General features: G+C 45.4%; 1 protein-coding gene across 10 annotated transcripts; it reads left to right on the top strand.

Annotated features, from left to right (window-relative positions):
* The first annotated feature begins 30,722 nt into the window (after positions 1–30,722).
* On the top strand, positions 30,723–51,097 carry Mettl22 (methyltransferase 22, Kin17 lysine). 10 transcript variants are annotated; one of them, XM_048433164.2, is made up of 11 exons: positions 30,723–30,828; positions 37,178–37,312; positions 39,902–40,264; positions 42,409–42,449; positions 42,538–42,682; positions 44,814–44,885; positions 45,362–45,415; positions 46,247–46,327; positions 47,512–47,614; positions 49,299–49,467; positions 50,991–51,097. In XM_048433164.2, exons 2-11 carry the CDS (start codon positions 37,207–37,209, stop codon positions 51,024–51,026), a joined length of 1,170 nt encoding a protein of 389 aa, XP_048289121.2. In that variant the 5' UTR covers positions 30,723–30,828; positions 37,178–37,206; the 3' UTR covers positions 51,027–51,097. The 10 variants fall into 10 exon arrangements, with proteins under 10 accessions (XP_048289121.2, XP_085550710.1, XP_085550714.1 ...); XM_085694584.1 differs by having other exon boundaries at positions 39,902–40,176; positions 42,362–42,449; positions 42,538–42,660; XM_085694588.1 differs by having other exon boundaries at positions 40,051–40,264.
* Positions 51,098–72,089: the final 20,992 nt, after the last annotated feature.

The raw sequence follows: 72,089 nt of genomic DNA on the forward strand, positions 1-72,089 counted from the left end.
GAAACTAAGAACTACTCTAGATTCACTTGCCTTTCCCTCCTTCTCCTTTCCCTCCCCCTTCCCCCTTTCCTCATCCTCCCTTACATTTCTGGGAAGTTTCAATCAATTAAGTTGAAATGGAGTCTTCTGGAAAGAACTTCCACAAGGGAGGTATGCACACAGGGAATTGTGCAAATTGTACAAATGCAATTTCAGGAAGTATGGTGGCCATTTTGCAGTTGTTAGAATAACAATCAAGTCATTGGCAAAGCTTATAGCACCTTTGTAGAACAGACCCATCCCTGAACTGCCCACCTCCAAATTTCTTTAGAGTATAAAAACTGAGCCTCTTATCTTGGGTGTCTGGTACTTAGAACTGAACACACCGTGAATGGATCAGGCAGGGATGGCATTGATTTTATTCAACTCTTAACATTGGCTTTTAGGCATGTCCACAACACACTGTAGATGTTCGATAAAGATTTGTTGACTTGAGAAATGAATAAATAACCTCTATCTCCTCCTCCACAAAACACCTCTTACTGCAAGTGGAGTGCCTACTTTGTGTGGCAAACCCATCAGAAGCCAACTGAGACCTCTAAGACTTATAGTCAGGATATCCACGTGGTTATTAAGATTGTTACACTCTGTGTGCCTGAGGTCATGATGCTCTACTGGCCAGCTGAACTCCAAAGTCCTGAACTACACATAGCTATTTCAGTGTGAGCCTTCCCTGTCCTTTAGAGACCTCCAGAGAAGACACTTTCCATAGCCTGTATGATGTGACCACCTTGGAATAAAAAGGAATCGTGGGCCTACATCCCATTCTCCCATCACAGGTCTGTCATAATGCCAGGAGACAACAGCTGGAGCTACTTTTCTCTCCATTCCAGAGGCTTCCCAAATTGGATGGTCCAGGGAAAAGATGCTGTCAGGTGGCACAGGCAGATGGCAGAGAGTTTAAACTGGGAACCTGGACTAGAGACAGAACCAGATGCCTCTTTGAGCCTCAGTTTCCTCATCTGTAAGGAGAGCTAAGAAAAGTCCTCTTCTAGAAATTCATGGCAGCAACATCTGTGTGTGTGCATGTGCGTGTGTTTGTGCGCATGTGTTAGTGCTCATGAGTACAGTCTAAGTATAGGTGTACCTGTGTCATAGTACATGTGAGAAGGGCAGAGAACAACCCCAAACATCTGTGTGTGTGTGTGTGTGCGCACATGTTTGTGCATGTATGCTAATGTTCATGAGTACAGTCTAAGTATAGGTGTACCTGTGTCACAGTACATGTGAGAAGGGCAGAGGACAACCCCAAACATTTCTCTCTCTCTCTCTCTCTCTCTCTCTCTCTCTCTCTCTCTCTCTCTCTCTTTCTCTCTCTCTCTCTCTCTCTCTCTCTCTCTCTCTCTCTCTCTGTGTGTGTGTGTGTGTGTGTGTGTGTGCATGTGTTTCTGCATGTATGCTAGTGCTCATGAGTACATGAGTACAGGATAAGTATAGGTGCACCTGTGTCACAGTACATGTGAGAAGGGCAGAGGACAACCCCAAACATCAGTCCACCTTGCACCTTATCTGAGATAGGATCTCCTGTTATCTGTCATTGCATAGGCCAGGCGAGCTGGCCCTGGAGATTCTGAGATTCTCATCTCTGCCCCACATTCTCCATGATAACACTGGAATTACAGGTGGTGTTAGTACATCTGCTTTCCCTGGCTTCTGGGGAATCTGAACTCCGGTGCTTCTGCTTGTGCACCAAGTAGCTTGTCTCTTGTGCATACCCCAGCTCCACAGCAGCTGATCAATGTACAGAAGCATTACAAATGTGGCAGGCACCTCTAGGGACCCCCCTTTATGAATCCTTATGTCAATCTTCTGAAAGAAGTCCACTAACACAAGTACATCACAGATGAGAGCACCGGGGCACCGGGGCTCAGAGATGTTGACAAGAGGGTGAGCATCACACAGCTCTCATTAAAGGGGTCAGAATGTGAACATGAGTTTGTCTAAACCTGGAGACACACTTGGATGTTCAGCTGACTCCATGTCTTTACTCCTTACAGTAGTATGAAGCCTGTCTAAGAGATGGTCAGTCAACACAGATTAATATGAGCTCACTGGCGAGGAGTTTAATATGAGAGACAAATAGGGCAGGATTTAAGAACACTAGAGAACCTTCCTCGCTTCAGACACCTCCATGGCATAGTAGCCGAGTGGTCTAGATAACCGTCTCACCCTGACCATTGTTCTTCCTCTTCAGTCAGTAGATATGGATACGGTGCATACGATGCTTGGGGGATTGTGAAGTATAAGCAACTCAAAAGCCCTTTACCTGAATGATGCAAAAAGAAACTGTGGTCTGCCTGAGCCACAGAACATCCTACAACGAGGGAAACAAAGGAAATGCTGACACATGGTACAGCACCGTCATCCAAGTGCAGGAAGACAATGTCCACAGACATCCTAAGCCAAGGGAGAAGACTCAGTGGTTAGTAGCCATTGCCGCTCTTTGTAGAGGGCCCAGGTTTAGTTCCCAATAGCCACATCACAACTGTCTGTCACTCCAGTTCCAGGATATCTGATGCCTCTGACTTCCTCAGGTACCAGGCTTGCACAAGGTGCACAGACATGCATGCAGGCAAAACACCCATACACATAAAATTAAAGTAAGCTGTGTGTTTTAAATGGCCCAGAAGAGACAGGCTAATAATTAACAGTTGCATGGGGACAAAGAGAAGAGGAAGAACAGTGCAGTGAACCTGAAGGTCATCTGGGAAGGGACACAGTGTTTTGGCTTTGTTGTTGTTGTTGTTGTTGTTGTTGTTTTTCAGTTTTTCAAGACAGGGTTTCTCTGTGTAACAGTCCTGTCCATCCTGGAACTCACTTTGTGGACCAGACTGACCTTAAACTCACAGAGATCTGCCTGTCTCTGCCTCCCAAGTGCTGGGATCAAAAGTGCGTGCCACCACCGCCCGGCAGTACAAATGCTTGTCAAATAAATTACAGTCATAAGGATAAGTCATTGAGTCATCTGAGTACGTGCATGTTCCAGAGTCAGTGTCTGCCTTACCTGGGCCCGAGTGAGGCAAGGGAAGGAGAGGGATGCTTGGGAGTAGCAGTGATGCTGAAGCTGGGAAGACAGCAGTGGTTGAAGTAACAACGACAGAAGTGACTGGAGTATCCGCTATTCAGTGAAAATGTCAGATGGCAGATGTCGGCTCCATGACTAGAGGACTTGCTTAGCATGCTCAAAGTCTGGCTTCCATCCCCAAAATCACAGCTGAGACACACCTGTGATCCCAACACTCAGGATGTGAAGGCAGAAGGACCAAGAAAGAGTTCAAGGTCATCCACAGAACTGGAGGACAATCTGGACCCTACTGAAAGAAAAAAAAGGAATAAGAAATGGGATGGGAGAAAGGATGCAAAAGAAAAGGCCTGCTATGTCTCAGATACCCACTGCAGCACCGACTGTAGTCAGCACAACGGTCCAGGAAGCAGCTATGGTCACTGTTAGGTCTGTAGTGTTCACACTTAGCAGTGGCCTCAGGAGGCTGATTGCCTGTTCATGGGACCTGCTGACTTCCTTGGCCTTGGGTTTCCAACAAGTCAGGAACCTCATGGAGCCTCAGTTCCTCCATCAGTTGAAGGTGCTCCTGACCTCAGGATTGCAAGGCCATGACCTGGAAAGAGTAGGAGAGAGCTGACTGAGTCCCAGGGGGCCCATGGGAGCCGATGACCAATGAATAACTCCAGTTATGAGCTTGGAGTGTGACCTAACAAGTTCACACAGCTACTGAAATATGAGCTGACATTCAAACCCAGGGCTGCCTCAGAGCTCAAAGCCATTGCAAGTGTCCAGGTCGATTAGGTCTGACATTGGCTCCTACCCCAGAACCTTGGACAGCAGCCAGGCAGCGGCAGTCCCTGCGGGAAGCCTTTACAGTTCTAGAGGAAGCCTGTGCCTCTACACATTGCTAATGCCGGAAGTGCTATATCAGCGCCCAGCACTGCCTCCCACCAGATCCCCAAGGCCCTCTTAGGCCAGGACAAAGAAGGCCATGCCAGAAATTCACTGATCAAGATTCTGCACACTGCAGGGACAGCTGGTGGAGGACTGGAATCAGAACCCAGCCTGGTCCCATTCCCTTGACACAGCCAGCCCCGAGGGACACTGCCTGTCTTCCCCAGCCAGGCTCTGCAAGGACAGATGACAAGAAATGAATCTGGCCCTGCTTCCTTTGGGAGAGCTATAAGAAGTTGGGGAAAAGGGCAGAGAAAGATAACCAGCATCTCCTCCTCTCTGACCTCCAGCTCACTCTCCCCAGTATCTCCTCTCTGACCGCTGGTCCAGCCTCATCCAGCACCTCCTTTTGACCTGCAGCTCATCCTCACTGAGAGATTGCCTCTCTGACATCTAACCCATCCCTACATCTCTCTGATTCTCTGGCCTCACTCTAGCGTTTCTGTGACCTCATTCAGCCCCCTACAGCATCCAGTAAATCTCTCCATCTCAAAAGCCTTCACTTAGCTTTCCTTCCCAAGTCTTTTTCACCTTAGCAGATAATAGAGGTTGATCTATGGACAGCTCCTCTGTGTCATGGTTCTGTCCTCCATGAACCCTAACTGTGTATGGACTTACAGTGACTCATGTCTTAGAGATAAAGAACACTCTGGAAAGTGCTAGGGTTTGGGATATGATGTGTCTTGGTTTGTGTTGGAAGTTTGATCTCCAACGTGGTAATGTTCATCAAGTGAACTTTTAAGAGGTCGGAAGTCTCAGGTCCTCAAAGGTGTGCCCTCCCAGGAATTGGGAGCCTCTGATGCTTCTGTTTTTCTGGTGATGGGAATAGAACCTAGGACCTCATGAAAGCTAGGCAGGTGCTTCAGCATCAAAGCACAAACCCAGCATTCTGAGAGGGGTTTTCTTTTTTTAAAAAAAAATTATTTATTTATTATGTATATAATACTCTGTCTGTGTGTAAGTCTGCAGGCCAGAAGAGGGCACCAGACCTCATTACAGGTGGTTGTGAGCCACCATGTGGTTGCCGGGAATTGAACTCAGGACCTTTGGAAGAGCAGGCAATGCTCTTAACCACTGAGCCATCTCTCCAGCCCCCTGAGAGGGGTTTTCATACAAGGAGCAAGCCCAGGAATGTTCCCCATTCTAGATGTCTGTTGGAGATGGGCTGCCTCTCCCCAAGTGCTCTGGCAGCCACTACCCACCGTGACACAGTGCAGCCAAGGGCCCTCTCCAGAACTGATCTTCTGCAGGCTCTATACCCTCCAGACCAGCTAGCTCAATAAAAACTTTACTCTCTGAAGTTAGGCAGCCTCCACTGAAATGAGTGACTCTGACAAAATCGTCAAAACAACAGAGTCTTCCCAGGCATAGCAACTCAGACCTGTCAATCACAGCTACTTGGGAGGCAGGGTCAAGAACATTGAAAGTTCAAGGGTAGCTTGGGCTGCACAGTCAGATCCGATCTCAAAGGCAGAGCAGGGATTCTAACCGTGTTTATTTGATCTTCAACCATAGATATGGTTTGATCTCCGTGTATGGATAGCTACCCTTTGTGGTCAGCTTGACTCAACCAGGAATCAGCTACAAGGCACATCCCTGGACATCCTTGTGAGAGATTTCTTAGGATAATTGAAATGGGGAGACCCACCCGAATATGAGTGGGACCTTCTACTGGTAACCTATATATAAGGAGACCGAAGAGAAAAGGTTTGTTTTTTTCCTGTCTGCCTTTGAAACATGCTGGCAAGTTTATCTACCTCTGTAGATCTCCAGGAATCCTCCAGGCCTTCAGTAGCAGACTGCTGAAGCATGCAGCCTCATGGACTAAACAATTACTGGATTCTCAGCCTCTCCAATGTGCAGAGAGCATTGTTGGACTACTCAGTCATTATTGTGTAAGCCAATCCCCCTTCGAGAAAATACATATGTGCTGTGGGTTCTGCTCCTCTAGCACAACCCTAACACTGTGTTGACTCAAGGACTGAACAACCCAAAAGCAGGTCACTGAAAGAAGACTTTAAGGAAAGAGCAATTGTGCATGACAGATCAGGCATGCTGGGGCTGGGCTGTAGCTTGCCAGGTTCCTCTTGGTAGCCCTGTCTTCCAGAAGTGTGTCTATGAATGCAAGGCCAAGGAAGAAGATTAAGCAGCCAGTCAGTGTCCCCCAAGCACTCCAGGCCATACATAGTCACATGCCAGCGTGGCTCCAAGAACTAGGCCACTTAACTCCCAGCTCAGTCATTTGATTGTCTGAGGCTCCTGTGAACCCTGGTCTCCCCATTGGACACAGTGACTGACCACTGGTGTCAAAGAGCTAGCCTCTTCTCGATCCATCTCCATTCTTCTCCCCGGCTCTGAACTTGTTGTTTTGTTTTATTTTTTTATTAGACTATCTTTACAGCACTTCAGGGTCATAGCAAAGCTGAGGGGACCATACCATTCCCCTGGACCACCATGCTTAACCTCCCCCATTATCCACATCTCCTATTGGAGGGCTTCACTGGTCACACTGCTAAGCCCCCTTGACTCATCTCCGTCACTCAGAGCCTGAAGTTTTGTTGAGAAGCGATTTCTCAGAATTTCCACAGCAGGCAAGGGTAATAAAATGTCCAGACACAGGCCAGACGAGCCTGCCTCATCCGCCCTCTGCCAAGACAAGCAGTCTACACAGAATCCCCCAGAGGACAAACAGTGAGACTCCTGGGTCACCAGGCTGTGGATGAGCAGAGAGGTGCATCATAAAAACAGTATGCCATTCTTTCAGCTTGGGAGAAAAGGGAAATAAAAGCTAGTGTCCCGCAACCAGGTGAACGCCATTAACCTGTCAAGAGTATGTCTCCCTGATGTCATTGGGCACTGGGGCTTGAGAACTGGAGGCTGCTGTGCCTTCAGCCCCCTGCACAGTGTGAGGATTATAAATGACAAAGCGATCAGTAATGAGCTCTTCCTGCTAGGTCCTGCCCCTTCTTCAGTCACACTGACTCGGTTAACCCCATGAGGACCGCAGCGGCAGTGCCCTCTGTGGGATGGGTGTATCATGTGCTTGTATACATACGAAGGTCAGAGGACAACCTCAGGAATCATTCTTCAGGGTGCTGTTGACCTGGGGCGTTTTGGTGATGGGTCTCTCACTGACCTGGAACACCAATTAAGTTAGGAGGGCTGGCAGGTGAGCCCTAAGGATCTCCCTGTCCCTGCCACCCCAGCACTGGGGTAAGTAACACCATGTCTGGCTTTAAAAAAATTGGTGGGGATTGGGGACCTGGAGAGATGGCTCAGGGCTTTAAGCATTTGCTGCTCTCATAGAGGACCACAGTTTGGTTCCCAGAACCCACATGAGGTTCACAACTAACCTTAACTCCAGATCCAGGGCATCTGATGGGCTCTTCTGGTCTCAACAGACAGGCATGTGATGTACATACATACATGCAAAACACTCATAAGCATACAATAAAAATAAAACTTTAATTCTTTCCTTTATTTAATTTAATAATTCCATTTATTTATTTGTTTGAGTGTGAACACATATGCATACATGTCACATGTATGTAGATGTCAGACAAGAACTTGCATTATCAGTTCTCTCCTTCCCTGGTGTGTGTCCCTAGGACCAAACTCAGATCATTTCAGCTTGGCAGCAAGTGCCTTTACCCCCTGAGCCATCTTACTGGCCCACACCTAGATTGTTTTGTTTTGTTTTAAGACAGTGTTTTTCTGTGTTACAGCTCTGGTTGCCCTGGAATTTACTTTGTAGACTAGACTGGCCTCAAACTCACAGAGATCTGCCTGCCTCTGCCTCCCAAGTGGTGGGATTAAAAGTGTGCGCCACCACCGCACACCTAGATTTTTACATGGGTTCTGGGACTTGAACTCAGATCCTCACTCTTGTATGGCAATCACTTTTACTCTGCCATCTCTCCAGCCCCTTTCCTGTCTTAGAGACAAGGGGACTGAGTCCTAAAACCAGTACAAACCAGTCCATTGCAGCCTTTGGAGTTTTACTGTAGCTTCAACCCACAGACTGCGTACCACTGAGATGAAATTCCGTGAAGGGATTCTGTGCTTCCAACGCCCATGCCAAGCCCTCTTCCACCAGGTGAGTGCTGGGTCTAATCTGGTCACAGTGACATAGAATGCATGGTTCCCAACACCTGCTGTCTATTATTTGAGTTCATTTTATGTGTCTGTGACAGGGTACCTGCCACAAACACCTTGAAAAGGGAGACAAGGTTTGTCTTGGCTCACAGTCTCAGGTCATCAGTTTCTTGTAGTGAGGAGGGCAGCATGGAGCAGCTTACAGCATAGCAGACAGGAAACAAACAGAAACTAGGAGAATAAAGGTAGGAGATGGGTCCTAGGTAATCTACTTCATCTGACCAGGCCCCACCTACTTCTCTCTGCCTCCAAATAATGCCATCATATTACAAAGACAGCAAGAGATGAACTCATTGATTAGGTCAGAGTCTTTCTTTCTTTTTTCCTTCTTTCTTTCTTTCTTTCTTTCTTTCTTTCTTTCTTTCTTTATCTATTTATCTATTCCTTCCTTCATTCCTTTCTTTCTTCCTAAAGAAAGTCAGACAGTCACATGTAGCTCCTCATCTGGTGTGTCTGGAGTCTTTCAAGCCTGACTTGACTCTGTCCTCTTACAAATGGACTTTGGAGGCTAATTTGAAAGTTCCAGCAAGGGAAGTACAGTTTCTCAACTGCCCATGACTAAGGCTAGTCCTCTTCTGTCAAGAAAGGCCAACCTCTTGACAGAGCACGCGGGATGGTGAGGGAGGAACGGGACACCTGCAGATGGATCCTAGTCATCAATGGGGTAACAAAGGTCTCAGTCAGACTGACCTCTACCTCCAGAGCCCTTGGGGTCTAATCCTTCCTGGAAATTCAGGGTCTGGGGGTCCACAGCCCCCAACACTGTATATTTAATGTTACATTCATTATGATTTTTGAAATTTAAGTGTAGCTCCCACTGCAAGTAGAATACATTCAGTGAATGCTTGTTCAGTGAATAAATCAATTACTAGATACCGATCATGCATAGAAAATCTTGTTTCCTGAGAAATGGGTCCTGCTGAGCCTGATAGCACACCAGGGCTTGTAGTTCCAGCAACTAAGGAAGGAGGCAAGTTCAAGAGCAGCCAGGGGAACTTAGTGAGGCGCTCTCGAAATAAATAACAAAATAAATAGAGGTAGAGATACAGCTCCCATGGCACATGCTTACCTAGCAGATGCAAACCCCAGACCCAACCTCAAGAGTGCGTGCACACACACACACACATATGCACACAGAGAGACAGACAGACAGACAGAAAATGCATCTACAAAAATGTTGATGCCAGCAAACCACGCATAAACAAGACAAGCCAGCCCTGTGAGCATTAGCAGAAGGTCTCTAATGATACATCACACTGGAAGCCCTAACTCACAAGTAAGAGATATATCTTACCCATCAAGGAGTTACCAATTTTTTCTCTTTCTTTTTCTAAAGATGTGCTTATTTTTAGTTTGGGTATGGGTGTTTTGCCTACATTTACTTCTGTGTGCTGCATGTGTGCAGTGCCCTGGAGCCCAGGAGAGGGCATCATATCCCCTGGAAATGGAATTACAGGTCATTGTAATCTGCCCTGTGGGTCCTGCAAATTGAATCAGGTCCTCAGCAATAGCAGCAAGTGCTCCCAACTGCTAAGCCTTCTCTCCAGCCCCATCCAATTTTTCCTAAAGGGCCAGATAGGAAATACATGAGACCTTCCAGCATCTCTGTCCTAACAGCTGACTTTGTCCATCTAAGCAGTGCTGTATTGAGATTTGAGATGTTACCTGCCTCCCAGGACTTGGCCCCCTGGAGGTGGCAGTGCCAGGAGATGGTGGAACCTAGTAAAAGAAGAGCTCTAATAGAGATAAGATAAGAGATTGTGAGCTTTATAATCTCTCCCTCCCTCCATCCATCCATGCATGCATCCATCCATCCATCTCTTCCCTCTTTCCCTTCCTCCCTCCTCCCAGCCACAACAAGGGAAGTGGCTCTATCACCACATACTCCCCACCATGATGTTCTGCTCTGCCAGAGACCCAAAGCAATGGGCTTAAATGAAACCTCTAAAACCATGAGCCAAAATAAACCTCTTCTCCCCTTACATTATCTGTCTCTGGCATTTTGTCACAGCAATGGAAAGGTAACTAACATAAGCGTGTGTATGTCACAGAAACTAGAAATGAACAAGTCTGGTCGAGCTCCAAAGACATCTTGAGACGTTCAATCATAAACTTAGGATGGCTCGGGTTCTCTGCCTTTCTACCCTGTGCAACATGAATTTCCCCAGGGCTTCTGCTTGGGAATACCAGGGAAAGATAGGAAAATATACCGATTGAGCAAATCCTGTTTGGTATCTAAAGGTCCCTGTTTCGAGCCCAGGTAACCACAACAAAATGTTAGTGGGTAGGGATCGGGGTTTGGGATGGATAGCTGGTTTGAGATAGATACAGAAATGGATTCCGATAAAAGGTCTTTAATGGCACCAGCCAACAACTAGACAAAGAAAACTCCTGATCTTGAAGGTGCCTAATGGGAAGTGGGCTCCAAGTTAATACATGATCTGTGCTCTAATGATTTGAGTGCCTGCTAAGAATTGGGGTGACACCCTGTAACATGAAGGGTTGGCTTATTTGGGTTTTCTGTCCTGCCCAGTTCCCCCAGCTGTTTAGTCCCAGAGAAAAATCAACCACACAGAGGACTCTATAAGTTATAAAGCTGATTGGCCCATTAGGTCAGGCTACTTATTAACTAACTCTTACATCTTGATTAACCCATTTATCTGATCTATTTTTAGTCATGTGACTCAGTACCTTTTTTAATGGGGCAGCTCACATCCTGCTGCTTCGGTGGCCTGGGCAGGAATGGGAAGAATCAACTTCCTCCTCCCCAGAATTCTCCTGCTCTCCTTGCATCATTTTCACTTCCTGTCTAGTTCTCCCGCCTACACCTCCTGCCTGGCCAATCAGTGTTTATATAAAACATGATTGACAGAATACAGACAATTCTCCCACACCAACACCCAATAGGGGAATAGAGAGAGAGATTCCTATGTGACTACAATTCACATAGCAGTGGGGAGCTGGGCTCGCTTTCCCACCCTGATCCTGGAGCAGCAAAGATAGCGCTTGAGTTTAGCAGCAGTGTTGATTTAGGACCTGAAGGGAACAAATCATACATTGGAGCTACTTCTGGTTACTTTCTGCTACTTTGTTTAGTTCCTAAAGAGCACCTCCCCCACCCCCACCGCTGCCCTACACAGCAGCAGTGCTGTTTGTTTGCTTTATGGATGAGGAAACAGAACTAGGAACTTGCCCAAACTGTGTACTTTTAGGAAAGAACCCCAGACTGCAAAACCCAGGACTTTGGGTTCCACCACGCTGTCTCCCGAGGTGTGTGAGAAGTCCATTCCTGGCGCCTCAGCTCCCCTGACTGTGGCCACTCGAGCCTCCTTCATTTGGCCCCTTCTATCTGTGAGGATGAGTCCATAACGTGAGTCCTGATTGTCCGAGTCCCGCTCCCTGACAGCCCCTCTTTCCACAGTCGCCATGTCTGCCTCCTCTGCCCCAAGCGCCTCCTTTGCTTTCCCCCACGGCACTCATCGCTGCTGTCTGGAACACATTTTACCAAATGAGAAAGGAAAAAAATCGAATATTTTGTTTTTGCACTAGCTACCCTTCTCACCCATGGCTAAAACCTTCACACAGAACAAAATTATCCAAAGCCTTTAGAAACCAAGTTAGGAGCTTGGCCTCCCCCGCTCAGTATTTACCAAATCTGCACCATGAGCCAGAAGCTGACCTTGGTCTGGCTAGGGACAGTAAGGATGAGAAGGGGTAGGGTTGGGTACCTGGGGATTGGAGCTCCCCAGCACCGCTTTCCCACCCCAAGTGAGCCTCGGATTCCTGATCTTGGAAGAAAAAAAAAGCCTTCAGGAAGTGAGGAGAACACAGCAGGGCTGAGCCTTGGGTCCAGTGCCCTTGTGTCCAGGGGCTGTGAGAGCCGATTCCCTAAGTAGAGAGAGCTCTGGAAGCTCACACTGGAAGATGCGCCCCTCCTGGCAAGCCTGCCGTCCTGCATCGATTAGATTTGGCTTGCAAAATGTTCCTGAGATGAAAGGAGCTGTCAGGGAGACAGACAATCAAAGCTTCTTTGGGACCTGAAGTTCCTAGCCTATGGCTGGCTGAAAAAGAGAAAATAAGAGGCGGAGAGAGAGGAGGAAATGACAGAGGACCGCAGAACAGAGTGAGCCTCAGCAACGGCGTCCTCCCACCCTCTGAGTAGTACACATGGGGGAGGGGGAGGCATGACATCAGCCTGTTCAACCCTCCTACACAGGGAAGCTGGCACTCAGCAAGGGTAAGGATAACTCCCAGGTCTGCCCAAAGCCAGGTCTCAGATCTCACTTCTTCTCCCCTGGCTTCCTTCTGCTGCCCAGAGTCTTTCCTGGCCGTATTTTATTTCTTTCTTCACCCTGAAGTCTGCTCCCCAACTACCAAGTCAGACACAGTTTTACCCCTGCCCTAGCCTGTGCCTACGCATGTAGCTATAGAATCTAAGGTACTCTTGGCAACTGAAGGGGCTGCGGTTTCTTCAAAGATTCAGCCCCTGAGATGATGTGGGGGTCCTCTCTGTGTGCTGTGATTATCATTAATGACTAAAGAAACTGCTTTGGACCTACAGCAAGGCAGAACTTAGGTAGGAAGGGAAAGCTAGGCTGAATGCTGGGAGAAGAAGGGCGGAGTCAGAGAGATGCCATGGAGCCGCAGGTGGAGATAAACGTGCTGAAACTTTGCTGGTAGGCCACAACCTCGTGGTGATATACAGATTAATAAAAATGGGTTAAATTAATATAAGAGTTAGCCAATAAGAAGCTAGAGCTAATGGGCCAAGCAGTGATTTAATTAATACCGTTTCTGTGTGATTATTTTGGAGCTAAGCTAGCCGGGCAGCCGGGAACCAACAAGCAGCCCTCCGTACTACACTGAGAGGCTATCCATGCTCTGGTGGATAGCTGAGACCATGTGTCAGTCAGCACGAAGTAGGTTCAGTGGGTTGGGAAGGTTGGGGAAGGCAGGGGGAGAGAGAGAGAGATCAAAGAGTATCCATGAAGCAATAGGAGGGAAATAAGAGTAGGAAAAGGGGAAGAATTGGAAGGGAGGGAACAGAAGGCAAATTTGATGAAAGTAGATTGTGTGCACATATGAAATTCTCAAACAATAAAAAAATTAAAAAGAAGGAATGATAAAGCATCTCTTGGAACTCGCTCATCATCACCACACAGTGGCCAGCCATTGCTTGGCTATCCATCACGCCACCATCTGACTGGATATCAGGAGCAGGCTGCACACAGAATCTGAAAGTGCCACTAAAAGGCAGGTGTGGGACTCAAAAGATGGCATCGTAGATTTGGAAACTGGCAAGCAAAACTAAATAAACCTTCATGGTGCTGGGACAATGGTGCCACAGTTATAGTGCTTGTCCCAAAGGTGTCAGGACCAGCGTTCAGGTCCCCAGAGTGCACATCAGTGCTGGGTGAGCATAGAGGCCTGCCTGGAATTCCGCCCTCAGAAGACAGGAGATCCCCACAGCAAGCTAAGTAGCGAGACTAGACGCACCCAAAGTCTCTGGGTTTGATTGAGAGATCCTACCTCAGTGCATAAAGTAGAAGGGTGGTGGAGGCGAATTGCCAGCATCAACCTCAGGTCTCCCCACACTCACGTACATGGGCCCACAAACATGTAAACACGCATATACATGAATGCCCACCAAACAAATAGAAACAGAAAAATAAACAAATAAAATTTGTTTTGTAGGTAATATAAATGAGGAATCTATAACTCACAGAAACAGGTCTTGCAAGTAGAAGAGCCCTAATGTGAGAGGGTTGCACGCAGGGCAAGGACACACCCAGCTTCATTGCTACTGAGGTCCCGAGGGAGGAGGATGACTGACAGGTTGTATAAGTTACGTACTAACTAGACCCATTGCTCTGTGGAATTTCCTGCATGCCCCTTACCCATTGATGCTTTGTGGACTTTCCAAGCACTAGCACCAGCCCAAACCACAAAGAACACCATGCCTCTTAGCCTAATTTGATAATGTCAACCAGTCTTGGACCCATGAGTGTCCCAAAACTCTTAGAATGGAACATCTTTGTACCCCTGATTCACAGGAATGAGCTGAACGGTGTTTATAATGTTGCTAGGTCCGTATCACAATAGCTCACAGGGAAGAAGTTACAGTCCTTTGAACACATTATCTACGTTACTTTTGCTCTTCAAGAGGTCAACACAGCCTGACTTGGTAGAAAGAACAGTTCCCATAGAGTCTGCCCAACAGTCATCAGATTTCTTCTGAATAAGTAATTGCACTATGATCTTTCCATAAAACATCATACTGCAGCAAAAAAGAATGACATTCACTGGGCACAGCACAGGGATAGGATAACTTCATAAAAGTGAAACAAAAAGTCCCAAACATGAAAAAATATGACAGGTATGATTCTTAAGTTTAAAATAAGCAAAGCTAAGCTATGCTGTGAGGTGAATACATATGCGATCATACCACGAAAAACAGCCAACTACTGAGGATCTCGGGAGGAAGGCTGCTGGGTTTCTGTAAAGGACTTGGGAATTAACAAAGGCCTCTTGAATGCATTGTCAATTAGAGGGGTGTTTATTTTATAGTCAGCATACGTGAATGTTGTCTGTAATGTTGTTGTTGTTGTTGTGTTGTGATTTACAGAGACGGGATCTTGTTGTGTAGCCCAGGCTGGCCTGGCATTTGCTGTGTAGTCTAGGCCGGCCTGGGGTTCACGGGCCTTTGCTATCTTTCGTGATAGAAATGTGTTCAGACTGTCACTGGGTAACTGCAAATTAAAACATCAGTGAAGTAGTGTTACCTACCTTTAGAGTGGCCAAAATCCAGAACACTGGTAACAACAGATACAAGCAAGGATGACAGACATCGGGAACTGCCAATCATTGCTACTTTGGAAGATGAGTTGATTTCTTACAAAATTAAACATATTCTTTCCATGTGATCCTATAGTTGTGTTCCTGATCTTCCCTCAAAAGAACTGAATATTTCTACACAAACATTAGCACAGTAATTTTTCAAACATTAGCCATTTTTTCTTAATTGAAAAACTTAAAGAAAGAAAAATGTCCTTCAGTAATGAATTAATAAAAGCATGGTTTTCCAAATAATGGAAAATAATTCAGTACTGAAAAAGGTGAGCTACAAAGCCATGAGAAGAAATGGAAGAAACTCAAAATACATGTGGCTAAGGGAAAGAAGCCAGCCTTCAAAGGCTGCATGCTGTATGGTTCCTACTATAGAAGGGTAATGTGAAAAAAGTAAAACATTGGAGTTAAAAGTCCATGGGGGAAGCAGAGCCAGGAGGACTTTCAGAGCAGGGACACTATTCCATGTGACACCATAATGGTGGGCACAAGTCATCACACATGCTCCTAACCCTAAGATGCACATCACCAAGAGAGAACCCTAGCATAAACCATGGGCTTCGAGTGACAGCAGTGTGTCAGGCAGCTTCACTGTAACAAGGCTGGTGTGAGCATCACTGCTCTGGAGTAAGGGGGAATATTTATTCTCTCAATGAACCTAAATTTGTCCTTAAAGTGATGTTTACTAAACTGGCTCGATAACCCAGAGTAAAGCACTTGCCTTGAAGCATGAGAACCTGAATCCGACACCCAGAATCAACATGTGTAGTGGTTTGTCTCCATGGTGATTCTAGACCCTACCAAGTGGACAATCACTATTAATCATCATAGGCAATGCCTGTTAGATAAGCTGGCGCATTTGTCCATCCACCACCACTTTCCTCCCCATCTCTCCCTCCACCGGTGATGTACCCCTGCCCTGGAAACTCCCAAGACTGCCCAGAGTTTTGACACGAAATGGGAAGGGTAGAGGGAGCTGACTGAAAATGATCAAAGCTACTCACAATGTTCCACCAACATTTATAAGTTCCCCCTGGGACCTGGGGTAACCCAGGAAAGAGACTGGAGCTGGCAGGTAACACTTGGAATTGAATATTATTCTCCCAAAGTCAGACTCTGGAAAGAACAGGGTGGCTTCTCCTCATTTCTCAAGAGAACAAGTTGATCCAGATGGCCATAAAACCTTGCCTTCTCATGAAGCTGGTCCTAGAATATTCTCAGAAGCCCTCTTGTCCCAGAAGCCTCCAAGGCAGCAGTGCCCCCAGTGGTACGCAGTAGTACCTCCAAGGCCTTTTTCAGTCTGCAAACCATGGTACTTGTGTGTAGCACATACCATACACAGGAAGAGCATGTGTGTGCATACGCATGTGCATTGTGGAGGCACAGACTGACATCAGGTGTCCTCCTCAATCACTCTTCGCTCTGGCTGTGTGTGTGTGCGTGTGTGCGTGCACATGTGTGTCTGCATGTTACCACAGGGGCATGTGGGTAGAGGTGTATACAGAGGCCAGAAGAGGGTGTCAACTCCCCCAGAGCTAGAGTTACAAGCAGTTGTATGTAGACAAAATATGGGTCATTGGAACTGAACTCTGACCTCTGAAAGATCAGCAAGTGCTCTTCATTCCTGAGCCATCTATCCGGTTACTTCCTACCTTGCTTTTGAGACAGGGACTCTCTCTCGCTAAACCTGGAACTCACTTGTTCAGCTATACCAGCTGGCCAATGAGCTCCCAAGTATGTGAATCACAGGAACACCGGTGTCTGGATTTTTATGATGGTGCTAGGGTTGAAACTCAGGTCTTCATGTAAATACTTCACCATTGAGCATCTCCCCAGCCCCTCTCATCACTCTGTGGAAAAACCCTGTCTCTGCTCATTCTTCTAGCTACTCACTGCGTCTTTCCTCCAGTTTTCAAGTTTCCTTTTCATTATTATATCCACAAGAACTCATGTGTTATGTCTTCTAACTGAAGAAAAACTTGCACAACAGAACAATCAGAATTGGAAAGCAGGCACTGTGTGGCACTGAATACATTCAAAACACAATGTAGCTATCCCCTCCACCTTGACATCTCAAAGGAGGGCCAGCCTCCACTAAGCAGTCCCCATTCTTTTTCTCCTCTGCCCCCATAACCACTAGCCAGATTATTATCTCTATGAAGTTTTGTCTCTTCTGGACACTTTCTATAAATCGTATCTTACACCATGTTTCTATTGTGCCTGGCTTCTTTCACTCAGCATATTGTTTTTATTAAGCTATATATTTTTCTTTGCTCCCGTCCCTTCCTCTCTCCTCCCCTTATACCCTCTTCCATGGTCCCCAAGCTACCAATTTATTCAGGAGATCTTGTATTTTTCTACTTCCCATGTAGATTAGATCCATGGATGTCTCTCTTAGAGTCCTATTTGTTGTCTAGGTTCTCTGGGATTGTGAATTATGGGCTGGCTTTTCTTTATTTTATGTCTAAAAGCCACACATGATATTTGTCTTTCTTGGTCTGGGTTACCTCACTCAATATGATGTTTTCTAGATCCATCCATTTGTCCACAAATTTCAAGATGCCATTTTTTTCTGTTATATAGTACTCCATGGTGTAAATGCACCACATTTTTCTTATCTATTCTCCAGTTGAGAGGAATTTATGGTCTTTCCAGGTTCTGACTATGACAAACAATGCTACTATGAACATAGTCGAGCACATGTCCTTGTGGTACAATTGAGCAACCTTTGGATATATACCCAAGAGTGGTATTGCTCGGTCTTGAGGTAGGTTGTTTCCTAATTTTCCGAGAAATCATCATACTGACATTCAAAGTGACTGTACCGGTTGCACTCCCACCAGAAATGCAGAAGTGTTCCCTTTACCCCACAACCTCTCCAGCATAAGTTGTCATCAGTGTTTTTGATCTTGTTCGTTCTTACAGGTGTAAGATAGAATCTCAGAACTGTTTTGATTTGCATTTCTCTGATGACTAAGGATGTTGAGCATTTCCTTAATGGTTTTTCAGCTATTTTAGATTTCTCCGTTGAGAGTACTCTGTTTAAATCTGTACCACAATTTGTTATTGGATTATTTGTTCTTTTGATGACCAATTTCTTGAGTTCTTTGTATATTTTGGAGATAAGCCCTTGTCTGATGTGGGGTTGGTGAAGATCTTTTCCCATTCTGTAGGCTGCCATTTTGTCTTGTTGACAGTGTCCTGTACTTTATAGAAGGTTCTCGGTTTAAGTAGGTCCCATTTATTAATTGTTTCAGTGTTTGTGCTATTGGGGTTATATCTAGGAAGTGAACTCCTGTGCCAATGCATTCAAGTGTACTTCTTCCCACTTTCTCTTCTATGAGGTTCAGTGTGGTTGGTTTTATGTTGAGATCTTTGATCCATTTGGACTTGAGTTTTGTTCATGATGATAGATATTGATCTATTTTCATTCTTCTACATGTTGATATCCAGTTATGCCAACACCATTTGTTAAATATGCTTTCTTATTTCCATTTTTTTTGCTTCTTTGTCAAATATCAGATATTTGTAGGTTTGTGGATTGATAGATATTTGGGTCTTCAGTTTGGTTCCATTGGTCCTCCTCTCTGTTCTTATGCCAATACCAGGCTTTTCAGTACTATAGCTCTGTAGTAGAGTTTGAAGTCAGGGATTGTGATGTCTCCAGAAGTTCCTTTGTTGTACAGGACTGTTTTGGCTATCCTGAGTATTTTGCTTTTCCATATGAAGTTGAGTATTGTTCTTTTGAGGTCTGTGAAGAATTTTGCTGGGTATTACACTGAATCTGTAGATTGCTTTTAGTAAGATTGTCATTTTTACTATGTTAATTCTACCTACCCAAGGCATGAGAGATCTTTCTATTTTCTGGTGTCTTCTTCAATTTCTTTCTTCAAAGATGTCTCCCACTTGTTTGATTAGAGTTACTCCGAGATATTTTGGCTATTTGTGGCTATTGTGAAGGGTGATGTTTCTCTGATTTCTTTCTCAGTCCATTTATCATCTGTGTAAAGGAGGGCTACTGATTTTTTCGAGTTAATCTTGTATCCTGATACATTACTAAAGGTGTTTATGAGCTGTAGAAATTCCTTGGTAGAAATTTTGGAGTCACTTATGTAAAGTATCATATCATCAGCAAATAGTGAGAGTTTGAGGTCTTCTTTTCTGATTTGTATCCCCTGATCTCCTTTTGGTGTCTTATTCTCTAGTTAGGACCTCAAGAACTATATTGAATAGATATGAAGAGAGTGAACAACCTTGTCTTGTTCCTGATTTCAGTGGAATCGCTGTGAGTTTCTCTTCTTTTAGTTTGATATTGCTCATTGGCTTGCTGTATATTGCCGTATGTTTATGTATGGTCATTGTATCACTGCTCTCTCCAAGACCTTTGTCATAAAGGGATGTTATATTTTGTCGAGGGCTTTTTCAGAATCTAATGAACTGATCATGTTGGAGGTTTCTTCTGCAGTTTGTTTATATGGTGGATTATGTTGACAGATTTTCATACATTGAACCATCCCTGGATCTCTGGGATGAAGCCTACTTGATCATGGTACATGATTTTTCTAATGTGTTCTTGGTTTCAGTTTTCCAGTATTTTATTGAATATTTTTTAATAAATGTTCATGAGTGAGATTGATCTGTAATTCTCTTTCTTAATAATGTCTATTGTGTGGTTTGGGTATCATGGTAATTGTAGCCTCATACAAAGAGTTTGGCAATGTTACTTCCGTTTTTATTGTGTGGAACAATTTGAAGAGTATTGGTATTAGTTCTTCTTTGAAAATCTTGTACAATTCTGCACTAAAACCATCTGGTCCTGGACTCTTCTTGGTTGGGAGAATTTTGATGACAGTTTCTATTTCTTTAGCAGTTATTTGTCTATTTAATTTGATTATCTGGTCTTGATTTAATTTTGGTAAGTGATATTTATCCAGAAAGTTGTCCATTTCCTTTAAGTTTTCCAATTTTGTGGTGTACAGGTTTTTGAAATATGACCTGATGATTCTCTGGATTTCCTCTGTATCTGTTGTTATGTCCCCTTTTCACTTCTGAGTTTGTTAATTTGGATACTCTCTCTCTGCCTTTTGGTTAGTTTGGATAAAGGTTTGTCTATTTTGTTGATTTTTCTCAAAGAACCAACTCTTCATCTCATTGATTCTTTGTATTGTTTTCTTTGATTCTATCTTGTTGATTTCAGCTCTCATTTTGATTATTTCCCGCCATCTAGAACTCCTGGGTAAGTTTGCCTCTTTTTGTTCTAGAGTTTTCAGGTGTTCTGTTAACTCACTAGTGAGGGATTTTTCCAGCTTCTTTATGTAGGCGTTTAGTGCTATGAACTTTCCTCTTAAGACTGTTTCCATTGTGTCCCATAAATTTTGGTGTTTGGTGTGGTCATTTTCATTGAATTATAGGAAGTCTTTAATTTATTCATTTATTTCTGCTTTGACCCACTGATGATTAAGATGAGCATTGTTTAATTTCCATGTGTTTGTGGGTTTTCTGGAATTAGTGTTGCTATTGTAGGGCTACTAGTTTTTGTTGGTGTCATGTAGCACTTTGTGGTGTTAAGTGTGTTCTTACCTTGTCTACCCACCCTTTCCTCTGATTGTTGTAGTTGGGGTTCTGTCTCTGGTGATCAGTCTTCCAGGTGCCAGTGGATCCAAGGCTCAGGGCCATAGTTCCAGTCACCCAGGAGGTCACTCGGTGTTCCTGGAGGTTGCTCAGTACTCCCAGGGGCCATTTGGGCAGAGGTAACTGGCTCAGGCCTACTCCCTCAGAGGTCGCTGATTCATGCCCAATCCCCGCAGAGGTCACTAACTCAAGCCTGCTCCAGTTGGGCCTGCTCCAGCTGAGGTCACTGGATCAGGCCTGTTACCACGGATGTCACTGGCTTGGGGCCTGCTTGAAGAGCAGGTCACTCCCTTGTACCTGTTCCTGTGGAGGTTGCTGCCTTGGACCTGCTCTGGCCAGCATATTGTTTTCAAGATTATGGTAATGTATATCGAGACTCCATTCATTTTCACAGCTGAATACTATTTGATGATATCTTACTTTGCTTTCTATTGCTGTGACAAAACACTGACCAAAACCAACTTGGGTGAGGAAAGCATTTGTCTTATAGCTTATAGTCTATAATAGAAGGGAGTCAAGGCAAGAAGAGCTCATGTCAGGAATTCAGAGGCAGAAACTGAAACAGAGACCATGAAGGAAAGCTTCTTACTTGCTTGTTCTCCTTGGCTTGCTCAATCTGCTTTCTTTGGTGATGGATAGATGGATGGATAGATAGATAGACAGACAGACAGATAGATAGAGTAGGAATATTTTGCCTTCATGTATGTATGTCACTACAAGCACACAGTGCCTACTGAGGCCAGAAGAGGACATTGGATCCCTCTAGACTAGAACTGGAGTTAGCACCACACAGGTGCTGGGAATGTAACTTGGGTCCTCCACAAGAGCAGACACTGTTTTTCACCAAGCCGCAATCTCTCCAACTCTTCAGCCTGCTTTCTTATACAACTGAGGATTATCTGCCCAGGGCTGACACCACCCCTAGTGAGCTGGACCATCCCACATCCATCACTAATCAAGAACTGTCCCACAGACTTGCCTAAAAGCTAGTCATAAAGAGATATTTTCTCAGCTGCGGTTCCTTCTTCCCAGGTGACTCTAGCGTGGATCAAGTTGACACAAAATTTAACCAGCACACGTAGTATGGATCATCGAGTATTACTCAGCCTTCTTCATTTGGTGACATTTGAGTTGCTTCCAGATGTTGGTAGTACTAAGGTTTGTGTGTAAGCATTTGTTTACATACTTTTCATTCAGATTCTTGTTGTTGCTCTTTTTATCTTTTGAGACAGGGTTTCATGGAACTTAGGCTAGCTTCAAACTCCAGATCCTCCTTCCTCATTCTGCCAAGTGCTGCCACACACCTGGTCTATGCAGTGCTGGGCTTAGAACCCAGGGACTCAGACATGCCAGGCAAGCACTGTACCCACTGAGCTATACCCCCAACCCTTACCTTTACTTTTTATAAGTGATTAACTGTATGATACTGTAACTTGCTTTCTTGGTCAAAGAACATGACTCAGTAACGTGAGAGAAGGTGCTGCAGGTCACCCTGTGCAGTGAAGAGACACTGTCTGTGATCTCTGTGTGTTCTGCCATTCACTCTCAGACATAAGCAAAGTAGAAGCTGTTCTCTGCGTGCGGGAAACTCGAAGATGGGGACTTAAAGAGGCAACTCCCCACGTGCCTGCACGTGAAACCATCTCTACAATCAGGCATGAACGAAATGGTGGAGCTCATGGGAGGCCGAGCACACGATTTGAACCCGTGTCTGTGCATCTGGAAGGGAACCTTCTCACTTCTCTATGTGCAATCAGGAACCAAAGTATCAATCCTTGTACAGTTAAAGAAGTTGCAGGAAGCAACTTACAGAACTACAACCACCTGCCTTCCATAGTCCTGGAGACAATCTCACTTTCCCAGAGGGCAGTGACTCCCTGGGCTGGCAGAAGTGAAGGACTTTCAGAAAGGTCACTGTGGAATAACAAAGCTAATACCAATCACCGGATTGCAATAGAAACTGAAAGCTGGTTTTCACCTCTCATCTGCCCTTCTGCCCATTGCCTTGCCTCTGCTGCAGTCGCCATCTGTTCAAATGGTGGGAGTAAGGGGCAACCCAGCGTCTGATTATGTGTTTTAACTCTTGCATTGACAAGCCTCAGGAAGCTGCTTAGAGGGAAAGAAGTCCCAGGATCAGGGTAAGGATCAGGTGCTCCAAGACCTGGCCCAGTGCCTGGACATGTCAGAACCTGGAGTCCACACCCCAGCTCTGCAGCTTGCTCGTGAGAACTGAATAAGACATCACTCGTACCGCAGAAGTTTGTAAACACAGAATAACTTAGGGGGCCACCGAGACGGCTCAGGGGGTAAAAGTGCTTACTGTAAAGCCCAGTGACCTGAGTTGTGTCCCCAGAAGCCGTGTAAGAGTTGGATGTGCTGACTCCCATCTGTAATCGGAACACTCCTACAGGAAGATGGGAGGTGGAGGCAGGAGAACTGGCTAGAAGTTCCCTATGCTGATCTGGGGGTGAACAGTGTAGTGACAGAAATAAGACAGCCCCTGCCTCCACCAGGGGGAAAAAGAGAAATCCCAAAGGTTGTTCTCTGAGCCCCACAGACATGCAGTGGCATGCACACGTGCATGCTCTCTCTCTCTCTCTCTCTCTCTCTCTCTCTCTCTCTCACACACACACACACACACACACACACACACACACACGAAGAAAGGAAGAGTTGGGAAGGAAGTGAGGGCATCTGAAGAGATGGCTCAGGAGTTAAGGCCACAGATTTGTGGGCTCCTGAGACCCCAGGAGCTACTCTTTAAGATGAGGTCTGAGGATGTCATTGAGAGGTGAATGTTTCCAGCAAATGCCTCAAGAAATCACAGGGCACAAATAACAGCCCTGTCTCAAAGCCTTTCTGTGCTGATGGAGATGTCCTACAGAGGAGCTGTACCGTGTGGCAGCCACCAGCCCATGTGTGCCACCGAGCCTTTGACATGAGACCGGTTCGTCAGTAACGGAACTGAGTTCTTTGTTTCCGTGCACTTTGACTCCTGCAAGCCGAAACGTCCAGGTCACTTACGGCTTGCAGCCACCTTACTGGACTGCCACATCGCTGAGGATGTTTCCCATTGTGAATGGCTCCCCCAGTACGGGGACAAGTTTATGCACATAAGGAGAAAGCACATAAAGCATGCTGTGCTTCCAGCTGTTAGAGTACAGATGTTGCATTAGTGATGCCTGATTGGTTTATTTCGAGAATTAAATGATTTGAAGACATGAAACTCATTGAACTAAACGGTGTCTGGCACCTGGTAAACATCACACAGGACATATCTTTTGCAGCTCAATTGAAATTCTACTCTTGTGTGTAGAGACACATCTTTAGGACTGAATGAGTTTGCAGTGGATGTGAATGAAAGCAACAGAAAAGCTCTACGTGTGTCTTATACACATGGACATTTACTGACACCTCACTTAGAGGCCTAGCGGTGAGGGGCAGTGAGTAAGGTCCTCAGGACCCTCCCATCTGACTCGCTACAGTACCCTCAGATGGGTCCCGTAAGGCCCAACACAGGAGACATGATAAATTGTGAAAGGAATCGTTTTTAAAATGAAATCTTAAAACCAAGCATGGTGGCACATACCTACAATCTTAGCACTTGGGAGGTAGAAGCAGGGGGATCAGGATCAGGAGTTCAAGGTCATCTTCAGTTACATAGCAAGTTCAAAGTCAACTTGGGCTATGTGAGATCCTGTGACAAAACCTACAAAGCAGAACAGAAAACCTCACAGGGCATGATGGCATACATTTTTCATAGCAGCAATCAGGAGGCAGAAGCAAGGCTATCCTGGTATACACAGTAGGTCCGGAATAGCCAGGACTACATGACCCTATATTAAAAAAAACTTTTTAAAAAAGAAAATATTGTGTGGGCCTGTGAAGAGTTGGTCCCACCTCTCACCTCAGAGAGCTGTCTCCTGTGGGCACAAAGTCCAGTATTGATGGTGTCGCAGAAGCCAAAGGCCTTGAAAGATTCATTGCAACAGACATTCGAAAACAAAGCTGTTTGGGCAAAAGGTATACGTGTGACACACTGCAGCTTCCAAAGCCACTAAGGCAGACAAATGTGTGGCGGAGAGGTGGCAAAGAGGGAGGAGCAGAATGGTACATGCACAGAAGGCTGCGGATGGTAGAGGACTATATTTAGTATTTAAGTCTTCTTTCTTTTGGAGGAGAGGTTACAAGGGTGGTGGGCAGATATGGAAGAACCGAGAAATGAATGGGATTGGGGTATGTGATGTGAAATTCCCAAAGATTCAATAAAAAATAATTATATTAGTAGAAAATAGAATTCTCAGCTGGTCTGAGCTTGTAATCCCAGCTACTTGAGAGGCTGTGATAGGGTAGCCACGAGTTTAAGACACAAAACCTTGTCTAGAAATAAAGACGTAGAAGAGAGCTGGGACATAGTTAGTAGTCAAGCACTTGCCAGGTGTGCATGAGAATGGTTCAAACTCCACTGCCAAAAGAAAGAAGAGGAGGGAGGGAAAAATAATAAGTCAGTTCCTCCCTCCTACCTTCCGTCCTTCCCCACCTCTCAGAGCTGAGGATGAAACTCAGATCCTCCTGCATGTTTTGCAAAAGTCCAACCACCAAGCTATAATTCTAGCCATTGCCTGTTAAGAAAAAATACCCAAGAACTACTCCATGACACATTCACTCACTTCCAATTATCCCCATTAGCAGTGGATCATGCTAGTTGCAAGGGAGGCTGGGAGATGTAGTTTTAAATTATGAGGAGGCCTTACACAGTTATAGAAGAAAGAGAAAATGGATGTTGGCCATGCTCTAGGAAGGAAGTATAAGGGAGTGAAGCTGGAATGATCAACAGGGCCCATGGGGGAAAGTTTAAACTTGACTCTGAAAATCATTGGAAGCTTTAAAAGATATTAGTCACCTCAAAGTCACACTGATCAACTGCCCAAACCACAAAATTGTCTCTACTCAACTACTTAGTTGCTGTGAAATAATTCTTTTATAAACTGTGAATATGTATTGCTATCATTGTAAATAAAAACTAACTGGCCAATAGCTAGGCAGGAAGACGTTAGGTTAGGATTATTATACAGCACTTAACACATCTGGGCAGTCTAGAGATATCCATCAATGCCAAGTCTTCTCTCCACTGAAGCACAATTAATAAACAATTTAAAAGACAGAAATTGGACTTCAACCTGAAGATCTATAAAGCAAAGCAGCCAGACACTGATTCTTACCACGACTTCAATCCAAAATGGTGATTCTGCCTCCAGGAAGCTCAGGATGAGATTGTGTCTGAGAGTCTCTTCCTGTCTTATAATTCTCTCTAGGGTTGGGATTAAAAGTATGCACCACTGGGATTAAAGGCATGCACTGCCTGGTTTCTATGGCAAACTAATGTGGCTACTGGGATTAAAGATGTGTGTTACCACTACCTGATCTGTCTGTAAAGCTGACCAGTGGGGCTGTTTTACTCTGATCTTCAGGCAAGCTTTATTTATTAAAATACAAATGGAATACCACTACACTTCATTCTTTCTACACATCTGTGCACATACTTGCCTCCCTGTGCTCCTTCCTTCCTTCCTTCCTTCCTTCCTTCCTTCCTTCCTTCCTTCCTCCCTTCCCCACTCCCTCCTTTCCTTCCAACCCAGGCACTGCAGATGGGCAGGACTCCTGCCCTACTGGAGCCTACATTCGGATGAGACAGACAGACCACAAGCACATAAGCAGGTAAAATATTTGTTCTGCCAGGGTGCATGTGCTACAGAGAACAACAAAGGGGTAGAGAATGCCTAAGTGAGAAGGTAGCTCTAAGTAGGATGGTCAAGGGAGGGTCTCAGTGCTAAAACAAGGCCTGGAGAAGGTGAAGGACCAAGCAGGTGGGTGTCGAGAGACACAGCTCCTCAGTCAATGCAAAGGAACCAGAGGGGCTGTGGCTAGGACAAGTCTAGTGTGACTGCAGCAGAAAGAGTAGACAAAATGGGTTAGGGTCTGTTGTAACTTCTGCTCTAACAGACTCACTCCAGCCTGGAGTGGTGTGCAGGCCTATAATCCCAGCTCTTGGGAGCTAGAGGAATGAGAATCAGAAGTTCATAGCAGCCTTGGCTATGTGGTGGGTTGGAGACCAGCCTGAGCTAACAAGGCTGTGTCACTAACAACAATAACCACTAAAAATAAAATAAAATATCACTCAGAGAGACCTAGGGCCAGAATTTGATCCCAAGTCACCCAGCTGAATCACTACATTGGGATATTTTCATTAAACACAGTCCGTTTTCTTTTCCTTAAAAAAAAAAAGAGTTGTGTTTTTTTCTGTTTGTGTTGCTTGGTCACTCTATCCACTCTTGTGTTGTAGCAGCAGTGGCCATGAAATTGATGCTGATTTGCTTCTGCTCTGAAAAGACAAGTCTTGACTTAAATGTAATTACCAAAGGTTGCTAGCTGGGGTTGGGAGAGAGCAAGGGAGTGCTCACACATGTGTGTACACATGCTCAGAAAGGAGTGTGCATTTTACATGTCGTCCTGTATGTGTGTGCATATCTATGTATTTATTAACCCATGGTCTATGGGTGGACCCAGCTCTCCCTCCTCCTCACCTCCCTGTCTACAGTATTGTAAATTTTATTCTCAAAGGCTTCTCAGCTCCCCTGTGTGTGTGTGTGTGTGTGTGTGTGTGTGTCTAAGCATTGTAAACTATATTCTCAAAGGCTTCCCTGATGTGGGAAGTCCTTCTGTATACATGCTGCTTTTATTGGTTAATGAATAAAGAAGCTTCCTTGGCCTGTGATAGGGCAGAATAGAGCTAGGCAGGGAAAGCTAAACTAAATGCTGGGAGAAAGAAGGCAGAGTCACAAGAAGTAGCTGTGGCTGGGGACAGATGCACCAGAACCTTGCCAGTAAACCGCAAACCTTGTGGTAAAATATAAAATAATAAAAATGGATTAATCAAAGATATAAGAGCTAGTTAGCAATATGCTTAAGTGATTGGCCAAGCAGTAATTTAAATAATATAGTTTCCATGTGATTATTTTTCTTGGCAGCTAGGAACAAACAAGTGGCCTCCACCAACACTTCCCTGTTCTCTCTCTCTCTCTCTCTCTCTCTCTCTCTCTCTCTCTCTCTCTCTCTGTGTGTGTGTGTGTGTGTATGTGTGTGTGTATCATTAGGAACTATATTCTCAAAGGTTCCCCAGCTCCCAGTTATACACAGAATAACAACCTAGAGAGTTCTCACAATGGACCCAAGGCTCTGATCCTAGCTACCTTTGCATCTGTATTTTTCCCAGCTCCCCAGGCTCATTCCATTCCACCCAGGCTGATTTAGACTGGCATCAATAGACTTAGTTCTGCTCTGGGCCCTTTGCCCATGGTTTTTCTTCTGTATAGAATGCTATCTACCAAAATAGGCCTCTGGCAGGCTGAGACAGAAGAATCATGACTTGAGGCCAGCCTGAGCTACTTCATGAGTCCAAGGAAAGCCCGGCCTACTTAGGGAGAGACTCTATCTCAAAAGGAACATCAGCATGGTCTTCGCTACACACGTCCCCAGCCCTCTCCTTGCTTCTTCCAGTCTCTGCTCCTCCTGATGCAACAGGTCACCTGACCTCTCCATTCCCCAACTCTCTACCCAGCACTCTGTACTTCTTAAAACATACCTGCTTACCATCTGGCCCTTCCCCAGCAGAAGTTTCCTGAGACTAGGAACCAGTCTGACTTATTCCCTGTTTTAACCTCTTCGCTCAGGCCCCACACCTAGAATACATTCTGACACCCAGCAAGACTTTAATAAATATTTGCTTAGAATAAACTTCTCCCATGATCACACTGGTGTGCTGCTATTCTGGCAGGGAGTACACATGTGTGTTCAACAGCATGCATCACTGGGCCTGCCTGAGTCTCCACACCCATGTGTCTTGGAGGTGTCTGCTCAAGAATGAATACAGACTGCATGAAAATGGCGAAAGGATGCAGCAGCTTCTGCAAGGGTGGCCGAGGTGGTTTGGGATATTCCCTGAATCTATGCTTTTATTTACCAGGAAGATGTGACCATGACGGTCACTTCATTCTGTCCCAGCACCACCCTGCTTGTCAGAAACAGGGAGGAGAATTCACCCAGGCCTGGGGTGTCAAGGGCTCCCTCTGCCCTATCATTTCTCACAATTACCCATGTTTCCTCTTTGAGCTTGGCTTTCAAAACCCCTAATAATCCAGAAAAATTTTCCCAGAAAATGGGTTACTGGGGGAGAAATGGAGGCTCTTAGATTCTCATTTGCCTCCACTACAGTTTAGATAAGAAGTATCCCTAGAAACAGACAGTGGTCGCGCACACCTTTAATCCCAGCAATTGGGAGGCTGAGGCAGGCGAATCTCTGTGAGTTTGAGACCAGCCTGGTCTACAGAGCGAGTTCCAGGACTGTTACACAGAGGAACCCTGTCTCTAAAAAACTATGTCCCTAGAAATGAGCATGTATTGAAAGTCTGACCCACCATGCAAGCGGTGCTCGGTGGTATTCAGCGCTGTGAGCCTATGTGTTAGCACCTGTATGGGATCATTCAGGCTTTGCTGTCTTCACGGATGGATTCATGCACTGATGAACTCATAATCCAATCGGTGGGACCCTCTGGAGGTGGAGTCTAGTTAGAGAAAATAAACCATTGAGTCTAGTTTTTGGCCTGTCCCTCACTTCCCATCACTGATACTCTGCCTCACACAGGTCCAAAGCCAAGGAGCCAGCAATATTGGACCTCTGAAACAATGAGTCAAAATAAATAATTCCTCCACTAAGTTTTTTTTTCCTTTGGCACTTGTCACAATCACAAGATTAAACAATTTAATACACAGCCTCCAACCTTAGGCACCTCCCACTTTCAACATTCTGGGCGAGAGAAAGTTTACTTAAAGCATAATATTTGCCTCATATTTCATTTCATGCTGGAGCGCAATTAGAAAGAATCTGGAATTGCCCTGCTGCTGGGGACCTAACGAGTAGATGCTTTAGTACCTGCCAACTGCTAACAAGAACACAAAAAGCATGGGTATAACTAACAGTGAGCAGAGGCAGGGAGCATGCTGGCTAACACACAGGCTCTGGGTCCCTTACCCTCTAATTTGAATAAAGCCTCTCTACTTAGGAGCTGACTGACCCTTCCAACCTGCCTGCCTTGCAGGAATGAGTATTCCAAAGCAGTATTTCTCAACCTCCCTAATGCTGTGAACCATTAATACAGTTCCATATGCTGTGCTGACCCGCAACCATAAAATTATTTTTATTGCTACTTCATAACTGTAATTTTGTTACTGTTATGAATCATAGTGTAAATATCTGATATGCAGAATATGAACCCCCTCCCCAGGAGTTTCAAGCAACCGGTTGAGAAGGGCTGGTCTAAAGAGACACCCATGTTTCTTCCTCCCTTTGGCTATCAGATTATTGAAACCGTGGACCCCCAAAATTGAATTTCTCCAAGAATCCCAAGTTAGGAGAAGATAAAGGTTAAAGTCAGAGAACGACCAGAAGGGGAATTGGTCTCCCAGAAAGAGATTTACAACTCTTCAGAACGTCTTGCAGGAGAGAACGGAGCCAAAACAATAATGGAGCAATTGTAGTCAGGACCACACCTTGACCAAGGCTGCTTAGCTATTCATAACTCTAGCTCTTTACTTAAAAATAAGTGTTCTGGCAGGGCCCTGAAGATGTACTTGGGTGGGTCATTCTTCCTAATGTGACCAAATTGACTAACGCTTCTTTTTCTGCTTTTGCCTATTGTTTCATTGGCATAGCTAGGGGCAGTGGCCAAATCTAGCCCCAGCTATGGTGCCTAGGCTCTGACCTTTAATGACTCTTCTCTGGTAACACCTAGAGCCAATTAATTTTTTTCCTTCTTTTGTACTAGGTTTTCTACACCGCTGAGATTTTAGGCCCCATTTAAATTCTTTACAGGAAGGAATCGCTACACCCAAGTGCAGATGCTGCTCCTCCATGCTGGCAGGCCCTGTGAGCAACCCAACTTGGTTGCTCCCGCTACAGTTATGTCTCCCGCTACAGCCACAGGCCTGGGCGAGAGCAGCAGGTGTTGACAGGCGGCCGCCTTCTGCGCACGCGCGACCCTAGTTGGCGCGCCTACCACGCCTGCGCAGACTGCCTGTCATGGCGGCCTCCTGAGTTCTACGGCGAGGGATTCGCTTGGGTCTCCAGCCCAGGGTCGTGGTGGGTAAGCGCCCGAGAGGGGCGGCGGTACTGGACAGGATCCAGGGAGCATCTTGGCTTTGGGAGCCAAGCTTCCACGACCTTAAAGCCTGAACCCCAATTCCATCCCTAGCCTCGGTTTCCCCGTCTCGGATTCCGTACTGAGTGAGGCAATCCCACTTGTGGGATTCGAAAGGAAGGAGAGGCCGGGTCGGTGACTGGCTCCTCAGAGGGCAGGGGTACCCACAAGTCAGAGTGACCGGCCGGGAAGGGAGGAGGTTCCTGGAGCCCCCCACCCCCGCACGTGGCCAGCCTTTTCTCGCACCCCTGGGCTCTGGGCGCTCTAGCTTCCTGGCTTTCCCTTACCCAGCTCCTAATTCTTGATTGCTCAGTGGGAGTGCCTCTCATCTGGCAGGGAGGAGTTCTTTCAACTCCTCATCCCAGCACTCAGGAACACTGACCGCAGGCCCTTAAAGAGTTCGTGGGAATCAAGCTCCGTGGTTTTCAAGGAGCCTAGAACACCAGCTAGCTCCCCTACAGGATTGAATTTACAGCCTGCAGCCTGGGTCTGCGATTTCAGCAGTTCCAGGAGGAACCAGAAACCCCTCCAGCCCTGGCATTCCCTGGTGGAAACTGCATCTGCTGTTTCTAAGTAGGGAAATGACCCAAGGTCTTTAGCCATCTCCCCAGCATCCTCTTCTATAACCATGATACTAGAGGTATTTATTGTTCTCTGCTGAGCTCTGACAGGGGTGCTTGTCTCATTTAATCCTCACACAGGCCCCAAAATAGACATGAGTGCCGCCCCACTGCCAGAATGCTGATCCCAGGAGAGTCCCTTAAAGGAGCTTCTCCTGACCTGGGCCTTCCTTCTCAAGCCACATTTCCTGGGAAGCCTACTTAGTTGAAACTGAAGTGGAAGAAACTGACTAGAAATTAGCAATAACTTTCTTTTCCATCTATATGTAAGACAGTTGGTCTTTGTATAATTCCCATTTTCAGAAAGAGAAATGAACATTCGTTTTCTAAGTTGTAATTTTTTATTCCAGCAGAATTGCACCGTATCAATGCATTCTTTGATTCACGTTCAGCATTGCCAAAGACAGCAGAGAGGTTTTTTTTAGCCAAAACACTTTAGACAGGAGGCTTGTTCCCCCGCTATAACTAGGGGAGCCAGTCTGCCCTGAGCCAGTCGGTGGCTTAGGGCTAGACTGTGTTTCCTCTGCCTGCATCTTGTCTGAGTTTTGTTGCCAACAGTTTGGTGGCTGGGCGCTTCTTCCATTTCATTCACATAAAGTCCAGCATCAGTTTGCCTGACTCCCAGCCCCTGTTCACAGCATGCATGCTTGGCTGGTTTATCATGTTATGAAGGAAAGAGCTAGCTTGGAGAACAACTTTCTGAGTGGTATCCTTGCCGTTCCCTGGGAGTCTGAATGCAGGAGCTCCAGCTGTGGGTGACTGGTGCACGAAGACTTGTGAATTATGACAGTAAAATTAAAAATTTTTCTCTCTTCCAGTTTGAAAATATGGAGGTCCCATAAGGTTTGATAACACACAGCTAGTCCACACCCCAACCAGATAGGAACCGTGCCTGTAGTCAGCGGTTAGAGGTCAGGTTTAGGTCAAATACTTGAAACCAACCTCGGGGCAAAGAAGTTGCTATTTTAGACCTGTTGTGATTAAAGGGCTCTACTCAGCACTTCACCCCCACACTTCTGACAATGGGAATATGACTGGCAGAATAGGTCCAGAGAACTAAATCGATTTTTCCCAATGTCCATATCCGGGAGGTGGGGGACCAGAGTTTATACCCAGTTGCCTAGCTTCAAAGCCCATCAGACTGCCACTGTTTAGTGCTCTGTGATGAGACAGAACAGTTGACTGGAGGGAATCCTTTCTGTTTGCAACCATTGTGCCTTGGATATGGCTTTCTAAATTCTAATTGTGGTAAATGGTTATATAGAAACATGTTTCTCAGAGGCAGATAGCAAAAGAATTCAGTAGTTAAATGTCATGCAGCTCACTCTTAAAGAGTTTGAGATAGGGAAACCTAAATAGGTAGGTAGGTAGGGAAACCTAGATAGATAGATAGATAGATAGATAGATAGATAGATAGATAGATAGATAGATGATATATTACAAGGTAATACATTAAATAAATGATTTCTCTTTTTCCTTGCTCATTTTTTTATTGATTTTATTGAGCTATACATTTTTCTCTGCTCCCCTCCTTTCCTCTCCCCTCCCCTTCAGCCCTCTCCCATGGTCCCCATGCTCCCAATTTACTCAGGACATCTTGTCTTTTTCTACTTCCCATGTAGATTAGATCCATGTATGTCTGTGTCTCTCTTAGGGTCTCATTGTTGTCTAGGTTCTCTGGGATTGTAATTTGTAAGCTGGTTTTTCTTTGCTTTATGTCTAAAAACCACGCATGAGTGAGTACATATGATGTTTGTCTTTCTTGGTCTCACTCAATATGATGCCCAGAAATTTCAAGATGTCATTATTTTTTTTCCTGCTGTGTAGTACTCCATTGTGTAAATGTATCACATTTTCCTTATCCATTCTTCAGTTGAGGGACATTTAGGTTGTTTCCAGGTTCTGGCTATGACAAAAAATACTGCAGTGAACATAGTTGAACATGTCCTTGTGGTATGATTGAGCATCCTTTGGGTATATACCCAAAAGTGATATTGCTGGGTCTTGAGGTAGGTTGTTTCCGATAAGATACATGTTATTCCAATTCTTTTGTATCTCTTGAGATTTGTTTTGTTATCTAGTATGTGGTCAATTTTTGAGAAGGTTCAATGAGATGCTCAGAAAAAGGTATATTCTTTTCTGTTTGGATGGAATGTTCTATAGATGCCTATTAAGTCCATTTGAGTCATAACATCTGTTAGTTCCCTTATTTCTCTGTTAATTTTTTGTCTGACGGACCTGTCCAGTGGTGAGAGTGGAGTGTTGAAGTCTCCCACTTTAGTGTGTGGGGTTTAATGTGTGTTGTAAGCTTTAGAAATGTTTCTTTTACATATGAGGGTGCCCTTGTATTTAGGGCATAGATGGTCAGTATTGAATTTTCTCTTGATGGACTTTTCCTGTGACTAATATGAAATATTCTTCTTTGTCTCTTTTGATTGATTTTACTTTGAAGTCTACTTTGTTAGATATTAGGATAGGTACACCAGCTTGTTTCTTAGGTCCATTTGATTGGAAAAATTTTTCCCAACCCTTTATTCTTAGGCGATGTCTGTCTGTCTTTCAGGTTGAGGTATGTTTTTTATATGCAGCAGATGAATGGATTCTGTTTTTGTATCCAATCTGTTCATCTGTGTCTTTTTATAGGTGAGTTGAGTCCATTTATATTAAGGGATATTAATGGCCAGTGATTGCCATCTCCTGTTAATTTAGTTTTTGTTGCTGGTTATGTTATTTTGTGTGTTTTCCCCTTCTTTGGGATTTGCTGCTGTGAGATCATCAGTTGTCTGTGTTTTTGTTGATGTATCCAACTTCCTTGGGTTGAAGTTTTCCTTCTAGTACTTTGTGTAGGACTGGGTTTGTGGCTAGGTATTGGTTAAATCTGGTTCTGTCATAGAATATCTTGTTTTGTCCTTCTATGGTGATTGAAAATTTTGCTAGGTATAATTGTCTGGGCTGGTGTCTGTGGTCTCTTAAGGTCTGCATAACATTTAATCAGGACCTTCTGGCTTTCATTGTTTCCATTGAGAAGTCAGGTGTAATTCTGATAGGTTTGCCTTTATATGTTGCTTGGCCTTTTTCCTTTGCAGCTCTTAATATTCTTTCTTTATTCTATATGTTTTGTGTTTTGATTATTATGTGGCAAGGGGACTTTTTTTTGATCCAATCTATCTGGTGTTCTGTAACCTTCTTGTATCTTCATAGGCATATCTTTCTTTAGGTAGGAAAAGTTTTCTTCTATGATTTTGTTAAATATATTTTCTGTGCTTTTGAATTGGATTTCTTCTTTTATCCCTGTTACTCTTAGGTTTGGTCTTTTCATGGTGTTCCCTATTTCCTGGATATTTTGTGTTAAACTTTTGTTAGATTTAATGTTTTCTTTGACTGATGAGTCTATCTCCTCTCTTGTATCTTCAGCGCTTGAGATTCTCTCTTCCATTTTTTTGTATTTTGCTGTTTATGCTTGCATTTGTGGTTCCTAATCATTTTCTCATGATTTCTGTTTCTATAATTCCCTTGGCATGTGCTTTCCTTTTTGTCTCTATTTCAGTTTTCAAATCTTGAATAATTTCTTTCATATGTTTGATTTCTTTTCTTTGGTTTTCTTTAAGGAAATTGTTGATTTCTTCCAATTTTTTTGTTTTTTTCCTCTATTTCTTTGAGAAAATTTCTCATTTCCTCTTTAAGGACCTCAAACATTCTGCTAAAGTTCTTTTTTAGGTCATTTTCTTCTACTTCATCTATATTTGGTTGTTCTAGTCTTGCTGTTGTAGGGTCACTAGTTTTTAATGGTGCCGTGTTGTTCTTTGTGTTGTTGCATGTGTTCTTACCTTGTCTACTCATCTTTTTTTCTCTGATTACTGTAGTTGGGGCTATCTGTGACTCTGGTGATCAGTCTTCCAGGTACCAGTAGATCCAAGGCTTAGATAGTTGCTCCTCGTGGTGCATTCAGGGCCATGGTTCCAGTCACTCCATGTTTCTAGAGGTCACTTGGCGCTCCCGGGGTTGCTCTGCCTTACCAGGGGTCATTCAGGCCTGCTTCCACAGAGATTGCTTGCTTGGGGCTCTTTCTGCTGAGGTTTTTGCCTTGGGCCTGCTCTGGCAGACGTCCTGGCTCAGACCTACTCCCTGAGCAGTTCCATATTTGCACCCCAGACTGGCAGAGGTCCTGGCTCAGGTCTACTCCCTTAGTGGTCCCAGAGTTATGCCTGGACCCACAGACATTCTGGCTCAAGCCTACTTCCTCAGAGGTCCCAGATTCATGCCCAGACCCACTGAAGTCTCTGGTTTCGGCCTACTCCCTCATCGGTTGCTCCCTTGTACCTGCTTCTGTGGAGTTCGCTGTCTCAGGCCTGCTCCAGCCTAAGTCGCTGGCTCGGTCCTATTTCTGTAAATGTCCCTGATCTGGGTCCACTCTTGTGGAGGTCCCTGGTTTGTGCTTGGTTCCACAAAGGTCTCTGGCTCAGGCCTACTCCCTCGGAGGTCCCAGACTCACTCCTGGACCTGCAGAGGTCTCTGGTTCTTGCTTAGTCCCTGGGAGGTCCCAACCTCATGCCCAGACCCACAGAGGTCTCTGGTTCCTGCCTACCATAGATGGTTTCTTAAGTAGAGGGTGTCTTTCAGATAGACAGGTTTATATTATTAGATAGGTGGGTATATGTTATTAGATAGATGGTCTTTATTGTTAGGTAGATAGTCTATTATTGTATAGATAGCCTTTTCTTATTAGATAGTGACTTCTATTAGGTAGATGGTCTTTGTTAGATAGATGGTTATATATTATTAAATGGTCTCTATTATTGAGAAGATGGTCTGTTTTTATATATAGGGTCTTCACTATCAAATAGGTCTCTTATTAAGTAGATGGTCTCTAATATTTAGATGTATATATTGTTAGATAGGTGGTCTCTACTACTAGACAGATGGTCTCTACTGCTAAGGAGACAGTCTGTATTATTAAATAGATGATCTTTTATTAGGTAGATGGTCTCTGTCATTAGATAGATGTTATATATTATTAGATAGATAGGGTGACTATACATGAAAAAGTGCTAGTTTTCCATCTGTCCGGGTGATAGATATATGGTTGTTTATTATGCTGTTTCCCCAGCTTGCTTTTTTTTTTTTGAGACAGGGTTTCTCAGTATAGCCTTGGCTGTCTAGAACTCACTATATGGACCAGGCTGACCTTGAACTCAGAGATCTGCCTACCTCTGCCTCCCAAGTTCTGAAATTAAAGGTGTGGGCTGCCACCCCCTGGCTCCCCGACTTTCTTGACTGAAAAATGCAGATAGCTACAGACCTGTCATCCCACTAAGATCGCAAATTCAGGACTTGTCTGGACTACAGAATAAGTCAAGGCCCTCATCTCAAAATAGAAACAGGACTGGTGATAGATATAGTTCAGTGATGGAGAGCTTGCCTAGCTGGCGCAAGGCCATGGGCTCATTCCTCAGCACCACAGATGAGAAAAGAGGGAGGGAAGGAGGGAGGAAGGGAGGGAGGGAGGGAGGGAGGGAGGGAGAGAGGGAGGGAGGGAGGGAGGGAGGGAAGCGTAAAGGGTCTTGTCCCAGGAAGAGCTTCCCAGGCTCCCCTTGGCCTCCTGGTTGGATGACTCCTGTGTCCCCTCTAGGAGCCACCATCCTGAAGACCTGCTCTTCTCCCCCGCACACTGCCAGGTACATCCCAGGAATAACATGGGCCAGCCATGGATGAAGTCACCTTCAAAAGTGACACTGTGCTGTCTGATGTCCACCTGTACACCCCCAACCAGAGACACCTCATGGTGCGGCTGAATGGCATGGGACAACCAGGTAAGATCCAGGCCTGGGTGGAGCAGCCTGGTACCTGGAAGAGCTACTTTATCTTCTCTTTTTCTCCTACTTCTTTTGGGGGTAAAGACTGGGTTGTTTAGCTGTCATCTATTTTTTTGTCATTTTTTTTATTTAAAATTTTATTGCAAAAAACTGACAAAAAAAATTCATACACCAAATTTGCCCAGACCCAAAGTCTATATGTTTCAGTGAACTTTTATATAGTTAGCCATTCTGTATATTTCTATACGAAATAGCCATTCTGAAAGTGTGGAGCTTCACATAGGATTTTATGGTTTCACTATCAAATGTTCCCACACACACACCCAGAACTTATCTTCCACCGAAAACAAAACAACAACAAAATCCGTGGTACAGTTTAAACTAGAACAACAACAAACTTTGTTTTCTTTAGTGAATCAAGTTCCTTAACCTCTGTTCAGCATGTCACTTAACTGTTCTTCACTGAGCACATGCCTGTGCTTTCGTGAGAACCTGCTGAGTGTCATATCCTGACCTAGCACAGAAATGCAGAAGTGGGTGAGCCCACGATCTGTTCAGGGAAGATGCTGAGGCCGTGTGCGATCATAGCCCCCAGGCAGTCACCTTCATCTTGTGCCTGGCTGCTCTGTTCCCTTCCTCCTCGACTTCCGTCTCTTCTCTGCACAGCCTTGCTGGCTTCTCATCCTGCAGCCAGCCATAGCATTGCCCTAACTTGGATTCTTCCTTGGTCCCTCATGGCTCCAAGGAACATGGGGCCTTCTATTGAGCTTGTGGACTTTAGCCAGGGTGCCTAGCCTGGTCATCCCTGCCTGCTTGATCTCCATAGCTACCTTCACCTCTATCTGTCCCTCAGATTCTGCACCACCTTCCTCCTTCTCAGCCCTGACTCCTGGCGAGCCTTTGTAGGCCCCACAGCCACCTTCCCTACTCAGTTTACTCTGCATTCATTCATTGTGTGGTGTGCTTATTATTAGCTGTCCTAATTTAGATAACACAGTATACCAGGCACTGGCAAGCTACAGCCTTTGTGGCCAATCCTGGCCCTGCTCTGTTTTTATAAATAGTGTTCTATTGAAACGCCACCAGGGCTGCTTGTTTGTGTGTTTTTATGACTAGAAATAGTTGGGTAGTTGCAGCAGAGATCATATGGCTCAAAGAGCCTATGATATTTGCTTCTTGACCTGCTGAAGAAAAGATTTGCTGGCCCCAGCCGTACATGGCTGCCACTGTGTGTCACAGTCTGCAATTTTCTTGTTTACTTCGATGTTTCACTATTACAACCCCTAAATATATGCACCCTAAGATGCCACGTACTACTTTGTATCCCCAGCACCTAAAAGTCAGTCTGTTTGTTGAGTGAGTGGGTAGGTGGAGAAGTGAATAAATGGATAGGAGATGAATGAGTAAATGGGTAGATGAATAGGTGATGAGTGAGCGGATAGATGGGTGGGTGGGTGGATAGGTGAGTGGTTGGGTGGGTGGTAGATGGATCTTAAAACTTGGTATAGGATATGGTACTGTAGGAACTGAAGGAGGGTCAGCTGACTGAGCACTAAAAGCTGAGAGGGATCTGTCTGAGGAGCTAAGGAAGGCATCCCAGGAAGAGGGAATGGCTGCACAAAGGCAGCGAGAACTGTCATTAGGTCTTCCCATTGTCCCCTGCTCCTCAGTGATGTTCACAGTTATTTTCCTAGGAAAAGGAGAGCCATTCCTAATGTAAAATCAGGTGAGGGAACAGAGGTGGAAAGGCCTGAGCACTCTGAGGCAGCCTGTGTGCTCACTGCTGTTGGCCCTGACTGGCTTGCAGCAGATGCATTTGTTCCTGGAATGCAAGTGTGGAAACAGGCTCAGAGCAGACAGGAGCCTGGCCCAGCCTAGCACTAACCATCTGAAGTCCTCACTCTTTTTGTCTCTGGCGCACCTCCCCGGCACATGCACTCTTGCTGAAATCCCTCTTGGTGACTTTATGGCCATTGGTGGTGAGGAATAGTCCGTGTTCTTGTCCTGCCCTCCTGAGGAGGCTGCTGAAGCACCAGACAGCCAGGGTTTGTATCTTGCCTTGGCCACTTAAGCAGCTTCACCCTCTGAGGCTCAGTGTCTATGTGTATGACATGAGCTGGTATACTGTCTCCATGGTAACTCTGCAGTTAATCACATGACACAGGCCAGGTGCCTGCACAGACACTCACTGGATGGTCACTGCTGAGTCCAAGCAGCCTCTGCTGCTGCTTAGTCTGTGCACCCCACCTGGCCTTTAAAAGCATCTCCGGTTGCTGAGCATGTGGCGCGGTTAGTAGAGTGCTTGCTTAATGCACATATGGCCCTAAGTTTGAACCCCAGCACCACATTAAACTGGGCATGATGGTGCTTGTGTAGGATCCAAACACTGGGTAGTAAAATCAGGAAGGCCAGAGTTTGAGAATCACGTTTGACTACATAATGAGTTTGAGGCTAGCTTGGGCCACAAGGTACTCTCTCTCCAAAGAAAACATGAAGCATTTTCATTTCCAGTTAGCCCAACTTCTCAAAAGGAGGAACCAGGTGAGAGCCTTGGCGTTGCTCACTTCGTTTTTGTCTCACTTGCAGTCTTCCTGTCCCAATTCAAGCTCCTGTGGAGTCGGGACTCTTGGACAGACTCAGGGCCTGAGGACAATGGTCCCAGAGATGTCTCCACACAGGAGACATCTCCTGCTGGGTCAGGAAGTGGCCACAGTCATGAGGATTTGTCCCTCCAGGCTGGGGATGACATCGCCATCCAAGAAGGGTTGAGTGTTCCCCTGGATGAGGATGGGGATCTGGATGTTGTACGAAGACCACGGGCTGCTTCTGATCCCGACCAAGCAGAGCCTGCAAGAGACAAGGTACATCCCATGATTCTAGCACAGGAGGAAGATGACTTCGTGACAGATGGAGCGCAAGAGAGCTGCCCCCACAGCATCATTAAAATTGGTAAATAAAGGTCTTGTTCTCTGGCCACCAAGGCAGTGTCACGGTGCCTACTGGGCACAGTAGAGCTGTGGGTATTGTCAGCTCTGGGTTCAGAGTGGCTCTAGTGAGCTGGGAACAGGTAGTGCCGCAGCCAGCAGAGTCTGCTCCAGACCTGTAGGTCTTCTCCTGCCCTGGGGACAGAGTTTAGATGATAGCTTAAAAAGCGAAGGTGACATGGTCCCCACTCGCCTATATGACCATTGACCCTTACGGCCCCAGACTTTTACATGTTCTCCTCCCCTCTGGGTCTCTGCTGGGCTGCACTTTCGTGCTTGGGTGCTTACTACCAATTTCTACTTCTAGCACATTCCGAAGGGCCCCAGGTCCCAGCTCAGGTACCACTTCCTCCAGAAAGCTCTGCTCCTGCCTCCTACTCCCCTGTTCTCTAACCCAGTGCACAGGAGTGAGGGTCAGGACAGAGTCTGTGGGATGCTTGACTGGGCTTAGTGGAAACAGGAAGCCACAGGACGTGCAGCAACTAAAGTGGAGGAGAGAGGGCTGTCTGCTCACGCAGTCTGGAGTGGGCCCGTCAGATGGGTTGGAAGCTGGCAGTGGTGGACAGTGAGAAGGAGAGGTGATAAGGCCCAATTGAGGGGTTTTGACAAACACTCAGAGACAACACTGTGAGTCCTGCTGCCTGGGCTCAACAGGCAGAGCAAGGGTCTAAGGACCCCAGGTATTGTGTGACACTATTTCTAGGAAGACATGAATAAATGTCTGCTCATCCCAGATAGGGAGCTAAAGACAATGACAGAGCAAAGTAAGGATGCATCAAAGTCTAACGTAGTGAACCACTGAGTATGTAGAGTTTATAAAGAGCAGGTGAGGGGTTACTTACAGCAGCAGAAATGCCTCCAGACAGCTGTAGCATGGTAGCCCATCCCACCACAGGTGGTGGCTCGCAAAAACTACAACCTGGAGCTCACTGCACAGTGCAGAATGCGTACTGTTTACTCGAGCGACAGCTGCCCGCCACCCCTTGGTCAAGCGCACTCCCTTCAACCTTCATTGTTTTATATCTGCCATCTAATGCTTACGGCCTCTGCTATTCCTGGGGCCACCAGGAATCAAGGCTCACTTACTCCCAGAATCCACCAAAACCCAAATATTTTGACATTAACAGCAGACTAGCAAGTCTGAAGTTTAACATGGGTACTTTCAGTCCCCTGATTATAGTTTGCTCCCCATTGCCGACAAACAGCGTGAGCAAAAGCAGCTCAGGACAGAGAGGCTCTGTTTGGCTTATGTGTCGGATTGCTGTCCTTCACTGAGGGACATCAAGGCAGGAACTGTGGAGGACCCTGCTTATTTGGCTGCCTTTCTTGATCGTCTATTGCTGTGGTAAAGCCCAGCACTGTAGCAGCACTCCCCGTAGGGAGCCAACCATTAAGTATATGTAATTCCTTCACAATCTGCTTCAGGCGCTGCCTCCAGGCTCCTGTCTGCCTCCCCCTCATGATGACCCGACACAGCAGAGACAATTTTCTGCAGTGTTTCTCCTTTGTCTCATGTTACCGTTCCTTCCGACCATCAGAATTTTGTTGAGATATTTTGGAATTCAGAGTGTAACCGACCACCACTCTTCTCATAAACAGAGTCCTCCCTGTAACAGCTCTGGCTGTTCTGGAACTCGCTTTGTAGACCAGGCTAGCCTCAAACTCACAGAGATCCTCCTACCTCTGCCTTCCAAGTACTGGGATGAAAGGTATATGCCACCACCACCTGGCTTCTCATGAATTTCAAAAAAAGAAAAAGAAAGAAAGAAATTGAAACTTACTGTGTTAGCTTCTGGTGCAGTTGTAAGCATAAGAAAGCATTTTTGGAAGCAGCTGTAATTAGCATGTAAATCTATTTCAGTTTTAAAATGGCAGTTCATATAGTGTGATTCATGTGTGGGCCACAGGGCAGTCATCCAGTGACCTTAAAGGGGAATGGACCACAGACCTGGCCTCAGTGATGCTCCCACTTGGCAGCATAGTCCATGCCTCTGCTTCTCTTTTGGTCATCCAGCCAGGCTGGCACACTACCACATTACCCCTCCCTCTGTCTTCTGTCTAGCTCCATTTCACCATGGATGTTTCTCTCTCGATTTCTGTCCTATCCAGAGCATACCATGGCCACACCCCTGGAGGATGTAGGCAAGCAGGTGGGTAAGCCCTGTCCACTTCCTGTGGCTCCTGAGGGTCTCTCCAGAGCCTCAAGTCACCTGTGGTTCTGTGTCCTCTCTGTTGCAGGTGTGGCGGGGTGCCCTGTTCCTGGCCGACTATATCCTGTTCCGAAGGGACCTCTTCCAGGGATGCACCGTGCTGGAGCTTGGGGCAGGCACAGGACTCGCCAGCATTGTGGCAGCCACCATGGCACGCACCGTTTATTGTACAGGCAATGACTCTTTGGCTCAGACAAGGGACCAGTGGGCTCCATAATGTGTACCATCTGTAAAAATGAACTAGGTCACCGGGAGCTGGGCACTGGCTGCTTCTCAGTCCCCAACTTCCCCTGGTTCTCGCCACCCTCCCTTTTCTGTCCAAATGGCCCTCAACACCCGGCCACCACAATGTCACCGTATAGCCACAAGACCACTGGGCGTGCAGTGTGGGTGTCCTTTCCCTGCTCACCATCCATGGGAGAGCAAACATCCCGAGAAACCTACGCTGTCCTCTTCGTAGGCATCACACACTAGTTGTCGTTTGTATCTGATGGTAGAAACAGGGCCTGTTCTTAGGATAGAGTATGAAACAGAAAATGAAAACCACTCGTGTTCCAATCCCAGCGTGGCTCCGCAGAGTGCAGTGTGTTAACACCGCTGTGGGCACGCGGGCCCTGACCCCCACCGCACGTCTGGATCTGTGCACACTGCACTCATGTCACAGTCTGTAGTCTTTTTGTAGTTCTCTTTTTTCTTCTTTTATTTCTTTTTTATTTTTTTTAAAGGTTTTTGGGGTTTTATTTTCAAGACAGGGTTTCTCTGTGTAGCTCTGGCTGTCCTTGCTCTGTAGACCATGCTAGCCTCAAATTCGCAAAGATCCTCCTGCCTGTGCCTCCCAGTTGCAGGGATTAAAGGTGTGCATCACCACTGCCCAGTGTAATTTATCATCTTTTTACTCTTACATGTTTTCCTTTTTTTAAGTTTTTGTTTGTTTATTTGTCTTTTGACTTTTGAGGCAGTCTCACTATGTTTCCCAGTTGACCTGGAACTCATCTGCCTCTGCTTCCCAAAGTGCTGGAATAAAGGTGTGCTCCATCATGCCCAACTTACTTCTAAATCATGTATATTGGAGTATGTGCATATAAGGACAGGTGCCCTCTGAGGGCATCAGAGCCCCTAGAGATGAAATTGCAATCGATTGTGAGCCATCATACATGGGTGCTGAGAACCAAACGTGAGTCCTCTGCAAGAATAGTGTGGTGGGCTTGAGAGGTGACTCAGAGGTTGAGAGCACTGACTGCTCTGCAGAGGACTCAGGTTCAATTCCCAGCACCCACATGGCAACTCACAACTGTAACTCCAAGATCTGACACCTTCACACAGACATATATGCAGACAAAACACTAATGCACATAAAATATAAATAAATAAACTTAGGAACAGTGTGGCATCTCAACCTTGGAGCCATCTTACCATCACCTTTTAGTGCATACTCTTAAGGAATAACTGAAATCCCTGTAAATAGTAACTATATACTAAGAGTATGAATATAGTATAAATAGTTACTATATACTATGAGTATGAACATAGTACAGTTACTATATACTAAGCGCATGAATATAGTATCAGTAGTTACTATATACTATTAGTATAGTATGAACATAGTACAGTAACTATATACTATGAGTATGAATATAGTATAAATAGTTACTATATATTATTAGTATGAACATAGTATAGTTACTATACACTAAGAGTATGAATATAGTATAATAGTTACTATATATTATGAGTCTGAACATAATATAATTACTATATACTGAGTATGTATAGAGTATAAATAGTTACTATATACTATGAGTATGAACATAGTATAGATAGCTACTATATACTATGTGAGTGCACATACTCATAGAGCCAAAATCTTGAGAAATGTTCTTCAAGGACATGTTCCTGTGTCCTTAAGAATTATTCTGAGTGTGACTTTAATAGCTAGAGCGTTTTTATCATTTTGTTTAGCTGTCGCCAGGCAGTCTGATCACCCTGTGCTTTCTCACATTTGGCAGCTGCAGCAATGAGCACCTTTGTGCCTCATCTGATAATTACAGTGATGAGCTGATCCTATGTGTGGCAAACTGATTACTGTTTTAATATTTAAATTTGAAATTACATCAGACTCGCACGGAAGTTCCTAAAAATAATCCAGGACTTGTCATCCAGCTTCCTTCATCCAGCTTCCAGAGATGCTAACATCTTAAATGACCATAGCTCAACAGTCCAGCCACTGGCGGCTCTCCATGAGAAACAATGGAGAGGAGTATCTTAACAGCCCATGTGTCATGATGCCCCCTTCTGTCATTCTAGATGTCGGCACGGACCTCCTGGCCATGTGCCAACGAAATGTTGCCCTCAACAGTCATCTGACTGCCACTGGAGGTGAGGGCCAAAATTGGGTGGGGGAGGGCTGGGGGCAACACTGTCAGCCAGTCATCACAGTGTCGGGGTGGCTGTCCTTTGCACCAGATGAGGGGAAGCTGCAGCTGTTTCCTTGGAACATAGATGGCCTGGCCTTGGGCATTGTGAAGCCCCCCTGACATCCTTGGGCTGACAGACAAATCCGTGCCCTCCTCCATGCATTTGGCTTCTCCCATTTGTGACGCCCTAATCACACAATCTCGAGTCCTCTGCTGACCTACCAGCCCCAGTCTCCAGGGGCGGGGCCAGGACTGATAGATGTTTATATTCCCTGTGTCTAAAGTCACTGGCACTGAGCACTGAGAGCATGTGGGGAGAGGGGGCTGACAGAGGAACTGGGGACGATAGCTGCCTGGTTAGATGGTGAGGATTATGGGAGAGTCGGGTGCTTTTCCCCACTTGTGTTCAGTTCGGGAGTTCTCTCTGCTTTTTTGCAGATGGCGTGATTAAGGTCAAGGAGCTGGACTGGCTGAAAGACAACCTCTGCACAGGTGTGTGCTTCCTGCAGCGTCACCTCGGTTCAGGGTCTCCTCTGTGGCGCCCAGAGGTCTCAGCTCTATGGCCTAAGTGAGCCACGAGTATGGCCACCTCCACAGTTGCACGTCTTTTGGAGGGTTCCCTCCATAGGCTTCTGACTGCATGCTACTGACATACCTCCTGGGGTCACGGGAGCGGGGGGGGTTCAGTTCTTCGTGAGTGGAGACTAGCACTCGAGATGCCAGACTGTGATCCCAGGTCTGTGACCTCTGGGTCTTAACTGCTTTCTAGAAAGCCCAGTGAGTGGCTGGGAGACTTTAGATTTGTTTTTCCTGTCAATAAGGAAGCTCTGTCACCTCCCAAGCACTCTTCTGTGAGTCCTTGACTCTTGACCTTCCCTGCCATCTTCTAAGAAAGGTTTTAGTTGCCTTTCTGTAAACACAAAAACTGAAACCAGAGTGATGTGACCTCTCTCATGGTCTCACACAGTAAATTTGGATGGTGGTAAACAGATAATGTTCTCACAGAGTTCCTGACCAAGTGGCAAGTAAGGGCAGAACCCACTTGCCCTTTAATGCCCCCCCTTCTTTCCTTCTTTCTTTCTTTTTTTTCTTTTAAACAAAGCCTCATTAAGTAGCAGTGGCTGACGAGAAACTCAATATATAGATATATAGACCAGGCTGGCCTGCCTGCCTTTGCCTCCTGGGTGCTGGAATTACCAGCGTGTACCACCACACCCAGCTCAGCCTTGTCTCTTGTCCTGAAGCTTCCTTTGATCAGTTTCCAGTAAGAACTGGTGGCCACCTGAGGAAGGAATGATTGCTCAGTCTTCTCTTCTTTGCTAGATCCCAAAGTTCCCTTCAGCTGGTCGGAGGAGGACATCAATGACTTGTACGATCACACCACTGTGCTGTTTGCAGCTGAAGGTGAGTGGTTCTCTGTCATCCTGTGTCCTCGGCAATACCTGTGACATAGAGTATCCCCTCGTGCAGAGGGCACAAACTCCTTGTGCTCACAGATAAGCAGTAGGGAAACCAGGAATGTTAAACATGCAGGGTTAGCTCCTCAACAGAGAGCCATAAACCTGTTTTCTGCCCAGAAACCTGGAAGTGGATACAGCTAACAGCCTGCTGATCTGTGCTGTCTGTGGGCCAGGCCACACCCGAGTCCCCCAAACTGTTGTGTTTACCTTTGGCTCTTGCTTCTTGGACCTTTATCTTGAGCATTGTTTCTCAGTCAGTAGAACCCATCCCCAGAGGTGATGTCACATGTCCAGACCTCCCCTGGGCCTCTAAACTGTAGAGCCGTTCTCCTGACAAGTACTTTGTCACGTGCACTTTGCAAAAGTTTCGATGTATTCACTCCTTAAGCTTCATTGTGATGACTGTCTCCAGGAACCCTTTTCTCAAAGTTTTACTGGGCTTAAATATGTCTAAAGTAGCCTGCCCACGGTCAGACTCAAGGATATGAACCAACACTGGCTACTGAGTTGTGTTGAAATGGATTTCCTTCTTGCCTCATACGGATATTACTTTGCCAGTCCTGGTGTTTGCAGAGAACCCCTACCCCCAAATCCTCACCTGCTCTGAATGATTTCTTCAGAGAGATGTCAAGTTAATACCTGAAAGGCACCAGCAGCCCTAAGAATGACGCATTCAACTTCGTCTTGATAAGTAAGATGGGAGCTACTTATGGATGGACAATGGCCAGCTGTCTTTCTCCAAAGTCACTACCCCACCTTCCCAGGCTCCTGTTTGTGCAACTATCAGTCCACAGCAGAACTGACAAAGACCTGTCTTCAGATAACTGCCCAATGTCCAAGCAGTAGAGGTGACTATAGGCTCAGGTGCACGCACACACAGTACATGGAAGCAGTGCTGGGAAAGTCAAATAATCACCCTTGTCCTTGCGAAGGTCCCAGCAAACACTGCCCACCGTCAGGAGGCTGACTGATTTGCTGTGAGAGACTGCAGCTAGGATGTAGAGAATTCGTCTCCCTACACTCTTAGAGCCATCCGTGAAGCTCCTTTCCAGAACATTCCTCCACAGCTGCTACTGTGTGGGCAGTGACCTCCGAAGGCACACCTTTTCCCCATACTTCTTTCCCTAGTGTTCTACGATGATGACTTAACCGACGCCCTGTTTAACACGCTCTCCCGACTCGTCCACAGACTGAAAAATGCCTGCACCGCCATCCTGTCAGTGGAGAAAAGGTGAGCTCTACTGCCCCAGCTGCACCCTCACCGTGGGGTCCCTGCACCTGTGCCCGCTGTGTGCTGGGCTGGGCACACCTTCATATCATTGCTCTTTTTACCAGATACAGCCAGCCTGGCCCCGTTTTACATGGAGAGACGCTAGGGGGCTAGTCTCCAAGCCACAGTGAGGTAGTGTCAGATGAGGACCTTCCTGAGACCAGGCCCCGCACCACTTGCCCCACTTCCTCTCATTTCCACATGCTAAGTCCGTTATCGTCAAGGTCTGCCATTAGTATCACTTACACCTTGTTTTCTATGGAAAGGAAGTTGTCTGTGTTTCTATGTCTTCAATAAAACTTAAAAATGAGAAAAATTAAATGGTTAGTAAAAAATAGGAATGAAAGAATTACTTTGTGGAACCACATGTTCCCTCGTATTGTCTTTTTGCCCTCTGCTAGGACCTCTGCAGAATATCTCTGTTTCAGCTCTGCCTATTCCACACCAGTAACTCCAAGTCCCTCCTTCACACAGTGTCCCGTAGAAGCAAGGGCCCTCCTTTTGATCCTCCCTCCATAGACTGTGAACAAGAGACTTAGGGCAGGCAGGAAAAGCTGAATTCTGTAAATGATGTTTTAGAGTTACTGTGTGCCTGGGCATAGAGACTCACAGATGTAATCTCAGCACTTGGGAGATGATCGCACAAGGATCAGAACTCAAGGGCTATACAGTAAATTCAGGCCAACCTGGGCTACCATGATACCACACCCTATCTCAAACAAACAAAAATAACAACAACAAAAAAACCAAAGGATTGTTAATTTCATTTTGAGGAAAGAATCGTTATCTTTTCCAGATATGTACAGATGTGTTTGCTGGAGAAATGCTGGGATGCCTGGTATTTGCTTGTTGATGAGGAAGGTGGTTGATACTCTGGAAATACAGGGACAGAGTGGCTAAGAGTCGGTGGCAGCGGAAGCTGGCCGATGGCTTCAAAGCAATTTGCTATATAGTTCTTGCTTACTTGGATGTTTGAAATTTTTTACAATAAAAAATTTGGAAAGAAGAAGGGGTCGTGGAGATCCTTAACATGTGAAGCACTTACTGGACAAGATGAGCATCCCTGCCACTCAGGAAAGTGCCAGTAGGTGTGGTGGCCTCCAGATCACAAGCCCAGGGCCAAGTGAGAGAGGCCTTGTCTCAACGTACAATGTAGAAAAACATGCCCGCCTCTGGCCTCCACATTTACACATGTACACGCAACACACACAGACAAAAACACACTGCTGCATACACGTGCAAAAAGAAAAAGAAACAGGTGAACAGTCTTATTCAAGGTAAATCATTTTGCAGATTCCCTGTTCCACAGCCTCCCACTTGCCCTCCCCATAGATAATACGCACAACACCCAGCCAGCAGATCTACCCTGGAATCTGTTTGCAACAACTCGAGATGTGTATCTGCCTTTCTAGGGTGTTGTCTTGGCAGGTGACCTCAGCTCCCTATGGCCACATCTGAGAGTATAGCCAGTAGCTATTCTGGAAAACCAGGCTTCCATGCAGGAATTCCTCTGGAAGGAATTTGCTCAAAGGCTGGTGCAGAATAGATGCTAAATCCAGACTGACCAGGCACTAAGTGGAAAGCAGGCTGTGAGGCTGCACCCTTCCTAGTCGTGATGAGTGTGTTGCCGCTGTTCAATCCACAGGTTCAACTTCACACTGAGACACTTGGACGTCACGTGTGAAGCCTACGATCACTTCCGTGCCTCCCTAGACTCCCTGGAGAAGCTGGCTGACGGCAGACTGCGCTTCATGGTGGAGCCTGTGGAAGCCTCCTTCCCGCAGCTGCTCATCTACGAGCGCATCCGGCAGCTGGTACATGCCACCCCCTGAGGGTAGTGGGAAACCAAGCACTGGGCCAGCCTGCCTGTCCCTTCGTGGTCTCCCAGGTTTAACATTGTCTGTGATCCCTGAGCCCACCCATTCTCAGCAGTCACCCAGCCAGAGCAGGTCTGTGCCTTCTCAGACTTCAGAGGAAGCTAGAGGGCAGGCATCGCTTACTTTCCTCCTTGCTGAGATAAAGTGTATGACCAAAGCAACATCAGGAGGAAGGTTTCTTCTGGGTCACATTTCAAGAGGGTTAAGCTACCATGTAAGGGACAACTAGGCCACAAGAGCAGGTGGTAGCTGGTCACATTGTGCCCACCACCTTAGGAAGTGGGGCCAGCCTGCCCACTTCCTCTTCCTCCTGCAAGGCTCTACCTCCTCAAGGTTTCACACCCTTCCTAACCAGTGCCTCCAGGCGGGGACCAAGGATTCAGACCCAGGGTCCTATAGGGGACATTCCAAATTCAAGCCATAGCAAAGCAGAAGGTTATTTAGGGAGCAGTAAATCAGAGGAAGGTTCTGAGTTCTGTAGGTGGGAAGGCAGCCCCGGGTGATGCCTGATGAGAGCATGGGAGGAAGAGAGGCTTGGATCTGGCTCCCAGTTTGAGGGAAGTAATAACTGCAGGAGTGTGAGTCAGCTAGTCACATGTATCCGCAGTCAGAAAGCAGAGAGATGAACGTGGTGGCTTCCTCTTTAAGTCAAGGGCCCCAGCCCATGGTCCAGTGCCACTCACATTTAGGATGGGTCTTCCTACCTTAACTAACCCAATCCAGAAACTCACAGATGTGCGCAGAGGTTTGTCTCCATGGTGATTCTAGATCCTGTCAGTTGACAACGTTAACCATCTTATTAATGGCTGCATCTGCCCTGTGGAGATGCTGCTGCTTCTTGGCCAGTCACGAAGGCTCAGACCAGGCTCTCGATCATCCTCCTGCAGTTGTGACCAGCGTGTGCTTGGTGCCACACACCTTTTGTCCACTGCCTTAGTTAATGCACCCAGCCAGGAACTGGCAGATCTGGGACGTCATCTTATAGCCAAGGAACCTGCTATTACCCAGCTTTTAAACCCAGCACTTAGAGTGAATTTCAAAACTCAAAATTACCCTGAAAATTACAGAAGTCCATCCGGTGTCTTTTGTTCTCTTTGCCTTAAGGGTGTGGAGATCAGGCCTCATTCTCAGGAGAGGGGAAGGCAGGGGCAGAGGGAAGGAAGGACCAGCTTTCTCGTGCTCTTTCCTTTCTTCCTTCTCAGGAAATGGAGCTGCAGACCACAGTGGTTAAGGTGCCCAAAATAGCGAGACTGTGGCCACTTGCTGCTGTTCCTTCAGTCCCTTGTCACCATGTGGCATACCAGTATCCCTTTGGCTAGTTCTAGACTTGGTCTACACAGCCACTGTGCCACCATGTGAAGGCCAGAGCCTCAAGGACGGGAAGGGGCCCCATCCCTGCCCTGCTGTCACATGCTTCTGCTTTGTGAGTCCTCAGACGCTGTCATCTCTGTGTGTTGCAGGAGCTCTGGAAGATCAGAGTGGAACCAGCAGCATGAGCCACCTCCAAAAGGCGTGACCTCTTGACTGTCACTTAATATGTTTCCAGTAAAAGCAAACCCTCCGAGTACTGAGATGCTGTCATTTTAAACACGGAGTGGCCCTTGCATGAACCAAGCTGATCTCCAGGATCCATCACTACCTGCAGCAATAGCCCCCAAAATATTGTTGCTTAGAGTGTGATAACTTGGCTGTCTCATGCCTGTCACACAGCTCCCATGTGCTCCCGAGCCACTGGGCCATCTGGTTATTTCCTGTGAGGGTGGGGCCGTGACCATGGCACCACTTTTCACACTTCCTCTGCTAGTTGGACTAGGCACTTGCCCAGAGTGTGTGAAATCCTATGTTCCACAGGAAATTTTATTGAGGTGGGCTGAGATCTAGCTCAGGTGGGGGAGACTTGTCTAGCAGATACACAGACCCTGGAATTCACCCCTAGCACCACATAAAATGGACGTGGCAGTACATAGCTGGAATACTGGTATTAAGAGGTATCCCCCAGAGAAGACCACTCAGACACAGGTTCAAGCCAATAGAAAGTCTTAGTTAACTAGGTGTGGTGGTGTACACCTTTGATCCCAGCACTCAGGAGGCCGAGACAGGCAGATCTCTGTGAGTTCAAGCCCAGCCTGATCTACAGAGCAAGTTCCAGGACAACCAGGGCTTTGCAGAGAACCCCTGCAAAACCAAACCAGGGGAGGAAAGGTCTTCATTGCCAGCTGGTGACTACACTGAGTGTTTGGGACAAAACTGCCATCCTGAGCCTTTCTCAGGGTGAGCTTTTAAGCGCAAAACCCACATCCTGGGTTGACACACCTCAGTTAACAAGAACAGTTAGCCAGGGGCAGAACTACAGAAGCCAGAAAGCAAGGTTAGTACTTTCTCAGACCTGTGGACATTGAAGGGTTAGGTCATTGTTTTCATTTTGGTAGATGCTGGTGCCTGCATGCTGGGTTCCAAGGCCTGGATGGTACTTCCATCATGGTATCAGTTGTGCTGAGGGCTGGGATCTGTGCCAACACTCAAGAGGTTGAGGCAGGAGAGTGAAAGTTTAAGTTTGGTCTGGTGAAATGACTGCTTGTACAATTGACCTGAGTTCAGATTCCCGCACTGGCATATAAAGTCTAGTCACAGGCCTACAGAAGAGAGTGGACAAGCAAAGACAGGCAGATCTCAGGAGCTCATTGGCCATCCAACCAAGACAAAGAAGTGAGCTCCAAGCTCTGTGAAAGCCCTTGTAGCAAAATAAGGTAGAGCTCATTGAAGAGGAGAGGCAAACCCTGGAAGTTCATTGGCCAGCCAGTCTAGCCAATTCCGTGAGCTTCAGGTTCAGTGAGAGACTAAAGGGAGGGATCGACAGAGGAAAGACACTCAGCATTAGCCTCTGGCCTCACATGCCTGTGTACACATGTGACATCCATATTAGCAAGTACATATGCCAGCACACACACGCACACACTGTCCCTCCCTCTAAAATACAGTGTTCTTCAAGGTGACCCCACAAAGGGCCTCACATGGTGGTATACACATTTAATCCCAGCACTTGAGAGACAGAGGCAGGCAGATCTATGTGAATTTGAGACCAGCCTTCTCTACATAGTTCCAAGACAGCCAGAGCTATAGAGAGAGACCCTGTCTCAAAAATAAAAGAAAAGAAAACCAGAGAGGAGACCCAGTGAGTAACAGTTCTCCAGCACTCTGGAGACCATCCCCTATGTAATTGTCCCCAAGCAGTAGAACTGTGCCAGCTTCTTCACCCAGCTCATGAGGGCAAGCCACTTCTATGTCTTAGCCACTCATCCTAAGAGCTTCCTTCAGAATTCCTCTTGGCTAATTCACAGTGCCATCAGAGCATCACGACACAGTCCAGCCTGTGTTACAGCCTCCAGAGAGCCTCTGTAAGACCTTTTTGCAGTGGCATTTCAAAATCATCAAACCATTGAGATACATGGTACATAATTAACCCAAGTCATTGGACTCAACTTTTTTCTTGACACATTCTAACATTTTCAGAGAAAAATGGCCCAAGGAGCTGATGCGGCTGTTCAACCATAGCCTGAACAGAAAAACTTGGTTCAATCAACAAAACATGGCTCTATATCCCTCTGCTCCCGCACCAGCTTCTCAAATGACTATATATGGATCAGTAGGGGTCCAGATGCTACCAGTTCTAACCTGGTTCCTAGATAGGGCCTCACTCTCAATTAACATGCTCATATGTCCCATGCCTCTGGTCCAGAGCACATGGGTAATACCAAGGCTGCAATGTGTCATTCCTGGTCATAGGCACACTCAAGGAAGGGCTAGGGATTTGAATCTGTTGCTAGAGTGCTTGCCTATCATACATAAAACCCCTGGGTTCGGTCTCCGGTGCTGCATAAAACCAGGCACATGTCTTTAATCCCAGCACTGGAAAGGTGGAAGGAAGACAGAAGTCCCGGGTCATCTTTGGCTGCATTGAGGTCAGCCTGTTGACACCCTGTCTCCACAACAGTCAGTAGAGTATTAGCATGAGGACCTGAGTTTGGTCCCCAGGCATCACCATGTAATGCACTGTGACATACGCTTGCAATCCTGAGTCTGGGTAGGCAGAACAGGATCTTCGGCACTCCCAGACCAGACAGTCTAGCCTGCATTGTAATGATTCAGCCACATAGAATGGCTGACACTTCCGGGATCTAGGGCCATGCACGTGTGGACAAACCCTCAGGCAGAAGTGCCTAATGGTCCCGTGGGATCTTAAAGGACCCTGCATGACCCATGTGCGGCATGGTGGCATCACTTACGTCTGAGGCAACTGCGTGAACCCTTGCATGCAAGCGTGAGCTCTGTCATCTGCGTATGACGTAAACACGTCATCCCCTGTGCGCATGTGCTAGGCAACCCTTAAAAGCTGGACGCACCGTCTTCAGGCTCTCTCACTGCACACCGACGTCACCAGACCTATACACCTTCCCCCCAATAAACACCTAAGCGGGTTTGTTGCATATTTCCTGTTTCCTTCTCACTCGCGCCAGGTAATTTCATGCATGGTCAGTTTTAGGCCAGTGAGGGACCATTTCAGAAGAAGAAACAAAGCTGGAAAGATGGCTTGGCAGCTAAGGCCGTGGCTGCTCTTGTAGAGGACCTGGGTTTGATTCCCAGCACCTCACAACCTTCTGTAACTCGAGTTCTAGGGAATCTTGTGCCCCCTTCTGACTTTTTATATATGTGCAAAGCGCATACATACCTAAAAAACAAAATATTTTAGAAAACAAAACAAGATAGGGCCCAGGGAGATGACTCCACAGCAAAAGGCACCCGAGTTCCCTTAGTTCAGTACCCAAGGACCCACGTAGTAGGAGAGACCCAACTCGGGCAAGTTGTCCTCTGACCTTCACATACATGCCATGGCATTTGTGTAGTACACACTCACTCTCTCTCTAAGTAAATTAATACATTTTAAAGATAAAAAAACATGTTAAGTGCTGTCCTATGGAGCAACACTCAATACTGACCTATGGCCTCAACATGAACATGAACACATACATGTACTACCACTATCTAGAGAATATTCGTAAACTGGACGTGGTGCACATGCCTGCGCCTATAATCACAGCATCTGGGAGATGAAGACAGGAAGACTAGACGTTCTAATAATACATACCAACTTCAGCTGGGTAGTCCCAGGCCCAAGTCCTAGATCTGTTACATACCACCCAGGTGGCCTCTGGCAAGTGCCTTGAACTGCTGTAAGTTCAAATTCTTCTGTAGAGAGTAAGGCTCCTTTCTCCAGGGCACCATGAGTATCTTCAGTGAGTGATTTGAGGTTCTGACGCTGGAGATGTTTCAGGGGCTGAGGTACTGTTCTTGTGCGGTTTGTCAGTTCGGGAGCACTCTCAGCTGGCACACCATGGGCCTGTGTGATCTATGCTGTTTCACTGGCTTCATGGCCTCCTGTATAAAAGGCAAGCACTCGCTATATGAAATAGTTTGTGCTTGGTCCCCTGTCCCAAAAGAAACTCAAGAAGTCGAATGGAACAGCCTGGCCTCACGCCTAGGTTCTGTGCTGCTGTCAGAAATCACTCTGAAGCCTAGGGATGTGTGACTCAGCTGTGGTTCCCATAGGGACACAGACTTGTCAGTCCCAGCTGATGAATTCAGAGAATCTGATTTGTGCAATGGCAGGAAGGTGGGGTAATCGGCAGGGGCATAGCCGCCCTCAGTGATTAAAGCCTACATTAGGAGGGCCTGGGATGATTCATTTCATAGAGTTTGCCTAGCATGCACAAAGCCCTAGGTTCAAGCCCCAGCATCACATAGACCAGGCACAGTGGCGCACGCCTGTAATCCCAGTACTTAGACAGTGGAGGCAGGAGCAGCAATTCCAAGTCATCCTTGATTATGTAGTGAGATGGAAGCCAGCCTGGGCTACATTAGGGCATGTCTCAGAAAGGTAAGAGCGTGACTGATAGCCACCGACTGGAAATGGATTTCCCACAGAAAGGACGTGGTGACATTGAGCAGCATTATTAAAGGCATTAAAGCACGCTTGAGTGGGCTGGAGACATGACTCAGCAGTTAAGAGTGCTCACTGCTCTTTCAGATGCCTGACTCGGGTTTCCAGCACCCACATCTGCAACTCAAAATGGCCTGTAGCTCCAGTTCCCAGAAAGCCAGTGCCCTCTCCTGGACTCCATGAGCACCACACACACACACACACACACACACACACACACACACACGCACACACACATACGCATATGCATAAAAAACAAACAGAAAAATAGCTTTGCAGCCTTCATCAATTGGAAGTTTGACAAACCTGCTCATCACTTTGAGACTCAGCTGGCAGTGAATAGAGGCCAAGGATGGGAACACAAGATCCTCCCATCCTCAATACTTAGGCTTGGAGGATGCACTTGTGGAATACCGACCCAGGCTTAAGAGCACAACTGTGCTCATGAAGTGAGCTCACTGCCCTCAGCTACGCTCTTCCCTCACACGCCTCACCTCCAAACCCCGGGGAAAACCTGGCTTCAGAACAGCCTAGGGCAGAAGGCTCCTGGCAAAGATGGTGGCACACACCTGCAATCCGATCACTTGGGAGGCAGAGGCAGGAACACTGTTAGCCCTAGGCTAGCTTGGCTACATAATGAGGTACACCCTGTCTCAGTAGAAAAAGAAAAGAAAGGCTGGGCATGGTGGTACACACCTTTAATCCAAGCATTTGAGAGGCAGACGATCTCTAAGAGTCTGAAGCCAGCCTGATTTACGTAGTGAGTTCCAGGATAACACGGAGAGACCCTGCAGACAGATAGATAGATAGATAGATAGATAGATAGATAGATAGATAGATAGGAGGGAGAAGAAATCAAAACAAAAGGAAGGAAGGAAGGAAGGAAGGAAGGAAGGAAGGAAGGAAGGAAGGAAAGAAGGGAGGAAGGGAGAAAGACAAATGTTAAAGAATCAATGTAACTATGATGCCAGTGTCCTTTCTCTGTGCCTCCCTTTAGTCCTGACTTGAAGTCACTGTGACCACAGAGCCCAACAGAAATAACTTAAAGGTTTACAGGCTTGTTTTGGTCCCTGGCTTCTGGGGTCTCAGCCCCCCATGGTGAGGAAGGTGCACTGGGAAGCAGAGCACGCACAGGAGCCAGGGTCCCAGTAAAGCCTTCCACGGCTCTCTCCTAGGTACTTGCTTCTCCCAGCCAGACCTGATGCCCTTAAGATTCCACAGCATACCAACGACGCGCTAGCAGGCTCATTGGAACAGCTCTGAGGGACCTCACATCCAAAGCTCAGTGCCCACCACACCCATGGGAGGCAGAGAGTGCTGTCCTGAAACTGTAAATGAGGTAACTGCAGTCAGAGGCCTGGGGAACTTCCCCAAGGTCACATATCTGTCCTGAGGTGTGAAGTAAGGATTTGATCCCAGGACATAGAGTTCCAGAGCCTGAATATTTACTGCCAGGTTATCCGACACTCCACGTAACTTACCCACATGATGTAATGGAGACATGGCGACTTATTAACATATCCCTTGGTAAACATGTTTTCCTGTCTAGTCCTTCATTGGTAAAGTAAGTCCAGCTTTGACTAAGTTCCCTCTCAGAGTCTTAGCTCAAGCTGGCCTCAGATTCACTGGATGGCTGAGAGTGACCTGCTTCACACAACTTACACACCACACTGCTACGCATCATTAATCCCAGAGAAGGAGAACTGTAAAATGTTAGGGTTCGTGCTGTGTGAACATATTTTGTTACAGCCAGTGTGTGTTGTTTCTGAAGTGGTTTCATTTTAATGTGTCTGAGTGTTTTTGCTGCATGTATGTCTAAGCACCATGTGCATACAGTGCCCACAGAGATAGCAGAGCATCCCATGCCGTGGAACTGAACTCACAGACAATTCTGAAACACCCTGTGAGTGCTGGGGATTGATCCTGAATCTTTGAAAAAGAATAACCACCATTCCAACCTCCCGAGTTTTTTTGTTTGTTTACTTTGTTTTGTTTTCTGATTAAAATGATAAAAATTGGAAGATAGGGACAGAAAGATCTCTGAGTGAACTACATAGTGAGTTCCAGAACAGCCAGGGCTATACAGGGAAACCCTGTTTTGGAGAGGGAAAAATGAGATAAAAATAGACTTACTACACACACCCCAAAAGCGATCTTCTACCAAGTGACAAATTTCAAGACAAGTGAATCAGACCAACCATTCTTTTGGAATATGGCTCTGTAGCCAATTTAGAAAAACAAAAACAATTTTGACCCAAAGATTCTAGAAAGATGTTGGAAAACTAGTTCTCAGATGGGCTTGAGGCTGCAAGATCCTGTACTCCACAACACACTGAGTCCCAAAGTTCATAGAATGAGTCAACAGTGAGCCTCCTCCTCCATTGCTGAGGGAGTTCAAAGCCAGCCTGAGACAGAGTCCCTCTGGCTTTGCTTTCGCTTCCCAGCCTGATGCTGTGTCTATCAGATCATTTGTGTCTGCTGAGTATTTTACTAGGAGCCACATAGATATTAGGGAAGGGTGCTTCCACATCTCACTGAGCAGCTACACCCAACAGGCATCTGACGCAAGTGCATATAGTTGCTCTGGAATAATCCTTCTGTATACTGTGACTATGTATTACTCTCATTGGTTAATGAAAAACTGACAGACTGGTTGCTAGGCAGGAAGTTGGGGGGAGTCAAACTGAGAATGATGGGAAGAAGGAAGGTGGAGTTAGGGCAGAGGTCAGCCAGCCCCCCAGGAAGCAAAACATGCTAGAGGACAGATAAAGCCATGAGCCATGTGGCAATACATAGATTAATAGACATAAGTTCATTTAAATGTAAAGTTAGCTAGTAATAAGCCTGAGCTATTGACTGAGCATTTGTCATTCATATTCAGCATCTGAGTCGGTTATTTGGTACTGGGGAGTACAGACAGGAAATCACTGCCTACATGTAGTCCCTAACATGGGACTATACTTCAGCTTCAAGATGGGACTACTGATGTTTTGCTACACTGTTAGGAGACTCAGCAAATTAGGTTGTGCTAAGTGCTTTCCATTGACATTGTTTCAACTTAACAACAACTGAACAACTGTGGAGACAGGACCTCATAGTAAATTGAGCAACTGTCCAACCATAATGCCAGGAGGCATAGAGAAGAGGGACTCAGTTTCCAGAAGTGAGGAGCAAGGTGACCTTAGACCAAAACCTTGACCAGAGTGTTTCTATACGCCATTGACTAGAATGTGTTTACAGCACCATAAAACTAAAGCCACAAGATGTTTTCCTGCATGGGGTGATAATCCCCATGGAAACCATGTTTATGCCCTGTAGGACAATTACTGGGTTTATGTCTCATAGAAATCATATCTCATCTTCCACCCCTACCCTGGGGTTTCCATGTCCCTTGGTAAACATGTTTTCCTGTCTAGTTCTTCACTGGTAAACACACTTTGATATGTGTTCCTTTCAGTATTTTAGCTCAAGCTGACCTCAAACTCACTAGATACCTAAGAGTGACCTACAATCCACCTGCCTCTACCTCCTGTGTGCTAGGATTATAGACCCAACACTGCATCTAGTTTATGTTTATATGGCTGAAGCCAGGGTTCTTGGTACCAGGCGAGCCCTCTGCAGACATAGCTGTAGTCCTAACGCTGGACTCTGTTCCTGATTCCCACTTTCTTTCGAGATCACCAGGGAAAGACTCCCAGAGTTGTTCCCGACCCCCCCCCCCCTTATGATCCAAGGCTGGAGAACAACATCTCCCTCATCTAATGCTCCCACCGGCGCCTGCAACAGTTCTCGCCACGAGGTGGCAGCCGAGCTTCATGAATGAATGAGAGGGCAGCCTCTGAAAGGCACCTGCAGTTTTTGGCCTTGACAACCCCTCCAAAGTGAGTCCCCAAGGACCCTGTCGTGATCTATGTCATACAGTTGTCCAACACTAGTTCTGAGCACCCTTAGCACCAGCTACTCGTGTACCCTAATTCAGATCACACCCACATTTGCCAACCGTTGGTCACAGTTATCTGCTAACTCGACTCTACCCATTTTCTTTTCTGTCAGTGCTGGGATGGCACCCAGGGCTTTGTACATACATACCACCCATAAGCTACATCCCCAGACTCTGCACCCATTTTAGATGCCGGTAAGTTAAGGCTCAGAGGCTTACACAGGCTGACCGAGGCCGTGGACTCAGAAGCAGCAAGCACGTAGTCTGAACCCAGGTCCGTCATCTTGAAGGTGAAAGTCAGTGTCTTCCTCATTCTAGTTGCCTGTGACGACTACTGTAGGTCTGCAAGAGATCCGAGGCCGTGCGGGCAGGACACCTGGTGTGCCACTTGTCCTAGGATGAGTAGAAGGGGCAGGCACAAGATGGGGTTCCAGCCTTTTCCTTACTTCCTTGGGATACAGGAAACAACCAAGGAGTTTGTTTGGAGCCTGCAAGTCTCACCCAGGAAAGAGCCCATTCTCACAGGCAGATGGTAGGATCTGCGGCTTCAGAGGGGACCTGGAAAAGGCTCTCCAATTGATGGCTTGGTTGCTAGGGCCAAAGACAAAGCAAGCTTTCTTCCCATGTCTTCTTTCCTCTGGGGTTTCCTGAGAAGTGGAAGAGCTTGGTAGGTAAAGCATGGCACCTGGCATCCAAACTCAAGCCCATTGCCCTGATCTCAGTGTCCTAATCTCTACCACTTCTCATCTAGGTTGCATTTGCATTGTAAGCTCAGGATCTATCATGTGAGATGCGGCAGAAGGACTTACACCAGCAGCACCACCATCATGACATGACCACCATCGGCATTACCATACAGTGAGCTACGTCGTCAGCACCACCACGTCAGTGTCTTCTTTGTAGTTTTGGTGGTTTGAATGAGAATGGGCACCGTAGACTCCTGTGTTTGAATGCTTGGACCCCAGTAGGTGAACTGTTTAGGAAGGATTAGGTGTGGCCTTGTTAGAAGAGGCATGCCACTGAGTACAGGCTTTGTGGTTTCAAATGCCCATACCAGGCCCAGTATCTCTCTTTCTCTCTCCCCTTCCCTCTCCCCCACAGCTTCCCTCTCTACTTTATACTTGTGGATCATATGTGAACCTTCATTTACTACCCCAGCACCATGCTTGCCTGCCTGATGTGATGCATGTCATGGACTTGTAACCCTCAGGATCCATGAGTCCGCTAACGAAGTACTTTCTTTTATGAGTTACCTTGGTCATGGTGTCTTGTCATACAGTAGAAAAGTACCTAAGACAATCATCACCCACCTTTTCGTTTCTGTTAACCGCCTATTTCTAGGTGATGTAAATTCCCCAAGTAGGTGTCTCACTCAAAAGTTAATGACGGTAAAACAATCTCACTTATCTAACTGCTTTGCCTAAGCGTTACTTGATTGAGGAGGTGGTTATTTTGGGGAGAAAAAAAAAATCAGCCAAGTTAAGAGCATTATCACTGAAAGGTTTCTATAGCAACACACACCTGGCTGTTCCAGAGGGAGGGCAACCATACAGGAAGGAGTTCAGAATAACCACAAGATGAGGTTTCTCCCATGCCTTGCTCTAGGGCGTGTTCACCAGCCCGTGTTTCTATCCCTGGGTTAGATGCTTCGTTCAAAAGTCTTTAAAACCTCAACACAGCCCTATGGAGAAAGTGCTATGGTTCTTACCCCATCCTGTGCTGAGAAAACTAAGGCTCAGGGAAGTTAAAGCTTGGCCAAGGAGAGTCTGCTGATCATGTACTGGTGACTTGGAACTTTGAGAGCGGTGTGCCAAGGTGGGTTTCTCCAGGTCAGGCTGGGCTGCTGTGGAGAAGTCCTGTGCACAGACCTATCACCTATCATTAGCGTCTTCACCTAAAGGAAGTAGAGTGCCTCCCTTCCCCCACATCATAGAAGCTGTCTTAGCTAGGGTTTCATTGCTGTGAAGAGACACCATGACCACAACAACTCCTATAAAGGAAAACATTTAGTTGGGGTGGATCATTTACACTTTCAGAGGTTTAGTTCATTACCATCATGGTGGGGCATGGTGGCATGCAGGCAGAGTTGGTGCTGGAGAAGGAGCTGAGAGTCCTATATCTTGATCTGCAGGTAGCGGAAGACTGTGTGCCACAATGGGCATAACTTGAGCAAAGAAGACCTCAAAGTCCACCCCCATAGCGCCACTCTTCCTCCAACAAGGCCACACCTATTCCAAAAAGTCCATACCTCCTAATAGTGCTTCTCCCTATGGAACTATATGGGCCATTTTCTTTCAAACCACCGCAGTAGTGATATCCAAAGTGTTCCTACGACATAGGCACTGTGTTACTCAAAACTTACCCTGGGACTGGCAAGATGATTCAGTGGGCAAAGGTGCTTGCTGCCAAGCCTGATTACATGAGTTCCAATCTGCACCATCTATACAAAAGCCCAGTGTGATGGTATATATGCCTATAATCCCCATGCATAGGAAAATGGAGATAGACCCATGATCTTGATGGCCAGATCGAACAGCCAGATCAGTGCTCCAGGTTCAGTGAAAAGGACTGTGGCTTAGTTATTTTTCCATTGCTGTGAAGAGACATCATGACCAAGGCTACTTACAAATGAAACCTTGCTTACAATTCCATAGGATAGGATTAGTCCTTGACCATCATGGTGAGGAGCTTAGTAGCAGAGAGGCAGGCCTAGTCCTGGAGAAGTAGCTGAGAGCTACATCCTGAACTGCAGACAGGAAGAGAGAGAGAGAGAGAGAGAGAGAGAGAGAGAGAGAGAGAGAGCCTGTTTCAAATACTAAGGCAAGGAATGAATAAGAAAGACTTTCACCATCAGTCTCTGAGCTATACATGCAATCACACACATATATCCTCACACATGTGCACACACTCACAGGTGAAGATGGATGCCATAAAGTAATCCCACGCTAGCTCAGAATTGAGTGTAATAAAGAGTTATTTATTTAGGGGGCAGACTCACAGATCACAGTCCTCTGCATGAACAGGGAACGGGAACCAAATCCAGCAGCTGAAAGAGAAAAAGCATGTGCAAGCTTTACAGCTGCATTTATAGTATGAGAAACCATGCCCAAGTGGACTGGTATCTTAAAGGCTATTGGCTGAAGGAGTTCCCACAGTACCTCCCCCTTTTGTCTAAATAAGAGAGTTCTAAGCCTAATACAAAATTATATACAATAAGAACAAATATCAAGTATAAAAATTAGAATTATAACCAGCATAAACAATATCAAGAAAGAAACATATACTAAATGTTTCAATAATTATCCTATCCTAAGGAGTCTAAGTCTTGTATTAGTAACTTGGCCAACTCATGAGAGTAAAGTAACTATCTAGTCTTCAAACCCACTGAAGACCTGAGAAGGAAAATGAATATGACTTGAGTAAACAAGAAGCACTGTAGGGAGCTGTCCGGAGATCACCATTACAAGATGGCGCCGGCGGTCCTGCAGTTTGGAGGTAAACAAGTCCTTATCTTGTTTTGCCGTGTGGGGATGAGCGCCTTTTGCCTGTGCATGCGCAATTGAGTCTTGTCCCTGGTCTATCCCGAGGCTGTAGGCATCAGCAGACTGGTATTCGCCAATCAGGACAGTACCCAAGTCCTTCCACCTCCTTCCACCTATATGAGCAGGTGCCACCTGGGTTTCCCCCTTTCTCGCTTCCCGCTCTCCCTTCAACCAAGAGGCTCCAATAAAGTGTGATTTGAAAAGAATCCTCAACCCGTGGTTGTTCTTCCTTGCTGGTCGAGGGAGCGCGCCACAAAGCACAATCAAGCAACTTCCAAAATGTAGAATAAATGACAGAGACAACTAGCTACCTGTGCAATCACCCAAAGTCTCATTTGCAATGTTGAAGCAACCAATGTTGGCTAAGGCCTAGAGTAACTAACAGACCATTTTCAGAGGCAGGAAAATTTCAAAACCATCTTACTCTGTCTTGGTAAGATTTGAAAGTCTTTTTTCTTATATTCTGCTCGAACTGTCCAGACACCATGCATTTGTCAGTGATCGAGGCATGGGCAGTTCTTTGCCCAAGGGCCATTTTTGCCAAGAAGAAAACAAGCTCCAAGTGGAGTGTCTTTGGTGTTCAACATTCTCTCAGGAATAGATTGGTGCTGCCAGAAGTAATCATGTCTCTTGTCAACAGAACCCTAATTTATTTAAATGCTATATTCTACAGTTCTTTGAAGTGGTTGAAGATTACCTTGTGCTAGAGAACCTGGCAGACCCATATTGGATCAGATGTGTTATGTATATGGGACAAAACCTATTCCTGATTATATCTTGAACATGTATGAATAATGAAGTCAATTCTGTATAATCTGGTATAAATTCAGTGATTTCAATATGCAAGACAATTTTTTCTGCATATTGTGAATCAATAACTATATTGAGAAGATTTTTAAAATCCCTTAGTACCATAAGAATAACATGTAATTCTGCCTTTTGAACAAAATTATAAGGGCTGTGTTCCACCTTACTTAAGTCTTCTGATTTGTAACCTTCCTTTCCTGATTTATTTGCATCAGTATAGAATGTACAGGCTCCAGTTATTGGTGTATCATGTACAATGCATGGAAGGATCCAAGTAGTTCTCTTTATAAGGTTAATTCTATCACTGTTGGGTAATAACTGCTACTAATTTCTCCTAAAAAATAGCACAAGCTCTTTGCCAGGGTTCAATGTCTTCCTGTAATTTTTTAATTTAATCAGTAGTAAAAGGCACTATTATCTCTGCTATGTCTATACCTGCTAGTTGACAAAGTCTCAATTTTCCTTTTATAATTAATTCAGAGACCTTTTCCACATAAGTTTTTAATTTTTACTTAATTTATGTGAGGGAAAGATCCATTCTAATATATCTTCCCTCTGCACTAAAATTCCTGCAAAGGAAATTCTGGAAGACAATATGACTTGAATATAATTAAGATTTGGATTCACCCAATTCACACATGCCTCCTGTAATGTCTCTTCAACTACAGTTAATTCTTTCTCAGTTTCAGCTGTTAATTCCCTGGGGCTATTTAAGTCTTTGTCACCATCTAAGGTTTTGTTTAAATGAATTATTCATTAGGGGTTATCCCAACAGCTGGAACCATCTCTTAACAATCTTTGAAAGTCATTAAGAATCCACAATTGGTCTCTCCTAATTTGTGCCTTTTGTGTTCTAATTTTATGTGAACCTATTTTATAACCTAGGTAACTGACAGAATCTTCTTTTTGTATTTTTTTTCAGGAGCAATTTGCAATCTCCATTTAGGCAAAATTTTCTTCTTTAAACATTCTCTACGTTTGAATTGGATAGCAAAATATCATCCATGTAATGATAAATTATAGATTTAGTTAATTGTTTATATATTCTTCCCAATGGCTGACTTACAAAGTATTGGCACAGGGCAGGGCTACTGAGCATTCTCCGTGGGAAGATGGTGCATTCATATCTCCTAGTAGGCTGAGAATTATTATCAGTAGGCACTGTGAAGGCAAATATTCTCGGTCCTTTTCTTGTAAAGGTGTAATGAAGAAACAATTTTTTAAATAAATAATTACAAGAGGCTATCCTTTAGGCAATAGGGACGGCAAAGAAATTCTAAATTGCAGAGGGCCCATAAGTTGAATTACCTTGTTGACCGCTCTTAGATATGCCACTATTCTCCATTTTCAAGATTTCTTTTTAACAACAAATACAGGAGAATTCCAAGGACTGGTAGAGTCTTCAATATTGTGAGCATCTACTTGTTTTTGTACCAGCTGTTCTAAAGCCTGCAATTTCTCTTCTGTTAAAGGCCACTGTTTAACCCATATTGGTTTCTCAGTTAACCATTTTAAAGATAAGGCTGTTAGTACTTGTGAAGGTTTGTAGTTGCTTTGTGTTCTTGTACAACCTGAATGGCCGATGACCTTTGCTTGTAATACCTTATAATATCCTTCCAAGAAACATGGATTTCTGCAGGAATGTTAATCTGGGTATTCCATTGCTGCATCAAAACATGACTCCATAAATTCACTGTAATATTAGCCCTATATGGCCTCAGCCTTCCTCTCTGTCCATCTGGCCCTATGCATTCAACCCATCTTGTGCTTTGTTTCACTTGAGAGAGGGTTCTAATTCCTAGGAATTGAAGAGGCCAATTCAGATGCCAAGATATTGGAGTAATGATAGTCACATTCACACCTGTGTTCAGTAATCCCTCAATTACAATGTTATTTATGCATACTCTTAGCTTTGGTCTTTGATCATTTATAGAAGTCTGCCAAAAATATATGCTTCCTACTTCCTATTGGAACTTTTGATTTATCCTCCATGTTTATTCCATCGTCCAGAACAGTATGTTTTTTTACAGCAGGCAATGGATTTTTTAATTTTCCTAATTTAATTAATTAATTAATTCCTGTGAGAGACCCCCCCCCAAGGAGTTTCACAGTGGTATCAGGTTGCCTTGTCTGTCTGTTGTTGATCTATATTCATTGGTCCAATGTCAACCTTTGTCACATATTCTACATAATTCAGAAGATTGAGACGTTCTATTTTTGCCATTCCCAGAGGAGACATTATTTCTGGGAATTCTTTGTCTACAATCCCTTCTCAGATGTTCTATTCTACCACAATTAAAACATTTGGTATTTTGATGTCTTCTCGTACCTTTGGAAATTGCTTCTCCTACCCAGGCCTCAGTATTATTCAAATGTCTCAACATTCATTGTATGAAGGATCCATTGGTACTGATCTAATCTTTAAAGGCCCGAGTATCTTCTTGCATTCTAAGTTAGCATTTTCAAAGGCCAGAGATTCAGTAAGCACTCATCTAGCTTCTGAATCTGTTACTCCTATTTGTATAGCCTTTGTTAATTTTTGTAAAAAGTCACTAAAAGGGTTTTCTTTGGCCCTGTTTAACACTAACATACAATTCAATTAGTTTTCCTGGTTCTTATTGCTTATGGCCAAGCAATAAGGCTGCTGTGTGGCATAGGGACAAGATTTGTTATGTTGTAAAGAGCTTGTTCCTGTGGGTCAGCATAAGTGCCCTGGCTAAGAATTTGATCTTGGGAAACCACAAGTCCTTTTGCTTTTCCCCGTTGTTCTAAAATTTTTGCCTATTCTCACCAATAGCATTTCCACAGTAGTTGTGGCCCCTCTTCCAGAACTACTGAAACTAATCGAGGCCAGTGGTATAGGGTAGTCTTATTGCTGGAAGTCCATGTCTTTACCAGCTCCCTAACAAATGGTGAATGCAAGCCATAAGATACTACTGCTTGCTTAATTTCTTTTAGATCATTCATACCTATAGGTTTCCATCTATATTCTTTGAATCCTTTTGGGCATTTAGAACTTGATGCTTTTTCAGAGGTAATTACAGGGTTGGAAGCTAAAACCCTGGGTAAGTCATCTATGACTCTGACAGGTACTGGCGGTGTTAGATCCTGTTCTTGTAGCTTCTCTCCCTGTTCATCGGCTCTAATAATTTCCTCAATCATTTCAAATGATTTTACTACTATCTTTTGTAAAACCTGAATCTCTTGATCTATATATGTTTCTCATGATCTCATTGATGCACCTAACCTCCGATCCTCATTCTTCACACGTGATTCCAAGGTATGAAGTTTTTCCTTTAAAGGTAACATTTTATCCTTGGATATTATTTTGGTACTATACAGATTGCCTTCCTGGAGAGATTCTTTATCTGCTAACCTGTCATAACTTTTAAACAAATTTTGATTGTTAAATTCAACAGTATGAATTCTTTCAGATAATTTCTCAGCACCCTTTGACATGGATTGAATTTTGTCTGTCAAATTGATGTTTTCCTTTTCAATGGTATTAATTTTTCCAGTTAACTTTTGATTTGCAATGGTATTGATCCTTCAACCACCTGTTCATTATTAGTATGTAAAGACTGTATCATTTCTAAAAGTGCCTGATTCTTGGTTCTGTTATCAAACTATTTTCTTGAGTATATAATATGAAAAACAAAACTAAATCCCAATATCCAATAAATGAATGTATCAGAAAAACCATATAAGCCTTGCAAAATACCATCCATAGTATAAGCAAAAAAAGTTATTAAATTCCTGGATGGTAATATTATCTGCAATTATATAACTTTCAAGTTTATTGATTTATTTATTAATCAAACAGTTATCTTTGTTATGAGATTTCAGTAAATTGTTGTAGGTGTAATAATCTTTATTGTCCATCAGGTGTCGCAGTTGAAGCTGCATGGTGAAGAAACGTGACTGGCAATGGCACAGTCCCATGCTGCTTTGGTTCCACACATTGGTGCCTGGTTAAATGCTGACAAATATGCTCTGCTTGGCAAATTAAGAGCAATTAAATCAATTCCATACACAGAGCAAGGAGCCCAGAGCTCACGAGCAGGGAACACAAACTGGAAGCTGCCCAAGTCACCGTGTGGCAGGGAAAGCAGCGGTGGGGGGTAAGTGTGTGAAAGTCTGAGAAATTGTCAAATGACAAACAGGAACCAAATCTAGCAGCCAGGAGAGTGTGTGTGGGAGCAAGCTTTATGGCTGCATTTATAATACAAGAGCCTATGCCCAAGTGGGTTAGTATCATTAAGGCTATTGGCTGAAGGAGTTCCCACAACACACAGGAATGTGTACATACAGCACACACATACCCATACTGAACACACAGGAATGTGTACATACAACACACACATACCCATACTGTAATGGTTTAGAAGAGACTGTTCCCCATAGTCACTGTATGTGAATACTTGGCACTGTTTTTGAAACGTTTCAGAGGTGTGACTTTGATGGAGGAATTATGTCACTGGGGCTTTGAGAATCAAAGGCCCTGCTTTACTTCCAGTTTGTCCTCTGTTTCATGCTTGCCGTTGAAGCTGTGTACTCTCCATTTCCTGTTCCCCGCTGCCATGCCTGCCTCTGCTTGATGGATTTCTATCCCTTTGGAACCCTAAGTTCAAGTAAACTTTCCTCATTAAGTCACCCTTGTCATGGCATTATATTGCAGCAACAGTAAAGCAACTAATACAAATACACAAGCACACACACACAGACACACACACGCATACACACAAAGAATGAATGAAAGCCACTGCCTCTCAGCATTCCTTATGTCTTGGCACGGTCACCTGCCACTCTGAGACTCATGTTCAAGGCCACTTGAAACTGCTCAGTCTGAAGGATGAGGCAGAAGTGCTGAGGCTCAGTTGGCCAGTAATAGCTCATAAGCAATGGCTAGTAACTGAAGGCCTCCCATGCTCCTCAATGGGCTGAGTGGAGTGCATGTTCTGCACTGGGCCCAGCATTCCCAAGGGGATGGAATTCCAGTTCCCTTCCACAGTCATTAGCTAGAGAATCTGAATGCCAACATCTACAAAGAAAGTACTCAAGTGTTTGTCTCAAGGTCACCCGAGGAACACAAATTGTAACTCTGTTGATTACAGTAATACAATATTGGCTAACCTCATTCAGAGTTGCCTGCCTGTCAGCCACTCCATTCCACATGACAAATTTTTTTTCTAATTGTCTTTATTGAGCTGTATATTTTTCTCCACTCCTCTCCCTTCCTCCCCCTTCCCCTTCTATCCTCACCCATGATCCCCACACTCCCAATTTACTCAGGAGATCCTGTCTTTCTCTACTTCCCATATAGATTAGATCCATGTGTATCTCCCTTAGGGTCCTCTTTGTTGTCTAGGCTCTCTGAGATTGTGAACTGTAGGCTGGTTTTCCTTTGCTCTACATCTAAAAGTCACTTATGAGGGAGTACATATTTTATTTGCCTTTCTGGGTCTAGGTTACCTCACGCAATATGATGTTTGTGGCGTGTCCTGTGGTGGAGCCTACACAGCAGGGTCTGAACCAGCAAGGGCTTTTCCTTTCACATTCCCACTTCCTGAAACCAAAGCTGTGAGGAGAAATGCTGTGTTTCCAGGAAGGCTGTGACGGAATCAAGGACTGTCGGGGTCACATTGCTGGTCTTTTTTTTTTTTTTAAAAAAAAAAAGGTTTATTTATTATGTATATAATATTCTGTCTGCATATATGCCTGCAGGTCAGAAGAGGGCACCAGACCTTATTACAGAGGGTTGTGAGCCACCATGTGGTTGCTGGGAATTGAACTCGGGACCTTTGGAAGGGCAGGCGATGTTCTTAACCACTGAGCCATCTCTCCAGCCCCCAACATTGCTGGTCTTAAGTGTTTTGCTTCTTCTCTGGGATTAAAAAAAAATCACTGCCCAATTCTTCAAGCTGTTTTCTCAAAGCTGCCCAGGGTCTGCCAACCACATGAGCTCTGGAAGACAGTAAGAGGTTCTGAATCTTCAGCGTGCTCACTCAAGTCACACTAGCATAGCTGGGCTTTTCAGTTCTGTCAGGGACTTTCGGTTCAAGAAGATTCTCTTCATTCCTGAGTAATATTCCATTGTGTGGCTAGTCCACATTTTGTTGAGCCATCATGGATTATAAAAATCAGTTCTTGGCTGCTGGATTCAGTTTCAGTTCCCAGCACACGCGGAGGACTCTGGGTTACTACATTTCTTGACCTCCACTGGAGCAGGTACAAGGGAGCAACTGCCAAGAAAGCAGGCCAAGACCAGAGGCCTCTGTGGGACCAGACCGGAGTCAGGGATCTCTGAGGGAGCAGGCACGAACCAGCGACTCTGCCAGAGCAGGACCTTGCAAGCAATCTCCGCAGGAGCAGGTATGAGTGAGTGACCACGGAGGGAGCAGGTCCAAGTCAGAAAACTCTTCAGGACCAGGCCCAAACCGGGGACCTCTGCCAGAGCAGGCTCGAGTCAGGTACATCCTCAGGAACAAGCCCAAGCTAGCGACCTCCACAGGAGCAGGTACAAGGGAGCAACCACCGAGAGAGCAGACCCAAGTTAGAGACCTCTGCAGGACCAAGACTGGGCCAGGGACTTCAGTGAAAACAGGCCCAAGCCAGTGACCTCTCTGGGAGCAGGCCCAACCAACCTCTAGGATTGCAGAGTGACCCCCAGGAGTGCTGAGCAACCTCTGGAAACACTGGGTGACCTCTGAGGTGACTGGAACCATGGCCCTGACTGCACCACAAGGAGCAACCATCTGAGTCGTGGATCCACTGACAACTGGAAGATTGATTACCAGAGACAGAGCCCCAACTACACAATCACAGAAAAAGATGGGTTAATAAGGTAAGAACACACTCAACACCACAAAGAGCAACACAACACCAACAAAGCAAGTACCTTTGCAACAACAAAACCTGAACACCCAATATAAAGGAAGTAGAAGAAAATGACCTAAAAAAGAACTTTAGACGAATATTTGAGGCCCTTAAAGTGGAAATTTTAAAAATCTCTCAAAAAAATGGAGGAAAAGACAAACTAAAAGTTGGAAGAAATCAACAAATTCCTTAAAGAAAATGAAGAAAAAACAATCAAATAGGTGAAAGAAACAATTCAAGACTTGAAAACTGAAATAGAGACAATAAAGAAAACAACAAACACGGGGAATTCTGGAAACAGACAATATGAGAAAATGATCAGGACCCACAAATGCAAACAAAAACATCAGAATACAAGAGATGGAAGAGAGATTCTCAAGCACTGAAGATACAATAGTGGAAATAGACTCATCAGTCAAAGAAAACACTAAATCTAACAAAAACTTAACACAAAATATTTAGGAAATATGGGATACCATGAAAAGACCAAATGTAAGAATAATAGAGATAGAAGAAGGAGAAGTTCAACTCAAAAGCACAGAAAATATATTCAACAAAATCATAGAAGAAAACATTCCCAACCTAAAGAAAGAAACACATATGAAGCTAAAAGAAGCTTACAGAACACCAAATAGACTGGATAAAAAAAAAGTCCCCTTGCCACATAATAAATAAAACACTAAATTTACAGAATAAAGAAAGAATATTAAGAACTGCAAAGGGAAAAGGCCAAGCAACATATAAAGGCAGACCTATCAGAATTACCCTTGACATCTCAATGGAAAAAACAAAAGCCAGAAAGTCCTAGTCAAGCATTAAGCAGACATTAAGGGATCACAAATGCCAGCCCAGACAACTATACCCAGCAAAATTTTCAATCACCATAGATGGACAAAACAAGATATTACATAACAGGACCATATTTAACCAATATCTAACCACAAACCCAGCCCTACACAAAGTACTAGAAGGAAAACTCCAACCCAAGGATGTTAGCTACATCCACAAAAACACAGACAATAGATGATTGCTGTGGGAGTTCCTTCTGCTCCTTCAACCAATCACCGCTGAGTTACCAGCCCATTGGGGCGTGGTCTCTCTCTCTTTAAAAAAAGCAGCAGCTGTCCTCCACTCCCTCTTTGGCTTCCGGCTCCGCTTCCGGCTCCTGGACTCCTTTCCTGTTTGCACAGAGGGGCTGTTGTCTGGGACGGTAATCTGTAAGTTTTTTCCCCTTTGAATAAATAACCATTCTATTAATCATAATTCCAAACTGGTGTGGGATTGTCTGTGACTTACGCCTTCATCTGGCGCCCAACGTTTGGTTGTAGAACCCCCCTCCCCCCCACTCAACTGCTTGCTACCAGCTCGGCTAGTCACGAGACCTCCCTCAGCTGCGGCC

Source organism: Myodes glareolus, chromosome 9 (genome assembly GCF_982192425.1).
Source record: "Myodes glareolus chromosome 9, mMyoGla1.1, whole genome shotgun sequence".
Taxonomy (NCBI): Eukaryota; Metazoa; Chordata; class Mammalia; order Rodentia; family Cricetidae; genus Myodes; species Myodes glareolus.

What these genes read in the sequence shown, in the direction of transcription:
- Mettl22 (XM_048433164.2), top strand. Translation starts at nt 37,207, where the DNA reads ATGGATGAAGTCACCTTCAAAAGTGACACTGTGCTGTCTGATGTCCAC. An exon ending in TCATCTGACTGCCACTGGAG is followed by an intron (nt 44,886 to 45,361) that starts GTGAGGGCCAAA and finishes GCTTTTTTGCAG; the next exon opens with ATGGCGTGATTAAGGTCAAG. An exon ending in GAAAGACAACCTCTGCACAG is followed by an intron (nt 45,416 to 46,246) that starts GTGTGTGCTTCC and finishes CTTCTTTGCTAG; the next exon opens with ATCCCAAAGTTCCCTTCAGC.